We start from the raw sequence: 72,089 nt of genomic DNA, 5'->3' as shown, positions 1-72,089 counted from the left end.
TCCTTGTACTGCATACAGATCACAGCTATTCTTTACAGGCAATTCCTACAAGTTTCATAGCAGTTGATTCATTCCATTCTGAATGGTCTAGGGCTACGTGACCCCTTTGCCCCACAGGTCATTCGCAAGATGCATCTATAATGTCCCATGCAAGAGACAGAGAAGTCTTGGAAGACCTAGCATGTGAATGCGCACATATATATGCATGTGTGAGACAGACAGAGAGAGAGAAGTTGGAGTTGTGCAAGATATGTGTATTCTGGGAGTGTGATTACTGAGCCACAGGACTGTGACTCATAGAATCACATCATATTTAAAAAAATAAATAAATAAACTAATTACAATAATTTTGTAGATCTGACCCACTAAACAAACCTTATGCATGTTCTTTTGAACATTTTCTGGATCATGTCATCAATAAGGTGTTGACCTAAAATGAAAAATCACAAGGCAAGTTTATCTATTGGCATTCAAAGTGCACAAAGCAATACAGAAGGTATTGACAGGGCATCACAAAAACTAACTTTGTCTCTTCTTGTCATTAGGGTTCTGAAGAAGTTAACGATTGCATCCCATCATATATTGCACTAAAGAAGTAAGTTATTCCTTCTCAGCAGATGACTAGGCTTCTTCTACTACAAACAAGGCAAAACAAGTGAAAATAATATTAAAAGCTACTAATGAAATGTAACAACAAGAAATAATGCCATAATGTGAGCAATGAAGATTACAACAATCGTTGCCAAGGTGACTTGACATGCTTGTAGGCTACATCAGAACCAAACATACATACATAAATACATACATATATACACACACACACACACACACAAATATATATAACACAAGTGTCTTTGTGTAGTCATATAAAGTGATCAAATACATTAAAAAAAAAAAATGCAACTAAATGATGCCCAGTAAAACACTCCAATACTGATTGGGATGCTCTGCTAGTTGGAGCTTTGCTCCCATCTTGTGGCCAAACTATAAAACCAGCCACAAAATGAGTTGACTTATTTCTGTGTTCAAGAGACCTGAAGGGACAGTTGCATTTGGAATCAAGAACTGTTAACCATTTATTATTAGATTTGTGGTACAGCTTAAAGCTTGTGCACCGTGTCATAATGATAGTCCTGTTTTCAACAGTGGTTGCCATGGTGATTTGAAGGCTTGTTCAAAAGTGATAGCTTAGAACCATGTGTCAGTAATATTAGACTATTTATTCAGGGGTTTGAAAAATTGTACATTCTTATTGTACTTGTTCTTCCAGTGCTATTGTTATTCGTCGTATTTATTGTTACGACCCTGTCTAGGCGATGAGGTCGCAACAGCATTTTGAAAAGACTGGTAGCAGGGTGGTAGGTGGAATAATTAGTCACAAGACTAAACTGGTAGATGAGGTGAAATGTGTATTTAAATGGTGAACAAAGACACACACATCTACCTACAAACACTGAATTACTTCAGGAGTTGCCAAAATAAACAAAACCCACACTACAAGAAGAAACACCACAACTAAATACACTTTACAGGACAAAAATAAAAATACAATCCTACACCAACTCCCTGATAATAAATAGACAATAACCCCAAACCCAAACCAACAGTACAGGTGAACTACACAGAAAACTTTTCAGAGTCAAAAGCATATTTGGCAAATTGGAGTCCATAGAAGAGAAGTGTTTTTCATAAAAGTGAAGTCAAAGGTAAGACAACATCTGAAAAGTTTTTACAAAAGCAACGATAGTAGCCAGCCATCCCCAAAAACCGACGTAGGTCCCGTTTTGTCCGAGGAACTGGAAAAGCTTTGATTGCTTCTACCTTAGCATCCAAGGGACGCACCTGTCCACGACCCACTGTTTTCCAAGGTAGCGAACCACGCTTGTCCTCAAATTCACACTTTTCCAAATTTAACACTAATGAAGCATCTCGCAACTTAGAGATTACGGTCTCCAGTGTCCTCAAATGCTGTTCCCATGTATCTGAATATACAACAAGGTCATCGAGATAAGCTTCACAATTCAATACACCTTTCATAAACGCAATCCAAAAGGCATAAATGTATTGCAGAAAGGTGTCCGGGGTAGCAAAAGTAGAGATCTCTGATGCATGATCAGTAAGAGGGACCTGCCAATAACCTTTAAGTAAATCTTATTTGCTGACAAACTTTGCAGAACCTACTGCAAAGCACTCCAGGAGTGTAACATTATTTCTCTCATCCCTTTGCAAGCTTTTCTTTCAGGAAATGCAAATGCTGAGCTACATCAAAACACACACACACACACACACACAAATAGTCCATCGCATAATCAAGCAGAAGTCCGATTTGGCTAAGAATATATTGTGAGGGTAGAGAAGGAAATTATTAATAAAAAGATTTGAGCTGTCTTCTGAAAGAACAAAATAGAATTGCAGTTATACAGTGGCATGCAAAAGAAAAGTTTGGGCACCCCTAGTCAAAATATATGTTACTGTGAACAGTTAATGCGGATGATGTAACAACTCAAAAAGAGTTAGATGGGATGTGCGAACATTTTGACTTGTACAAACGTGCATCTGAGGCATCTTTGAATCATTCCAAGACTGAGGCGGTTTGGATTGGGGAACAAGGAGGAAGGAGTGCTCTATGTATCAGTATGCATGAGGAAATTAAAATCATTGGAATTTATATCGGTAACAGAAATTTAGTTGAGAGCAACTGGCAGAGGAAGCTACAGGAAATCAAAGAGGAATCAAAGAGAATTATACACTGGGGTGTGAGCTACAAATCGAAGATCAAACTAATTAAGACATTCATTTTATCAAAACTATTATTTCTGTCCATCGTTTTTCCTCCAGCAGAAAAAAGTGACCGAACTGAATAAAATATGTATTAGAACAATGTGGGGTAATAACAGAGAAGCTACAAAAAGGGAATGTGTATATAAGAATAAAGAAAATGGAGGCTTAAATTAAAAATAAGTTTTTGTAGACATGTCAATACAAGCACTGGTAGGAAAGCTAAATGGATTGGTGAAATCTCAGACTGGGAAAAGAAGAAAGGAAAGAAAAGGAAGAATGTACCATACTATAAACTTTTGTGCTCAGATTTTGTGGATAAATGTAAAAGTTGGAAGATCGATTGGAGAACGCAATCGAATAAAACTATTTATAAAAGTATAGCAGATCATAAGTACAGAGGGCAGATACAGTCTGGGGATTGCAATGAAAGGGAGAATAAAAATCTGTTGAATTTGCTATCAGGAGAACATGTTTCAGAGAAAATAAAGGCTAGGATGTGGCTTGCTGAAGTGGTTAGGCTACCAACGATGTCTGTGGTTCAACGGAGTTGCTTTGTGAAGACGGCCGAATGTCCAATGCTTAATTGTAAAGAGAAAGAAACAATAGGGAAGAAACAATCTGTTAGTGGACTGCTATAGATCTAAAGAAATATGGGAACAGTTCAGGAGGTTTGATTTAAACATAGAATTTAATCACAAAAACATAATATATCGTGCTTATAATGTGAACATACATTGTAAAAAGATAATTTTGTTTTAGATAGGTATACGCACAATTGTGAAGCAAATTTGGTCTACAAGAGCTAAAATGACTATGGAAAATACTTTTTTTGTCTAGTGAACAAGTAGTGAAACAATGTATAGTAAATTTAAAAAAAAAGAGAGACAAGGATGACATGGTGAAAAATGTGGGAAATGTAAAAAATGTTTGTACTACGGATTTGTGTGAAGTGTAAAAATTTTGGAGAGTTTCATGTAAGATGTTTATCTGTGACTTAGCCCATATGTAATCTTACTTCACTTTTCGTATGAAAATTATGAGAACTGACAGATGAAAAATTATTATAAAGTATAGATTCTCTCTTATGAAATATTGCTTTATAATGCCATTCATATATAGTGTTTTCATTGCTTGTTTTTGTGATATGAAAACGTAATAGAATCATTTAAAAACACAAGTGTCTGTCAAATCAGCCCAGTTTTAGTCAAAGGAAGCCCCCAAACCTGGCACTCTCGCTCGGGCTGGTGCTCCTCGACACGTGGTTGTCCTCTTATTTGTCTGGCATCAGGTGCACCTCATCAGGGGAGGCGACCACGTGAGCACCGTCAGGTGTCCGAGCTCACATCACTGCTGGGGGTAATCATGTTCTAACACTAACGTGAATTGCCCTCATCAGAACCCTCATTTGAATAACCCCAAATTCACTCTAACCCTAATGGGCATTACCCTGATGTCATCAGAACCCTTATTTGAGTAACCCCAAGTTCACGCCTACCCTAAAGTGAATAACCATATCTTCATCAGAACCCTACATTGGATTACCCCAAGTTGTTTTTCACCATAATGGGAAATAACTTGACCTCTTCATAACCCTAAATTCTGCATTAGCCTAATCTCTTTCCTAGCTTTACCTTCTTGCAAACCCCAATAACATTTCCAGTACCACACTTCCATGGTATGGCACATGTGTAACCTACTTCCAAATAGGCCTTGTAGTGATATTCTATTTGGACAGTTTTCTCTTAACTTACTTCTTTAGTGCAATATATGATGGGATGCAATCCTTAACTGCATCAGAACCCTAATGACAAGCAGAGACAAAGTTAGTTTTTGTGAGGCCCCATCATGGGTTTAACCCTTACCTTCTGTATTGCTTTGTGTATTTTGAACGGCAACAGATAAACTTGCCTTGTGATTTTTTTATTTTAGGTCAACACCTTATTGATGACATAATGCAGAAAATTATGTCATAAGGTTTGTTTAGTGGGTCATATCTAAAAGGTTATTGTAATTAGATTTTTTTTCCCCGTATGCTTTGATTCTATGAGTCACAGTTCTGTGGCTCAGTAATCCCACTCCGAGAATACACATACCTTGCACAACTCCAACTTGTCTCTCTCTCTCACACACGCACATATATGTGCACATACAAATGCTAGATTTTCCAAGACTTCTTAGTCTCTTGCATAGGACATTATAGATGCACCTTGCGAATGACATCTGGGGCAAAGGGGTCACGTAGGCCTAGACCATTAGCCCTTCTCAGCAGATGACTAGGCTTCATCTACTGCAAACAAGGCAAAACATGTGAAAAGAATATTAATAGCTACTAATGAAATGTAACAACAGGAAATGGCAATGTGGGCAATGAAGATTACAACAGTTGTCATGGTGACTTGACATACTTGTAGGTTACATCAGAGCCAATAATGTATATACACAAAGATACTTGTGTCCTAAAGTGACGAAATACATTTAAAAAAAAAAAACAAAAACAAAAAAAAGGTTTCATATAAGACTGCGACCCAGCTCTGGGGGGGAGAAACGGGTTTCCAAGTCCCCATTTCAAGCACTTCCAAAGTTTCATTTAAATTACAAGCTACATGCGGCCGAATAAAGCATACGAAAATAAATTAATAAAACGCGCGGGAAAGGGGAAGAAAGACGACGGCACAGCGCACAAGGGAAAGAAAGACGACGGCTCAGCGCACAAGAACACAAGCGCTACTTCAGCTACAACTCTTCCTTTTCTCATTTTACCGTACATGCACACTCACACGATGGAAAATGTCTTTGGTGGAAACGTGGGTGGCTCTTAAAAGAGCCTTTGGGTTAGTCAAGTCGCACTATGACGCTTTACTTGGAGCTGGTGTACTTGGTGACGGCCTTCGTACCCTCAGAAACGGCGTGTTTGGCCAGCTCACCGGGAAGCAGCAGGCGCACGGCCGTCTGGATCTCTCTGGAGGTGATGGTCGAACGCTTGTTGTAGTGAGCGAGACGAGAAGCCTCACCAGCGATGCGCTCGAAGATATCATTCACAAAGGAATTCATGATCCCCATAGCCTTAGAAGAGATACCGGTGTCGGGGTGGACCTGCTTCAAGACTTTGTACACGTAGATAGCATAACTCTCCTTCCTGGTCTTTCTGCGCTTCTTGCCTCCTTTACCAGTCGTTTTGGTCACGGCTTTCTTAGATCCCTTCTTCGGGGCGGACTTCGCTGGTTCGGGCATGACGTTCAACGTTGAAAAAACCACAAGAGAATAAGAAACGAGGCCTCAACACCCAGTTTATTTAAACTCTGGTATTCTAATTAGAACATACCCTCCCCTCCTCGATCATGACAAGCCATCATTGGCTAGAAAACAACCCCTCCTCTCACAGGAACCTCCTATCGTTGCTCCGCTACTCCATAGCGTTTACCTCTTAATACCGCCCTGCCATGTCTTTAACTTTCCCGCCCCATCTTAAGAAGGAGGTGCAGAAAGCCAAGCCAAGCCTCCACAATGCTTATTCTTTGATTCCTTTCTCTTACTTTGGGAAAGATGTTTTTAACATTATCGTGTCTTATTTTGGGCTGGGATTTGGAGTCTGCAACGTACAGACGTTCACAACCGTGTTATGGCTCTTCTCAATATAGGGCAAAATGTCCTTTGTGCGTGTTTAGGCACTAAGCGCTTATAAGCGGCCATAGACATATGGATAAGCTCTTTAACTGAATGCATGGGTGACTCTTAAAAGAGCCGTTGGTTTCGTTGGAACTCAGCGTTTACCCTCCGAAGCCGTACAAAGCACGTCCCTGGAATATAAGAGCATGAACCACATCCATGGCGGTGACAGTCTTTCTCTTAGCGTACTCGGTGTAGGTAACCGCATCCCTGATGACGTTCTCCAGAAACACTTTCAGCACGCCACGCGTCTCCTCGTAGATCAGACCGGTTATGCGCTTTTCACCGCGACGACGAACCAGACGGCGGATAACTGTCTTAGCGATACCCTGGATGTTGTCGCGGAGTATCTTACGGTGACACTTAGCGCTTCCTTTCTTAAAGGCCTTCCCACTCTTCCCTTTTCTAGACATCGCTTAGGCTTCTTGTACTACACGGAAAAAAAGCGAAACAATGAAGCTTCGACCCGCAGTGCGCCACTATTATTCTCTTCTAAAGGACCTGGTTGAAGACAAGGAGCACTCGAGGAGGAGGAGCTAAAGACCACGCGCCTCCAAACGCCTCCAGCACCACACTTAGCCAGACTGGAATAAAAACTTCATACTATTTCACAAAAACGGCAATTCATATATGTAAAATATAAGATAGCTTAGACAATAATAACGAACAACAACGTAAGGGAAGAAAAAGAACGATAACAAACAAACAAAGACAACAAAAGATTCAGTGCAGCATAAGATGGCCTACTACTGTTACTACTGCTACTAATAAGAAGAAGAGTCAGAATGGAAGTAGGTCCTCAGCACTGGTGCTGAAAACCCCCAAGTTTAAAGACTCTTGCTGGAAAATATAGAAATTAGATGCACACTCCTAACCCGTGTGTTCACTAGGCCTCTTAGGTTTCCCACCAATCCAAGAACAGCATGTGGTTCAGGTTAGAGAAACATGATGGGTTTCAAATTGCTAGGTTGGAAGATCTCAATTTCAAATTTATAACAGAAATGGACAGAGCATGACATTTTTAGGAAAACACACAAATAGATTGAGGCAGTGGGGTCAAGGCCCATATTTTAAAGCCACATAGTCCAGTTAAGAGATGTTTAGTGATTTGTCCACTCCTTGTGCTGCTTACAGAGGACAACTATTCTTTGCAGGCAACTCAAACTGTTTTGATAGCACATCACTCATTCCATTCTTCATGGTCTAGCTCTACTTTTATGTCTAGCCTCATATGACCTCTACACACAGAAAACAGGCAAACTTTTTTTTTTTTTATCACAGTGCATACTCATCTGCTGTCTTCTCACTTTCATCTTCCTCTGCAACAGTGCCAGCTTAACTGCTTTTTTCACATACCATAACTCCATCCATGTACCCTCATCCATTGAGGCCTTATGCTGCTGATAACCACTGTTGTACAACAAGGACCAATGAACATATTCCAATGCAATGACACACCATACTGACCTTTCATGAGGACCTGGAAATGTGTCTCAAAAGAGTTCTACATGTGTATGTTCAATTGCTACATGAAGACCCAGACAGAGAACACTCCAAAGTAATGAACATGTGACACTTTTCAAGCATTAATAAAGGACATCACTACGCTTGTAAATCATAGGAAAACACACTTGTATGCCCTAAAGGTTGAATACAGCCTTCAAAGGCCTTCAAAGACTGCAGTCTAAAAAAATGCTCAAAAAAATGTTGTAAAGAGTATGAATCATCTGCTGTATTGGGAATTTCATCATCACTGTCAAGCAGCTTTACTTAAAATGTAAAGCTTGAAACCTGTAGTGGAGGGCGACCTGAACTCAGCACAAGGAAACAACCCTATTATCATGAATATTTTTGTTAACATTATTTCCACCACTATTATTATTATTATTATTATTATTATTATTATTATTATTATTATTATTAACAGTAGGAAGAGGAGGAGAAGGAGGAATAGAAGTACATTTCAAATCAAATAACAAGAAAAATAATACTGTTTGGGATGTTGTGATAGATGGACCTTCGCTGCCATCTTGTGGCCAAACTGTAAAACCAGCCACAACAAAATGAGAGTTGACTTATTTCTGTCTTCAAGAGACATGAAGGGACAGTTGCATTTGGAATCAAAAACTGTTAGCCATTTATTATTAAATTTGTGGAACATCTTAAAGCTTGTGTCATAACGATAGTCGTGTTTTCAACACTGGATGCCAAAGTGATTTGAAGGCATGTTCAAAAGTGATAGCTTAGAACCATGTGTCAGTAATATTTGTGAAACCCTGAATAAATAAATGATAAATTGTACTTGTTCTTCCAGAGCTATTGTTATTCTTTGTAGTTATTTCTTTCATCCCTTTTCGTGCAGGAAATGCAAATGCAGAGATATGCACGCACACACACACGCACACGCACACACACACACCCACACGCACACACACAAACATACACACACACCCACACCCCCCCACACACACACACACACACACACACACACTGTGTAAGTAAATCTTATTTACTGACAAACTTTGCAGAACCTACTGCAAAGCACTCCAGGAGTGTAACATTATTTCTCTCATCCCTTTGCAAGCTTTTCTTTCAGGAAATGCAAATGCTGAGCTACATCAAAACACACACACACACACAAATAGACCATCGCATAATCAAGAAGAAGACAGATTTGGCTAAGAACATATTGTGAGGGTAGAGAAGGAAATTGTTAATAAAAAGATTTAAGCTGTCTTCTGAAAGAACAAAATAGAAGATGAAACACTTTTCAACATTTTCATCAATGTCAGTGTATTAGTTTGGTTTTATACAATTGTGAAAAAAGTAGAAAAAAAAAAAGAGTACCTAGGAGATTTGAACACTCAAATAACTTTGACCACAGTCTCAGACCTTCATTAGCCTGTTAGGCTTATGGCTTGTTTACAAACATTGTTAGGAAAGGCCATGTGATGCAAATTTCAAAGCTTTATAAATACTCAGACTCCTCTAACCTTGTCCCAGAAACCAGCAGCCATGGGTTCTTCTAAGCAGCTACCTAGCAAAATGAAAATGAATATGAAAATACTTCAGGCCCATAAAACAGGAGAAAGCTATAGGAAGACAGCAATGTGTTTTCAGGTTGCCATTTCCTCAGTTTGAAATGTAATTATGAAATGGTGCTTAACAGGAATAGTGGCGGTCAAGATAAGGTCTGGAAGGCCAAGAAACATTTCAGAATTACTTCATGGGTAGAGGGAACAATGGATTCAATGAATTTCCAGCAAATTCTGGAAGCAAACATAACACCATTCTGTAAAAATGCTAAGGTTGAAAAGAGGATGGCTTCTACAAATGGATAATGATCCTAAACATACCTCAAAATCCACAATAAACTACCTCAAAAGGTGCAAGTTAAAGGTTTTACCATGGCCCTCAGAGTGCCCTGATCCAAATAGCATTGAAAATCTGTGGATAGACATCAAAAGAACAGTGCATGCAAGAAATTATTTCTGAGAAGGACATACCCACTCCATATGTTTATTATTATTGTTGGTGTTGTTTTTTTTGTTGTTTCTCCCAAGAGAAACTGGCCAATTGTTCTTCATTGTACATTTATATTCTGACAGCATTCTGATTAAAACTAGGTGCCCTTAATGATTGAATATTATGGAAGTTTTCCATTTTGGCCACAAGATGGAAGCAGAGGATCATCTATTTTATCACCTCCCATGGCGATTGGTCTTCTAGACGGTTTTACTTGTATTTTTAGTCACGTTTTAGCTTTAGAAATATATCAATTTAAATGGAAAATGTGGAGCTCCGTCAGAAACATGGCACTTATAGAATAATAAGAATAATAATAATAAGTTTCTTTTATATAGAACCTGTCACAGACTCAAGGTCGCTTTACTATGACAAAGATGCAGAAAAAATACATTAAAACAATCAACACATTATTTAACAAATAAGAATAAGAAGAGAAGTTATGAGAAATGTTGAGATGAGAGGTATGTTTTAAGTAGTCTAAAGCATAGCCTAAAAAAGTTGTAGAAATGTACAGAAAGTAGTTTATATTATATTGAGTTTATATTATATTGAAAGGAAACAGTAGTCATGAATATTTTGGCCAAAACAGTTATATATTTTTCTATGTTTTACAATTAAGAATTCAACGACAAAATACTAGTCCTCTCACATTTTTGAACCATTACCGCTATCCATAAGGTATGTAAACAACAACAATAAAGAGGAGCAAAATAATAGATAAAACATGAACATGAAATAAAAGATAAATAAAAATGTACCTCTGAATGGAATCAGTCTGTATCCACTGTTACTTCAGGTCCAGTGTTGTAGAGGTATGAAAGACATTTCATTCACTTCTCCCAGACCTTTCATATGGCCACAGTTTGGACAAAAATGTCTGTTTCACCTTGAGGGATTTTCTCTTCACCTGAGAATGATGCACCATGCTCTGGGTTGCATTCTTCCTCATCTTCTTCAGACACCTCCTCCTCTTTTAAATCATTGTTCTCGTGTTCACTTCTGAGCATCTGAAAAAAAAGCACATCTACAAGCTATTTGGCACTGAGATGTGTACCCATGGATTCTGCAAAAAAAAAAAAAGAGAACTGGGGGTATTGTCATCTGCAGCACCTTTATAGCTTCTGGCTGCATTCCCCATTAGCAAACAATGCTTGCAGAAAATGTTGCTTTTGTCTGAAATTGTTCTTCTATTGTTTGTAAACTTGGATAATGTGTGAGGTCATAAAGGGAAGATACTGCATATTCAAAAGAGCATTTTAATTTTGTTTGAGTTCAATCAGTAGCATACACTCACCATTATTATGTGTATATGTTTGCGTGCACGCACATCTTGTTTAAATGTCAGGTCCAAAAAGAGCCACCACTAAATAGTTCTCCCCAACTTGAAAGCTAATGACTTTCACACAAAACAAATCATTTAAAAAATGAAACATTGTTTTTATTGATTTTTTTCCATGAAAGTTGTTACTACCAAGACACAAAGGTTGTCATAGGACCACACAATGGTTAATAGAGAACAGGTCTGAAAACCACGTCCATGTCTAGAATTGTTTAGTCAATAGCACCAGTACATATTTATTTCATTTGAAGAAATGACAGACATCTCTGAAAGACTTGTATCAGTTTCATTTCTCAGTGATACATTTTGCTGACGTGAAAGTCATACTCCTGCTAGAGGGTGATTTTGTGTTTCAGAACTTCTAAAAGAATGGAGGAAAACACCTTGGGAGCAAGTTGGTTTAATTTTAATTTTGTATAAGACAGTTGTTTAATTTATACATTTAGAAAGCATTGGTTAAGTGAACTCATTTCCTTGCACCTTCAAGCTCCTGTTGACTTTTTCCTTTGCACTGAATTTTTGCTCAACCAATTTCCTATGAGAACATCAAAAATGCTTTTCAATACTGTATGCTTTGCTGATGCATTACTATGGGGACGTTTGGTTAATGCTTCAAAGCAAATTAGACTAAACAGCAGTCAAAAGAAAAACTGAGTGAATTCATTCTCAGTAGTCCGAATGTTAAGCATATCAGGATCCTGGTTGTTGGAGAGGTTGGAGCAGGAAAGTCCCGTTTCATAAACTCATCAATAATGCTTTGCAAGGACAAATCACCTGTGGCGCTCCTGTTGATGCAACATCTAGCAAAAGTTTCACAAAAACAGTAAGTACATTAATGTTGATTTTGTTTTAAATGACAAATTCAAAACTTTCTTGGAAGGCATTTGAAAGGAAGTAAATATGATACATTTTGTTTAGCTTTACCATAATTAGTACTGTCAAAACTCAGGTATAGGTTAATGTTTATCTTGTTTCAAGGCTGGAATGAGATGACACAAAAAATGTGGTTCTTGCATTTTGGTCTAGACCCACCAGTCAGACACACACCCCCATCTTTGCATTCCCCTGAATATTTCCCCAATATGCCAACTGTGCCATGTAATAAATAAGAGGGAATTAATGAAGATTGGGGAAACATGATAAATAGTTGCATTATAATAACAATATAGTTAATGGAAAAATAGCCCAGACAGGTACACAAAAATTGGATCCCAAATACATTTTTTTCAGGCCTGAAAGAACAATCGTCATACCTTTTCAGCCTAGTAAATAAACAAACAACAAATGCTGATAGCTGACTCAATGTAACATTGGTGGTAATATTAATATTATAACTAGCTAGCAAACTACACCTGCATTTGGCTAGGACTGACAATATTATCTTCTAAATGTACTTGTTTGACTGGCAATTCTTGAATTTGAGAAGGAAAACTATACTTTGGTATTGTGTACATTTGTTTTTCAGTATAAAACCCTTTATATTGACAAAGGGGATGGTAATTTTTTATTTTTTTTCCTTTTGTCTTCAGTGACATCATGGGACTTGAAGGAGCAGAAAGTACTGGTGCACCTGTGAAGGACATCAAAGCCCTAGAAGGGTTCGTCAAGGAAGAACACAAAGTGAGAAGGACATTTCTACATTGAGTAACAGCACAAATACCTTAGCCTTCACTAAGAATGTAATGAAGCACTGTAGTGATATATTTGAATTTATTAAATTACTGATATTTGGGCACAATCCTATGTTTAGGGGAAATTGTTCATTTTCATTGAAGACTAATTCCTGAGGGTTAATCAGTATTATCTGTCTCATTATAAGGTAGAGTCTGAACATGTATGGAGTAATCTGGTACTTCTGGTTATAAATGCCTCTGCCAAACAGATTCAGTTAGTTAATGGAAAGTTTATTGATGATCAATATAAATGGTAATTAGACAAGGTATAATAAATGAGAGATGGACAGACATGGCTCAGGTATACAGCAAGCTATATGCAAAAAGAGAACGTCAGATTTGGAGTTCCTCTCACAGGGAAATACAAAAATGGAGTATAAATAAATAAATAGAAATAAGTCAGGTCCAATAGCAGAAAAGACAAATGATCAGGGAGACAAATCAGACATTGAATAGGCAATGCAGAAAAAATGGGGAAAGCAAGCATAAGTCCAAAACCACAAAGGTAAGAACACCATCTTTGAAACTCTAAACATAAGCTGGGTGAGACATCATAAAGATAGACTGACACATGTACGCATCAATAAACAAACATTAGGGATAACTAGACACAGATGAAACTAACAAAAGGGGCATTGGGATCAGAGAGGAGGATTATGGAAAATGTACCCTGAACATTCCATTGAGGTTCCACTCTGAACTTCTCTGTACGAATCACCAGAACCTCTGAAGATGCTCCACAATTGTCGTCACTTCAGTGGACAGTTGCTCCTCTAAACTACCCTAATGCTGGCTTTTCACTTGACCAATTAGCACTAATTGCCACCAGCCAAACAGAACTTATTCAAATTCTATCAATGATGAATCATTGTCCATCAAGACAAACTAAAGTTTAATGCTAGGGTGGTGAGATGAGGAAAATTAAAACAGGTGCAGACAAACAACTGAAAAGACAACAGATGAACAAGTCAACAAATAAATAAGACTTTAAGAACTTGAATTATTCTTATAAAAAGTTCTGGACCAAGATTTCCACCTTTCCTAAACTTCCCAAAGTGACATCTTTTTCAAGAAAATGTCCAGGAAAAGTTTCCCCACTTTTATTTTATCAAGATTTTCATACAAATTATAGAGGGCCCGTAAGGTGGGCTCAAACCCAGGTCAGCTATGCAATGACACAGACAGGCTACTGGGTGAGCAGCCATGCTATAATGAAGGGCCCGTATGCAGAACAGTTAGATCTTGGAACAGGTAAAACAAAAGGGAAAAACTAAATCACCACACCGAGCGTGGAAAAGGGAGAACAAAGGACGGCATGGGAAGAGTGGCAACCCCAATGCACTGGGGAAAACCAAACAAAAACTTCCCAAACAAAACCAGAAAACAAGGAGGAATTTTGATGGCAAAGGGAAGCCTCAGAAGAAAGACAGACTTGAGAGGGGAAAGGACATGTAAAAACACAAAACACCCTCACAGATAAGAAGTAAGGCGTAGTACGAGGGCTCACAGACTGCAATACCTGAAGTTACCAGCTAGGCGCTTGGCTCAGAACTTTGGCAAAGACCCAACACTAAGTGACTGGGTCAATGGGCTTATATAAGGTCTAACCCAGCTGTTGGCCATCAAGCCTGATTAGTAGTGTTGTTGACTCAAGGCCTCCCTCTGGTGGTCGGAGGGAGCCTCAGGCTGGTGCCAACCCTTACAGGGCCATTAACAAGGGAGTTGATTTAACTCATAATAACCAGGTCATGAATATTGATATCCTTTGTTTAGGGCTTCAGGGATTTCTACCAAGGCATATTCCCTGTCTACAATTCCCTTGACTACAAATAAAAGAAACAAAGAAAAATAACTTGATACTTAATGTCCCCTGAGTGCATTGTAGGAGCTATACCATGGGATTTTGATGAGGACCTAAGGAAGGAGTTACACACCACTACTGTCCCATCATCTTACCCTCCTTCAGAAGTAGTCTGATAAGTTGGGTTCACACTTCGCTTACCACTGGCCATCTGCAAAGGTGAGCAGTAAGGAGGCAGACGCAAGTGCGAAGAAGAGCAAGATTTATTAGGGACAAATCCAGAATCAGAGTCGTTATAAAGGTCCAGGGACAATACATAGAGTATGGGGATACATGATAAACCAAAGCACAACGGGAAACAGGAAGCAGGCTATAACAGAGACTAGGAAACATTCGGGGGCTAAGAAACACGAAGGCTAGGATAAACACAGAGAACAGACTTACATACAGATATGGGTTTTCAAAGACATCCATACAGACATTCAAACATCCAATGAACAGCAAACTCCAAGGGCACAAGACATGGTTTAAATACATTAATTTAATAATGACTAGAAATGAGGAACGGGTGGAGAAAAGGAAACTATGGAATGGAACTGAAATCCACAAGACAGGGAAACCATGGAAGCAAGGAGGGATCAAACGTGACACTATCCAAGAGAGGTTAAGATGCAACAACAGATTGCATGTCAATACTATTAGGAGTCGATGAACAGAGGCATTAATTTACATTTACGGAATTTATCAGACGCTCTTATCCAGAGCGACTTAAAAAAGTGCTTTGTCATTTACGCATAGAATACATCCTAGTCAGTACAGTAGGTTAGAGTCCAAGATACCAATGAACTAGAATACTGTAGAAATACAGGGATCAATGCTGATGCTTAGAAGTACAAAATACTTACACAATGATAAGTGCAATAAACTATAAGTACTAGAGTTTGTCAACATCAGTGTAACAATACCCTCTGAGTACTGAACACTTTGCAGTTCTGGAATATATGACAGCACTGGAGGCTAATAGGTTCTTGGTAGCTTCATTTAATTCTTCTCAAAACATTGGCAGTTAATTTGCCTCTTTTTCTTTTCTCTCTCAACCCAAACTACTTGCAACAAAAAGTTTGATAGTTCTGTGATCATGACCCAATAACTTGAAATTTTTTTTATTTTTTTTGTTTATTTATTTATTTATTTTTTTACAGCTTGACTTTTCAGAGTCTCTTTTTTGGCTCATTTTGCCTGAGGAAAAGAAGCTGCCTTATAAACATGCACACCTTAATATAGGGTGTTGATCTCAGGTCATACAAATACACATCTCCTGCTCCGCTTAAATACAATAAGCATTAAAGTGTATATAGGTTGGAGTTGGAAAGTATGCATAAAAATGATATGGTTAAAATACTCTCTTGCCTAATAATTGTGCACATATTGTATGATGAGCTCACTGTTGTTGCTATTTAAGACAAGGAAGTTGAGTTTCATCCATAGTTTAATTTTTGAAAGGCATGCTTCCAAGTGACTGAAAGTGAAGAATGTTAATTGATTTCATCCTAAAACAGATCTGGGTGTCATCTGCATAGCAATGGAAGTGAAATTTGAAGTGCCATATGCCCAAGGGGTATGTAGATGATTAACAGGAGGGGTTTCAGTACTGAGCCTTGTTTGACCCTTTGAGTGACAGAGGTGGAGGTGTGTCCAGGAAGAGTGTTAATCTGATTTATATTAATTAACTGGGGAGTGAGCCAGGTCAGATCTAATCAATATTTCATAGAGCCTTGATGGGAGTTTGGCCCAACAGTCAAATGTGGCATTTGGACTGAGCAAAATAAGGACACTAACAAGGATAAGTGCACCCTCTTCTGCAACCAGAAGAGAATGTCATTGACCTTAACCAGGGCAGTTTCTGGGCTATGGAATGAATGGAAAACAGACTGGAATGGTTCAAAAAGATTGTTACTTTTAAGGTAAGAGTTGATTGTCAAGGTCTCATGCAAGGATTTTGACAAAAATGGATTAGAAATGATGTCAGCAACGAAAAAAGAATCAAGTTTTCAAAGCAGGAAGATAGAAGGTTGGAGAGTTGCTGGCTGAAGGATAGGAAATCAGAGGTAAAATAATCAGCAATGTAGGGAAGAATTATAGAGTTCAGAGGAGGCAGAAACAGTATTCAGGGGTTTAAGTAACTTAGTATCTATTCAAACGAGATGGTGGGTGTTCATGTTGGCACCGTTAAGACTGGAGAGAGATTGACTTAGCACAGCATAAGGCATCACTGTAGGGACATACTTGTTTATAAGCATGAGAATGGACAGTTTAGATTTACTAAACTCCTCCGGTGGATATTGTTTGTGAGGTTTCTGTGGTGGAGTGTTTGCGTTGAATTGAATTTTCTTAATAATGGAAAGGGAGAAATAAACGGCACAGAAATCTGCTTAGGCTGTACAATATTTCTATGCAAAATGGAATTGGTCCTCGTTTTCCTTTCCATTTTTAAATTGACCTTATTAAAAAAAATTCCATTCAATACAAACACCATCTAATGCTTCACTTTTCTTTTCCGTGTCCACTCAGTACGTCTATGGAAGAAATCGCACGTTAAAATAAACTCCGATTACACACTTGGCCGTATTAATTCGCTCGTAACCATTTCGAGAGTGTAAAGAAAACCGCTCTTTGGAAGAGAAAAGTGGGTGGCTCTTAAAAGAGCCTTTTGGGGATACCAAGACATGAAAACATGCACGTTTACTTCTTCTTGGGGGCAGCTTTTTTCGCCTTTGCAGCCTTTGGTTTGGCAGTCTTGGGCTTGGCGGTCTTTGCCTTCTTGGGGCTCTTGGCTGCCTTCTTCGGGGTGGCCGGCTTCTTTGCTTTCTTGGGGCTCTTGGTGGCTTTCGCGGCGGCAGCAGGCTTCTTCGCCTTCTTGGGCGACTTCTTTGCAGCGGCGGAGGCGGGCTTCTTTGCCGCTACCTTCTTGGGCTTTTTAGCCGCGGCAGGTTTCTTGGCGGGCGCTTTTTTCGCCTTAGGCGCGGCTTTCTTAGCGGGCTTTTTCTTGGCTTCGTCTTGCTTCTTGTTGAGCTTAAAAGAGCCAGAGGCACCGGTTCCTTTGGTCTGCACCAGAGTTTCCTTTGTCACCAAGCTTTTGATAGCAAGCTTGACGCGAGAGTTGTTCTTTTCCACGTCGTAACCACCCGCAGCCAAAGCTTTCTTCAGAGCGGCGAGAGAGACCCCGTTCCGTTCTTTGGAAGCAGAAACAGCTTTGACGATAAGCTCACCGACGCTGGGTCCCGCTTTCTTGGGTCTAGCGGCAGCTTTCTTCTTAGGCGCCTTGGCCGGCGCAGCGGCGGCTGGGGCTGGAGCTACTTCTGCCATCGTCGTGTTAACTACGAGAAATAGACGCGCGCAAACAGTACTCTACGTCGCACACACTGCTCTGTTGAGTTGAACCTCCCTCCCAGCGAGGGGCCGGCCTTAAAAGCCGCATGAGGACGGTGTAGACTCAACCCGCCCAGCACTCAGCGTCTGTGCTTCCGTGAGCTGCTCGCACTTGTGTTTTCTCATGACAAATCCGGGCCTAAATATACATGCTAAAACAATTTGTAAGTCGTCAAACAACGCGTTTCGCAAGAAAGGGCTCTGTGGTTCACTTGCGTGCCAGAAAAGCCCGTGCAGCCCGATCTTGTTTTGCACAGCTGCCATAAAACGGTACTGCGCGACTGCCGCTCCAAATAAGACATGGTGTATTTCTAGGCATGTGGGGCGTGAAAATGTGAGAAATGAAGGCATACATCTAGCAAGTCCCAATGTGCGCGTTGAGGGAGAGCCTGAGCAAAAGCATGGAGGTGCTAAGAGTGCGGCAGTGGTGTGTGTACTAGTTGAAAAAGGCCTTATGTACGTGCGAGTAAAACACAGGTGCAGGAGAGAGTGGCTGAGAGTGTACTTCCCGCAGCCAAGTGTCTTAGTCAAAGTAAAGCCACCAAAACCTGGCGCTCCTTGTCAGGTAGCTGGCCTCTAATTGGGCTGGAATCACGTGCTCCCCATTAGGGGAGGCAACCACGTTGAGAACTCACGTCATTGCTGGGAGCCCAAGTTCTAACACTAAAGTAAATTACCCTGACCTCATCAGAACCCTCATTTGAATAACCCCAAGTTCCATCTAACCCAAAAGTGAATTAACCTTCCTCATCAGAACCCTCATTTGAATAACCACAAATTCACTCTAACCCTAAAGTGAATTACCCTGACCTCATCAGAACCCTCATTTGAATAACCCCAAACTCACCTTAAGAGATGTTTAGCATTTGCCCACTCTTTGTACTGCATACAGATCACAGCTATTCTTTACAGGCAATTCCTACAAGTTTCATAGCAGTTGATTCATTCCATTCTGAATGGTCTAGGGCTACGTGACCCCTTTGCCCCACAGGTCATTCGCAAGATGCATCTATAATGTCCCATGCAAGAGACGGAGAAGTCTTGGAAAACCTAGCATGTGAATGCGCACATATATATGCATGTGTGAGACAGATAGAGAGAGAGAAGTTGGAGTTGTGCAAGATATGTGTATTCTGGGAGTGCGATTACTGAGCCACAGGACTGTGACTCATAGAATCACATCATATTTAAAAAAATAAATAAATAAACTAATTACAATAATTTTGTAGATCTGACCCACTAAACAAACCTTATGCATGTTCTTTTGAACATTTTCTGGATCATGTCATCAATAAGGTGTTGACCTAAAATGAAAAATCACAAGGCAAGTTTATCTATTGGCATTCAAAGTGCACAAAGCAATACAGAAGGTATTGACAGGGCATCACAAAAACTAACTTTGTCTCTTCTTGTCATTAGGGTTCTGAAGAAGTTAAGGATTGCATCCCATCATATATTGCACTAAAGAAGTAAGTTATTCCTTCTCAGCAGATGACTAGGCTTCTTCTACTACAAACAAGGCAAAATAAGTGAAAATAATATTAAAAGCTACTAATGAAATGTAACAACAAGAAATAATGCCATAATGTGAGCAATGAAGATTACAACAATAGTTGCCAAGGTGACTTGACATGCTTGTAGGCTACATCAGAACCAAACATACATACATAAATACATACATATATACACACACACACACACAAATATATATAACACAAGTGTCTTTGTGTAGTCATATAAAGTGATCAAATACATTAAAAAAAAAAAAATGCAACTAAATGATGCCCAGTAAAACACTGCAATACTGATTGGGATGCTCTGCTAGTTGGAGCTTTGCTCCCATCTTGTGGCCAAACTATAAAACCAGCCACAAAATGAGTTGACTTATTTCTGTGTTCAAGAGACCTGAAGGGACAGTTGCATTTGGAATCAAGAACTGTTAACCATTTATTATTAGATTTGTGGTACAGCTTAAAGCTTGTGCACCGTGTCATAATGATAGTCCTGTTTTCAACAGTGGTTGCCAAAGTGATTTGAAGGCTTGTTCAAAAGTGATAGCTTAGAACCATGTGTCAGTAATATTAGACTATTTATTCAGGGGTTTGAAAAATTGTACATTCTTATTGTACTTGTTCTTCCAGTGCTATTGTTATTCGTCGTATTTATTGTTACGACCCTGTCTAGGCGATGAGGTCGCAACAGCATTTTGAAAAGACTGGTAGCAGGATGGTAGGTGGAATAATTAGTCACAAGACTAAACTGGTAGATGAGGTGAAATGTGTATTTAAATGGTGAACAAAGACACACACATCTACCTACAAACACTGAATTACTTCAGGAGTTGCCAAAATAAACAAAACCCACACTACCAGAAGAAACACCACAACTAAATACACTTTACAGGACAAAAATAAAATACAATCCTACTCTAACTCCCTGACAATAAACAGACAATAACCCCAAACCAACAGGCACCACTCCCTACAATCAGTAACTATACATAAACATACACAAAAACCGTTCAACTATCACAGCGATCACAATCATAAACAAAACATAGGGAATACTAACATACAGACAAGGAAAGCACAGCAAAGATTTCAAACTCTCAATTCATATAGCAAAACACTAACACAAAAAGGAGCTTGGGCAAGCCACTGGCTTCTTGCAGCAGGGTCCTTATATAAGCCACAGCAATCCCAGCAATCACTCAATGAGGGGCGGGGCTAGCAACGAGGTGCACAGACAGCCCCAAATGCAGAACTGGATCAGGAGCACACTGTAGCACTCCAGGAGTGTAACACCCAACTTACGTGTGAGAACTGGGGGAAACACGACTCCAGCATACCTTAAATTCTCAACAATGCGTCAGCATCACATTCGCTACACCTTTTTCATGAACCATCTTGAGAGGATTGAGAGGACAATCATTGACCATCGTACGAGTCGCTGGTTACACATCTTGTTCAAAAACACCAAAGGATTATGGTCAGTATAATCAGTGATTAGATCTGAACTACCATCAAGATACACTTCAAAGTGTTGCAGAGCAAAAAGGAGTGCAAGGGCTTCTTTCTCAATGGTACTATAAGCTAACTGATGTTTGGAGTCCATACAAGAGAAGTGTTTTTGCATGAAAGTGAAGTCAAAGGTAAGACAACATCTGAAAAGTTTTTACAAAAGCAACAATAGTAGCCAGCCATCCCCAAAAACAGACGTAGGTCCCGTTTTGTCCGAGGAACTGGAAAAGCTTTGATGGCTTCTACCTTAGCATCCAAGGGACGCACCTGTCCACGTCCCACTGTTTTCCAAGGTAGCGAACCACGCTTGTCCTCAAATTCACACTTTTCCAAATTTAACACTAATGAAGCATCTCGCAACTTAGAGATTACGGTCTCCAGTGTCTTCAAATGCTGTTCCCATGTATCTGAATATACAACAAGGTCATCGAGATAAGCTTCACAATTCAATACACCTTTCATAAACGCAATCCAAAAGGCATAAATGTATTGCAGAAAGGTGTCCAGGGTAGCAAAAGCAGAGATCTCTGATGCATGATCAGTAAGAGGGACCTGCCAATAACCTTTAAGTAAATCTAATTTGCTGACAAACTTTGCAGAACCTACTGCAAAGCACTCCAGGAGTGTAACATTATTTCTCTCATCCCTTTGCAAGCTTTTCTTTCAGGAAATGCAAATGCTGAGCTACATCAAAACAAACACACACACACACACACACACACACACAGTCCATCGCATAATCAAGCAGAAGTCCGATTTGGCTAAGAATATATTGTGAGGGTAGAGAAGGAAATTATTAATAAAAAGATTTGAGCTGTCTTCTGAAAGAACAAAATAGAATTGCAGTTATACAGTGGCATGCAAAAGAAAAGCTTGGGCACCCCTGGTCAAAATATATGTTACTGTGAACAGTTAATGCAGATGATGTAACAACTCAAAAAGAGTTAGATGGGATGTGCGAACATTTTGACTTGTACAAACGTGTATCCGAGGCATCTTTGAATCATTCCAAGACTGAGGCGGTTTGGATTGGGGAACAAGGAGGAAGGAGTGCTCTATGTATCAGTATGCATGAGGAAATTAAAATCATTGGAATTTATATCGGTAACGGAAATTTAGTTGAGAGCAACTGGCAGAGGAAGCTACAGGAAATCACAGAGGAATCAAAGAGAATTATACACTGGGGTGTGAGCTACAAATCGAAGATCAAACTAATTAAGACATTCGTTTTATCAAAACTATTGTTTCTGTCCATCGTTTTTCCTCCAGCGGAACAAAATAGTGACCGAACTGAATAAAATATATATTAGAACAATGTGGGGTAATAACAGAGAAGCTACAAAAAGGGAATGTGTATATAAGAATAAAGAAAATGGAGGCTTTAATTAAAAATAAGTTTTTGTAGACATGTCAATACAAGCACTGGTAGGAAAGCTAAATGAATTGGTGAAATCTCAGACTGGGAAAAGAAGAAAGGAAAGAAAAGGAAGAATGTACCATACTATAAACTTTTGTGCTCAGATTTTGTTGATAAATGTAAAAGTTGGAAGATCGATTGGAGAACGCAATCGAATAAAACTATTTATAAAAGTATAGCAGATCATAAGTACAGAGGGCAGATACAGTCTGGGGATTGCGATGAAAGGGAGAATAAAAATCTGTTGAATTTGCTATCAGGAGAACATGTTTCAGGGAAAATAAAGGCTAGGATGTGGCTTGCTGAAGTGGCTAGGCTACCAACGATGTCTGTGGTTAAACGGAGTTGCTTTGTGAAGACGGCCGAATGTCCAATGCTTAATTGTAAAGGGAAAGAAACAATAGGGAAGAAACAAAGGAAGAAACAATAGGGAAGAAACAATTTAATCACAAAAACATAATATATCGTGCTTATAATGTGAACATACATTGTAAAAAGATCATTTTGTTTTAGATAGGTATACCTGCACAATTGTGAAGCAAATTGGGTCTACAAGAGCTAAAATGACTATGGAAAATATTTTTTTGTCTAGTGAACAAGTAGTGAAACAATGTATAGTAATTTTTTTAAAAAAGAGAGACAAAAGGATGACGAGGTGAAATGTGGGAAATTTTAAAAAAAGTTTGTACTATGGATATGTGTGAAGTGTAAACATTTTGGAGAATTTCATGTAAGATGCTTATCTGTGACTTGGCCCATATGTAATCTTACTTTACTTTTCGTATGAAAATTATGAGAACTGACAGATAAAATTATTATAAAGTATAGATTCTCTCTTATGAAATATTGCTTTATAATGCCATTCGTATATAATGTTTTCATTGCTTGTTTTTGTGATATGAAAACGTAATAAAATCATTTAAAAACACAAGTGTCTGTCAAATCAGCCCAGTTTTAGTCAAAGGAAGCCCCCAAACCTGGCACTCTCACTTGAGCTGGCGCTCCTCGACAGGTGGCCGTCCTCTTATTTGTCTGGCATCAGGTGCACCTCATCAGGGGAGGCAACCACGTGAGCACTGTCAGGTGTCTGAGCTCACATCACTGCTGGGGGTAATGATGTTCCAACACTAACGTGAATTGCCCTCATCAGAACCCTCATTTGAATAACCCCAAGTTCACGCTAACCCTAATGTGCCTTACCCTGATGTCATCAGAACCCTCATCTGAATAACCCCCAAGTTCACTCTAAACCTAAAGTGATTTACCCTGAACCCATCAGACCCCTCATTTGAATAACCCCAAATTCACGCTAACCCTAATGGGCATTACCCTGATGTCATCAGAACCCTCATCTGAATAACCCCAAAGTACACTCTAAACCTAATGGGCATTACCCTGATGTCATCAGAACCCTCATCTGAATAACCCCAAAGTACACTCTAAACCTAATGGGCATTACCCTGATGTCATCAGAACCCTTATTTGAGTAAACCCAAGTTCACTCCTACCCTAGAGTGAATAACCATAACTTCATCAGAACCCTACATTGGATTACCCCAAGTTGTTTTTCATCATAATGGGAAATAACTTGACCTCTTCATAACCCTGAATTCTGCATTAGCCTAATCTCTTTCCTAGCTTTACCCTCTTACAAACCCCAATAACATTTCCAGTACCACACTTCCATGGTATGGCACATGTGTAACCTACTTCCAAATAGAATATCACTACAAGGCCTATCTGGACAGTTTTCTCCTAACTTACTTCTTTAGCGCAATATATGATGGGATGCAATCCTTAACCCTTCTCAGCAAATGACTAGGCTTCATCTACTGCAAACAAGGCAAAACAAGTGAAAAGAATATTAATAGCTACTAATAAAATGTAACAACAGGAAATGTCAATGTGGGCAATGAAGATTAAAGATTACAACAACAGTTGTCATGGTGACTTCACATACTTGTAGGTTACATCAGAGCCAATAATATATATACACAAAGATACTTGTCCTAAAGTGACAAAATACATATAAAAAACAAAAAAACAAAAACAACCAAAAAAAGGTTTCATACAAGACTGTGACCCAGCTCTGGGGAGTAGAAACGGGTTTCCAAATCCCAATCTCAAGCACTTCAAGTTTCATTTAAATTACAAGATACATGCGGCCGAATAAAGCACACGAAAATAATTTAATAAAACGCGCGGGAAAGGGGAAGACGGACGACGTCAAAGCGCACAAAGGGAAGAAAGACGACGGCACAGCGCACAAAAACACAAGCGCTACTTCAGCTACTACTCCTTTCCTTTTCTCGTTTTACGGTACATGCACATCCACACGATGGAAAATGTCTTTGGTGAAAACGTGGGTGGCTCTTAAAAGAGCCTTTGGGGTAGTCAAGTCGCACTATGACGCTTTACTTGGAACTGGTGTACTTGGTGACGGCCTTTGTACCCTCAGATACGGCGTGTTTAGCCAGCTCACCGGGAAGCAGCAGGCGCACGGCCGTCTGGATCTCTCTGGAGGTGATGGTGGAACGCTTGTTGTAGTGAGCGAGACGAGAAGCCTCACCAGCGATGCGCTCGAAGATATCATTCACAAAGGAATTCATGATCCCCATAGCCTTAGAAGAGATACCGGTGTCGGGGTGGACCTGCTTCAAGACTTTGTACACGTAGATCGCATAACTCTCCTTCCTAGTCTTTCTGCGCTTCTTGCCTCCTTTACCAGTCGTCTTGGTCACCGCTTTCTTAGATCCCTTCTTCGGGGCGGACTTCGCTGGTTCGGGCATGACGTTCGTCGTTGAATAAACCACAACGGAATGAGAAACGGCGCGTGCACATCCAGTTTATTTAGACTCTGGTATTCTAATTAGAACATACCCTCGCCTCCTCGGTCATGACAAGCCATCATTGGCTAGAAAACAACCCCTCCTCTCACAGGAACCTCCTATCGTTGCTCCGCCACTCCATAGCGTTTACCTCTTAATCCCGCCCTGCCATGTCTATCTTTAACTTTCCCGCCCCTTCTTAGGAAGGAGGCGCAGAAAGCCAAACCAAGTCTCCACAATGCTTATTCTTTGCTTCCTTTCTTACTTTGGGAAATGTTTTAAACATTATCGTGACTTATTTTGGGCTGGGATCTGCATGTATACAACATGCAAACAGCCCTTATCAATATAGGACAATAAGTCCTTTGGGCGCTTATAGGCGGCCATAGCCGCACGGATCAACTCTTTAACTGAATGTATGGGCGGCTCTTAAAAGAGCCGTTGGTTTCGTTTGAACTCAGTGTTTACCCTCCGAAGCCGTACAGAGTACGTCCCTGGCGTTTCAGAGCATAAACCACATCCATGGCGGTGACAGTCTTTCTCTTGGCATGCTCGGTGTAGGTAACCGCGTCCCTGATGACGTTCTCCAGAAACACTTTCAGCACGCCACGGGTCTCCTCGTAGATCAGACCGGAGATGCGCTTCACACCGCCACGACGAGCCAGACGGCGGATAGCTGGCTTAGTGATACCCTGGATGTTGTCGCGGAGTACTTTACGGTGACGCTTAGCGCCACCTTTCCCCAGACCCTTACCACCCTTTCCTCTGCCAGACATCCCTTAGCCTTCTCACACTATTCGAAGAAAAGTGAAATAATGAAGCCTCCATACCCAGAGCGGCACTATTATTCTCGACTAAAGGACCTGGTTGAAGACAAGGGGCACTCGAGGAGGCGGAGCTAAAGACCACGCGCCTCCAAACGCCTCCAGCACCACACTTAGCCAGACTGGAATAAAAACTCCATACTATTTCACAAAAACGACAATTCATATATGTAAAATATAAGATATCTTAGACAATAATAACGAACAACAACATAAGGGAAGAAAAAGAACGATAACAAACAAACAAACAAAGACAACAAAAGATTCAGTGCAGTATAAGATGGCCTACTACTGTTACTACTGCCACTAATAAGAAGAAGAGTCAGAATGGAAGTAGATCCTCAGCACTGGTGCTGAAACACCCCAAGTTTAAAGTCTCTTGCTGGAAAATATAGAAATTATATGCACACTCCTAATCCGTGTGTTCACTAGGCCTCTTAGGGTTCCCACCAATCCAAGAACAGCATGTGGTTCAGGTTAGAGAAACATGATGGGTTTCAAATTTCTAGGTTGGAAGATGTCAGTTTCAAATTAATAACAGAAATGGACAGAGCATTACATTTTTAGGAAAACACACAAATAGATTGAGGCAGTGGGGTCAAGGCCACATAGAGGACAATTATTCTTTGCAGGCAACTCAAATTGCTTTGATAGCACGTCACTCATTCCATTCTTCATGGTCTAGGCCTACTTTTATGTCTAGCCTCATATGACCTCTACAAACAGAAAACAGGCAAACCTTTTTTTTTTTTATCACATTGCATACTCATCTGCTGTCTTCTCACTTTCATCTTCTGCTGCAACAGTGGCAGCTTAACTGCTTTTTTCACATACGATAACTCCATCCATGTGCCCTCATCCATTGAGGCCTTATGCTGCTGATAACCACTGTTGTACAACAAGGACCAATGAACATATTCCAATGCAATGGCACATCATACTGACCTTTCATGAGGACCTGGAAATGTGTCTCAAGAGAGTTCTAGATGTGTATGTTCAATTGCTACATGAAAACCCAGACAGAGAATGCTCCAAAGTAATGAACATGGGATACTTTTCAAGCATTAATAAAGGACATCACTACGCTTGTAAATCATAGGAAAACACACTTGTATGCCCTAAAGGTTGAATACAGCCTTCAAAGGCCTTCAAAGACTGCAGTCTAAAAAAATGCTCAATAAAATGTTGTAAAGAGTATGAATCATCTGCTGTATTGGGAATTTCATCATCACTGTCAAGCAGCTTTACTTAAAATGTAAAGCTTGAAACCGGTACTGGAGGGCAACCTGAACTCAGCACAAGGAAACAACCTTATTATCATGAATATTTTTGTTAACATTATCTCTACCACTATTATTATTATTATTATTATTATTATTATTATTATTATTAACAGCAGGAAGAGGAGGAGGAGGAGGAGGAGGAGGAGGAGGAGGAGGAGGAATAGAAGTACATTTCAAATAAATTAACAAGAAAAATAAATTAACTAAATGATATCAAGTAAAACCCACCAATACTGATTGGGATGCTGTGATAGATGGACCTTTGCTGCCATCTTGTGGCCAAACTGTAAAACCAGCCACAACAAAATGAGAGTTGACTTATTTCTGTCTTCAAGAGACATGAAGGGACAGTTGCATTTGGAATCAAAAACTGTAAGCCATTTATTATTAAATTTGTGGAAAACCTTAAAGCTTGTGTCGTAACGATAGTCGTGTTTTCAACAGTGGATGCCAAAGTGATTTGAAGGCATGTTCAAAAGTGATAGCTTAGAACCATGTGTCAGTAATATTTGTCAAACCCTGAATAAATAAATGATAAATTGTACTTGTTCTTCCAGTGCTATTGTGATTCTTTGTAGTTATTTCTTTCATCCCTTTTCTTTCAGGAAATGCAAATGCAGAGATACGCTCGCACACACCGACACGCACACGCACCCACACATACACACAGTAGAAAAAATAGACCATCGCATAATCAAGAAGAAGACAGATTTGGCTAAGAACATATTGTGAGGGTAAAGAAGGAAATTGTTAATAAAAAGATTTAAGCTGTCTTCTGAAAGAACAAAATAAAAGTGCAGTCATACAGTGGCATGCAAAGATTTGAGCACCCCTGGACAAAATATATGTTACTGTGAACAGTTAATCAAGTTGAAGATGAAATTATCTCCAAAAAGCATAAAGTTAAAAGATGAAACACACTTTTCAACATTTTCAGAAAAAAAAAAAAAAAAAAAAAAAAAGAGTACCTAGGAGATTTGAACACTCAAATAACTTTTCAACGACAAAATACTAGTCCTCTCACATTTTTGAACCATTACCGCTATCCATAAGGCATGTAAACAACAACAATAAAGAGAAGTAAAATAATAAATAAAACATGAACATGAAATAATAGATAAAACAAAAGCATGAAGAACATAAATCAACAATAATACATTCTAAAATTAACAATGAATATCAGTTTACATTACATATATGGAATTAAAAATGTACCTTTGAATGGAATCAGTCTGTATCCACTGTTACTTCAGGTCCAGTGTTGTAGAGGTATGAAAGACATTTCATTCACTTCTCCTAGACCTTTCTTATGGCCACAGTTTGGACAAAAATGTTTGTTTCACCTTGAGGGATTTTCTCTTCACCTGACGATGATGCACCATGCTCTGGGTTGAATTCTTCCTCATCTCCTTCAGACACCTCCTCCTCTTCTAAATCATTGTTCTCGTGTTCACTTCTGAGCATCTGGAAAAATGCACATCTACAAGCTGTTTGGCATTGAGATGTGTACCCATGGATTCTGCAAAAAAAGAGAACTGGGGGTATTGTCATATGCAGCACCTTTAAAGTTTCTGGCTGCATTCACCATTAGCAAACAATGCTTGCAGAAAATGTTGCTTTTGTGTGAAATTGTTCTTCTATTGTTTGTAAACTTTGATAATGTGTGAGGTCATAAAGGGAAGATACTGCATATTCAAAAGAGCATTTTAATTTTGTTTGAGTTCAATCAGTAGCATACACTCACCATTATTATGTGTGTATGTTTGCGTGCACGCACATCTTGTTTAAATGTCAGGTCAAAAATGATGAAACACACTTTTCAACATTTTCAGCAATGTCAGTGTATTAGTTTGTTTTATACAATTGTGAAAAAAAAAAAAAAAAAAAAGAGTACCTAGGAGATTTGAACACTCAAATAACTTTGACGACAGTCTCAGACCTTCATTAGCCTGTTAGGCTTATGGCTTGTTTACAAACATTGTTAGGAAAGGCCACATGATGCAAATTTCAAAGCTTTATAAATACCCAGACTCCTCTAACCTTGTCCCAGAAACCAGCAGCCATGGGTTCTTCTAAGCCGCTGCCTAGCAAAATGAAAATGAAAATACTTCAGTCCTATAAAACAGGAGAAAGCTATAGGAAGACAACAATGTGTTTTCAGTTTGCCATTTCATGAGTTTGAAATGTAATTATAAAATGGTGCTTAACAGGAATAGTGGCAGTCAAGATAAGGGGTCTGGAAGGCCATAAAACATTTCAGAATCATTTCATGGGTAGAGGGAACAATGGATTCAATGAATTTCCAGCAAAATCTGGAAGCAAACATAACACTATTCTGTAAAAATGCTGAGGTTGAAAAGAGGACGGCTTCTACAAATGGATAATGATCCTAAACACACCTCAAAATCCACAATAAACTACCTCAAAAGGTGCAAGTTGAAGGTTTTACCATGGTCCTCAGAGTGCCCTGATCCAAACAGCATTGAAAATCTGTGGATAGACATCAAAAGAACAGTGCATGCAAGACAGCCCAGGAATCTCACAAAACTAGAAGACTGTTGCAATGAAGAATGGATGAAAATCCCTTAAACAAGAATCAGAAGACTCTTGGCTGGCTAGAAAAAGTGTTTACAAAATGTGATGCTTGCCAAAGCGGGTGCTACTAGGTACTAAGCATGTAGTGTGCCCGAAGTTTTGCTTTAGGCCCTTTTCCTTTTTTGTTATTTTGAAAATGTAAAAGATGTTAAAAAAAAAAAAAAAAAAAAGTTTCAGTTTAAAATACAAAAGGAATGCGTCATCTTAAACTTTATGCCTTTTGGAGAGCATTTCATCTTCAACTTGCTTAACAGTTGACAGTAACATGCATTTTCACCAGATGTGCCCAAACCTTTGCATGCCACTGTAGATACTGTTATATGATATGATATCTGTTAAAAGGGCCTGGTGTATGGTACAGCAAACAAATGAACTATGGGGTTCCAGATGGGTAACTTCAGGAGTTCAGGAAAAAAAAAAGACCATAATGAGATTATGGAAATAAATGCATGAAAAGCATGCTTTGATCTCACATATTAAGTGCTTGTTGAACATGAATAAAATAAATACATACAGAAATAAATGCAAGTCTCCTATAACTAACCACGAGTAGGCTTACAATAAGAAGAAGAAGAAAAAGAAGAATCATCATGAAAGGCAAGTCAATTTCTATAAATATTTTTATTTGTCTTCAGAGCATTTTTTAGTTATTGTTTTAGGGCTTTTCTTTTTATGATGAAAGACAATTATTGTGTTTATTTCAACAGCAGATACAAAAGCAAACAAACCTTTATGACAGTGGCTGTCAGCTAAGCCTAGAAGGACATACCCACTGCATATGTTTATTATTATTGTTGGTGTTGTTTTTTTTTGTTGTTTATCCCAAGAGAAACTGACTAATTGTTCTACATTATACATTTATATTCTGACTGCATTCTGATTAAAACTAGGTGCCCTTAACGATTGAATATTATGGAATTTTTCCATATTGGCCACAAGATGGAGGCAGAGGATCATCTATTTTATCACCTCCCATGGCAATTTGTCTTCTAGACGGTTTTACTTTTATTTTTAGTCACGTTTTAGCTTTAGAAATATATCGATTTAAATGGAAAATGTGGAGCTCCGTCAGAAACATGGCACTTGTAGAATAATAATAATAATAATAATAATAAGTTTCATTTATATAGAACCTGTCACAGACTCAAGGTCGCTTTACTATGACAAAGATGCAGAAAAAAATACATTAAAACAATCAACACATTATTTAACAAATAAGAATAAGAAGAGAAGTTATGAGAAATGTTGAGATGAGAGGTATGTTTTAAGTAGTCTAAAGCATAGCCTAAAAAAGTTGTAGAAATGTACAGAAAGAAGTTTAAATGCATTATATTGAAAGGAAACAGTAGTCATGAATTTTTTGGCCAAAACAGTTATATATTTTTATATGTTTTACTATTAAGAATTCAACGACAAAATACTAGTCCTCTCACATTTTTGAACCATTACCCGTATCCATAAGGTATGTAAACAATAACAATTTAAGAGGAGCAAAATAATAGATAAAACATGAACATGAAATAATAGATAAAACAAAAGCATGAAGAACATAAATCAACAATAATACATTATAAAATTAACAATGAATATCAGTTTACATTACATATATGGAATTAAAAATGTACCTCTGAATGGAATCAGTCTGTATCCACTGTTACTTCAGGTCTAGTGTTGTAGAGGTATGAAAGACATTTGATTCACTTCTCCTAGAACTTTCTTATGGCCACAGTTTGGACAAAAATGTTTGTTTCACCTTGAGGGATTTTACTCTTCACCTGACGATGATGCACCATGCTCTGGGTTGAATTCTTCCTCATCTTCTTCAGACACCTCCTCCTCTTCTAAATCATTGTTCTCGTGTTCACTTCTGAGCATCTGGAAAAAAGTACATCTACAAGCTGTTTGGCACTGAGATGTGTACCCATGGATTCGGCAAAAAAAATGGAACTGGGGGTATTGTCATATGCAACACCTTTAAAGTTTCTGGCTGCATTCCCCATTAGCAAACAATGCTTGCAGAAAATGTTGCTTTTGTGTGACATTGTTCTTATATTGTTTGTAAACTTTGATAATGTGTGAGGTCATAAAGGGAAGATACTGCATATTCAAAAGAGCATTTTAATTTTGTTTGTGTTCAATCAGTAGCATACGCTCTCTATTACTGTGTGTGTATGTTTGCGTGCACGCACATCTTGTTTAAATGTCAGGTCAAAAATGAGCCACCACTAAATAAATAGTTCTCCGCAACTTGAAAGCTAACGACTTTCACAGAAAACAAAACAAATCATTTAAAAAATGAAACATTGTTTTTGTTCATTTTTTCCATGAAAGTTGTGTTACCACCAAGACACAAAGGTTAATAGAGAACAGGTCTGAAAACCACGTCCGTGTCTAGAATTGTTTAGTTAATAGCACCAGTACATATTTATTTCAGTCGAAGAAAAGACACTGACATCTCTGAAAGACTTGTATCAGTTTCATTTCTCAGTGATACATTTTGACGACGTGAACGTCATACTCCCGCTAGAGCACCGCTAACCCAGACGACCTTACTACAAAGTTTCTTGTCGACTCACAATACAACGCTCCTTACCGTTGCCATAATTTCTCAGCTATGGAATTAACCCTCATAGCAAACTAGGTTGCCCGTAATCTAGAAGCACATGTCAGATACACGTTATAATAACGACGTATCGGTGAGAAGCGTTGCCAAGGCGACTTGCTCATTTTGCAGCGAAACAATTTAGGTGGCTCTTAAAAGAGCCTTTGGGTATTTTGGGATATTACGCCGAGCGAGCAGTTTAAGCACGCTCTCCGCGAATGCGGCGGGCCAACTGGATGTCCTTGGGCATGATGGTGACTCTCTTGGCGTGGATAGCGCACAAGTTAGTATCCTCGAACAGGCCGACCAGGTATGCCTCGCTAGCCTCCTGCAAGGCCATGACAGCAGAGCTCTGGAAACGGAGATCGGTCTTGAAATCCTGAGCAATTTCTCTCACCAGGCGCTGGAAGGGCAGCTTGCGGATCAGCAACTCGGTCGACTTCTGATAACGACGAATCTCCCTCAGAGCTACGGTACCAGGCCTGTAACGATGAGGCTTCTTCACGCCGCCGGTGGCTGGGGCGCTCTTACGAGCGGCCTTGGTGGCAAGCTGCTTCCTCGGGGCTTTACCACCGGTGGACTTACGGGCGGTCTGCTTTGTTCTTGCCATAGCGACGCAATTCTACTCTTAACTGACGAAGAAAGAGAATAAGACACAACCACGACGACATCCTTTTTAAGCCATAACGCCGACCTGCGCTCATTGGGCGTCTTCAGTAAGCATGCCGTCCATTGGACAAATAAAGATACGTCACATCAAGTCAATTGGCCCGTGTTCCACTACGCGCACATTTCAAAAAAGCAAGCCAGTAAGCCTACTTTTGAGCCGTGCTCTTTATGTGCCTGCAGGGTACATTGTTGAACGTACTCCCGGTTACTTTTTTTTTTTTTTACATGTTTTTAGCACCAACAGCATCTTATTTATATATAAAAATAAAATATATACACACACACAGCACTTCTACAAGTACGTATATAAATGTACGAGTACTAGCTTGCTTTCATCAGATGCTATTGGGCGCGTAAAAACGGGGAAGGTGTACGTGTGCTCAGACGTGGCGTGGTAATGGACAGCGGTGCCCGTTAGTCATTTAGTGCCCTCGAGAAAAATGCAAGGTAGAACAGACAGTAACATTAAAAAGTTGCACTTCCTCAGTCAGTGTGGGTGGCTCTTAAAAGAGCCTTTGGGATCTGCAGACAACGGAGCAGAGGTGAATTTACTTGGTCTTGACCGCCTTCTCGGTTTTCTTGGGCAGCAGAACAGCCTGAATGTTGGGCAGCACGCCACCTTGAGCAATAGTCACCCCTCCTAACAGCTTGTTCAACTCCTCGTCGTTACGCACGGCGAGCTGCAGATGACGAGGAATGATACGGGTCTTCTTGTTGTCACGGGCGGCGTTGCCTGCCAACTCGAGAATTTCAGCAGTCAGATACTCCAGCACAGCAGCCAAATAGACCGGAGCACCGGCACCAACGCGCTCGGCATAATTACCTTTGCGCAAAAGCCTGTGCACACGGCCCACAGGAAACTGCAGGCCAGCGCGAGAGGAGCGAGTCTTGGCCTTAGCCCTAGCCTTACCGCCGGTCTTCCCTCTTCCACTCATTATGTATACAATAGCGTCTTGTGAGCAAAGCTGAAATAATCGCCTATCACCTACGAGCGCTTCAGATATAGCAAAATCAACAGCTCTCCTATTGGCTAAGGAGGACAGGACGAATAACCAATCGCGAAGCACTCGTCCACTTCCAAAGCCGGCCTCCCTTTCCTTAGCCTGCAACTCTCCCTCCCACACGGAATCACTTCCAGTTCTTGTCATTCTTCTTCATATGGATTTCAGTTTGGAGCAAATAGTCTAAATACTTCCAAATTATTTGTATTTTTATTATTATTATTATTATTATTATTAAGTCTATTCATGATACGTACATGTATGATAAAGACAGGAGAGAATGTTCGAGGTACGGCATGGCTTATATCTTTTGGAAGATTGCCTGTACGATGTATTGTCAAATAGAGTTGTTTTGTTACAACTAAGGAATGTCCGATGTATAATTGCATGGCCGATGAAACGATAGAACATTTATTACTGCCGTGCACAAGGACTATTGAAATTTGGGAGAAAATGGAAGGTACTGGGTTTAAATGCGGTCGTAACAGCAAAAGTATTATGTATGGAGTGTTTAATGAGAATTTGACTGAGAATGTAAAGGACTTTTGTTGGATGATTGTTTGTGATAAATTCGAAGATTTGGAAAACACGACGTAAGATGATTATTGAACAATGTATAATACCTGCAGAAATAGTGTTTAAACAGATTGTGTGTGAGTTACAAAGGTTGAAGACGATTGATATGAGAGGAAAAAAGAAATTTCCCTGGACTCTTTTGGATATATAAATGGATAATGTATACCTAATTTACAGATGTAAATTGTATTGTTAATTAGTAATCTATAGTGTGAAGGTAGTCTGGGTCCTCCGGTGGATATTGTTTGTGAGGTTTCTGTGGTGGAGTGTTTGCGTTGAATTGAATTTTCTTAATAATGGAAAGGGAGAAATAAACGGCACAGAAATCTGCTTAGGCTGTACAATATTTCTATGCAAAATGGAATTGGTCCTCGTTTTCCTTTCCATTTTTAAATTGACCGTATTAAAAAAAAATTCCATTCAATACAAACACCATCTAATGCTTCACTTTTCTTTTCCGTGTCCACTCAGTACGTCTATGGAAGAAATCGCACGTTAAAATAAACTCCGATTACACACTTGGCCGTATTAATTCGCTCGTAACCATTTCGAGAGTGTAAAGAAAACCGCTCTTTGGAAGAGAAAAGTGGGTGGCTCTTAAAAGAGCCTTTTGGGGATACCAAGACATGAAAACATGCACGTTTACTTCTTCTTGGGGGCAGCTTTTTTCGCCTTTGCAGCCTTTGGTTTGGCAGTCTTGGGCTTGGCGGTCTTTGCCTTCTTGGGGCTCTTGGCTGCCTTCTTCGGGGTGGCCGGCTTCTTTGCTTTCTTGGGGCTCTTGGTGGCTTTCGCGGCGGCAGCAGGCTTCTTCGCCTTCTTGGGCGACTTCTTTGCAGCGGCGGAGGCGGGCTTCTTTGCCGCTACCTTCTTGGGCTTTTTAGCCGCGGCAGGTTTCTTGGCGGGCGCTTTTTTCGCCTTAGGCGCGGCTTTCTTAGCGGGCTTTTTCTTGGCTTCGTCTTGCTTCTTGTTGAGCTTAAAAGAGCCAGAGGCACCGGTTCCTTTGGTCTGCACCAGAGTTTCCTTTGTCACCAAGCTTTTGATAGCAAGCTTGACGCGAGAGTTGTTCTTTTCCACGTCGTAACCACCCGCAGCCAAAGCTTTCTTCAGAGCGGCGAGAGAGACCCCGTTCCGTTCTTTGGAAGCAGAAACAGCTTTGACGATAAGCTCACCGACGCTGGGTCCCGCTTTCTTGGGTCGAGCGGCAGCTTTCTTCTTAGGCGCCTTGGCCGGCGCAGCGGCGGCTGGGGCTGGAGCTACTTCTGCCATCGTCGTGTTAACTACGAGAAATAGACGCGCGCAAACAGTACTCTACGTCGCACACACTGCTCTGTTGAGTTGAACCTCCCTCCTAGCGAGGGGCCGGCCTTAAAAGCCGCATGAGGACGGTGTAGACTCAACCCGCCCAGCACTCAGCGTCTGTGCTTCCGTGAGCTGCTCGCACTTGTGTTTTCTCATGACAAATCCGGGCCTAAATATACATGCTAAAACAATTTGTAAGTCGTCAAACAACGCGTTTCGCAAGAAAGGGCTCTGTGGTTCACTTGCGTGCCAGAAAAGCCCGTGCAGCCCGATCTTGTTTTGCACAGCTGCCACAAAACGGTACTGCGCGACTGCCGCTCCAAATAAGACATGGTGTATTTCTAGGCATGTGGGGCGTGAAAATGTGAGAAATGAAGGCATACATCTAGCAAGTCCCAATGTGCGCGTTGAAGGAGAGCCTGAGCAAAAGCATGGAGGTGCTAAGAGTGCGGCAGTGGTGTGTGTACTAGTTGAAAAAGGCCTTATGTACGTGCGAGTAAAACACAGGTGCAGGAGAGAGTGGCTGAGAGTGTACTTCCCGCAGCCAAGTGTCTTAGTCAAAGTAAAGCCACCAAAACCTGGCGCTCCTTGTCAGGTAGCTGGCCTCTAATTGGGCTGGAATCACGTGCTCCCCATTAGGGGAGGCAACCACGTTGAGAACTCACGTCATTGCTGGGAGCCCAAGTTCTAACACTAAAGTAAATTACCCTGACCTCATCAGAACCCTCATTTGAATAACCCCAAGTTCCATCTAACCCAAAAGTGAATTAACCTTCCTCATCAGAACCCTCATTTGAATAACCACAAATTCACTCTAACCCTAAAGTGAATTACCCTGACCTCATCAGAACCCTCATTTGAATAACCCCAAACTCACCTTAAGAGATGTTTAGCATTTGCCCACTCCTTGTACTGCATACAGATCACAGCTATTCTTTACAGGCAATTCCTACAAGTTTCATAGCAGTTGATTCATTCCATTCTGAATGGTCTAGGGCTACGTGACCCCTTTGCCCCACAGGTCATTCGCAAGATGCATCTATAATGTCCCATGCAAGAGACAGAGAAGTCTTGGAAGACCTAGCATGTGAATGCGCACATATATATGCATGTGTGAGACAGACAGAGAGAGAGAAGTTGGAGTTGTGCAAGATATGTGTATTCTGGGAGTGTGATTACTGAGCCACAGGACTGTGACTCATAGAATCACATCATATTTAAAAAAATAAATAAATAAACTAATTACAATAATTTTGTAGATCTGACCCACTAAACAAACCTTATGCATGTTCTTTTGAACATTTTCTGGATCATGTCATCAATAAGGTGTTGACCTAAAATGAAAAATCACAAGGCAAGTTTATCTATTGGCATTCAAAGTGCACAAAGCAATACAGAAGGTATTGACAGGGCATCACAAAAACTAACTTTGTCTCTTCTTGTCATTAGGGTTCTGAAGAAGTTAACGATTGCATCCCATCATATATTGCACTAAAGAAGTAAGTTATTCCTTCTCAGCAGATGACTAGGCTTCTTCTACTACAAACAAGGCAAAACAAGTGAAAATAATATTAAAAGCTACTAATGAAATGTAACAACAAGAAATAATGCCATAATGTGAGCAATGAAGATTACAACAATCGTTGCCAAGGTGACTTGACATGCTTGTAGGCTACATCAGAACCAAACATACATACATAAATACATACATATATACACACACACACACACACACAAATATATATAACACAAGTGTCTTTGTGTAGTCATATAAAGTGATCAAATACATTAAAAAAAAAAAATGCAACTAAATGATGCCCAGTAAAACACTCCAATACTGATTGGGATGCTCTGCTAGTTGGAGCTTTGCTCCCATCTTGTGGCCAAACTATAAAACCAGCCACAAAATGAGTTGACTTATTTCTGTGTTCAAGAGACCTGAAGGGACAGTTGCATTTGGAATCAAGAACTGTTAACCATTTATTATTAGATTTGTGGTACAGCTTAAAGCTTGTGCACCGTGTCATAATGATAGTCCTGTTTTCAACAGTGGTTGCCATGGTGATTTGAAGGCTTGTTCAAAAGTGATAGCTTAGAACCATGTGTCAGTAATATTAGACTATTTATTCAGGGGTTTGAAAAATTGTACATTCTTATTGTACTTGTTCTTCCAGTGCTATTGTTATTCGTCGTATTTATTGTTACGACCCTGTCTAGGCGATGAGGTCGCAACAGCATTTTGAAAAGACTGGTAGCAGGGTGGTAGGTGGAATAATTAGTCACAAGACTAAACTGGTAGATGAGGTGAAATGTGTATTTAAATGGTGAACAAAGACACACACATCTACCTACAAACACTGAATTACTTCAGGAGTTGCCAAAATAAACAAAACCCACACTACAAGAAGAAACACCACAACTAAATACACTTTACAGGACAAAAATAAAAATACAATCCTACACCAACTCCCTGATAATAAATAGACAATAACCCCAAACCCAAACCAACAGTACAGGTGAACTACACAGAAAACTTTTCAGAGTCAAAAGCATATTTGGCAAATTGGAGTCCATAGAAGAGAAGTGTTTTTCATAAAAGTGAAGTCAAAGGTAAGACAACATCTGAAAAGTTTTTACAAAAGCAACGATAGTAGCCAGCCATCCCCAAAAACCGACGTAGGTCCCGTTTTGTCCGAGGAACTGGAAAAGCTTTGATTGCTTCTACCTTAGCATCCAAGGGACGCACCTGTCCACGACCCACTGTTTTCCAAGGTAGCGAACCACGCTTGTCCTCAAATTCACACTTTTCCAAATTTAACACTAATGAAGCATCTCGCAACTTAGAGATTACGGTCTCCAGTGTCCTCAAATGCTGTTCCCATGTATCTGAATATACAACAAGGTCATCGAGATAAGCTTCACAATTCAATACACCTTTCATAAACGCAATCCAAAAGGCATAAATGTATTGCAGAAAGGTGTCCGGGGTAGCAAAAGTAGAGATCTCTGATGCATGATCAGTAAGAGGGACCTGCCAATAACCTTTAAGTAAATCTTATTTGCTGACAAACTTTGCAGAACCTACTGCAAAGCACTCCAGGAGTGTAACATTATTTCTCTCATCCCTTTGCAAGCTTTTCTTTCAGGAAATGCAAATGCTGAGCTACATCAAAACACACACACACACACACACACAAATAGTCCATCGCATAATCAAGCAGAAGTCCGATTTGGCTAAGAATATATTGTGAGGGTAGAGAAGGAAATTATTAATAAAAAGATTTGAGCTGTCTTCTGAAAGAACAAAATAGAATTGCAGTTATACAGTGGCATGCAAAAGAAAAGTTTGGGCACCCCTAGTCAAAATATATGTTACTGTGAACAGTTAATGCGGATGATGTAACAACTCAAAAAGAGTTAGATGGGATGTGCGAACATTTTGACTTGTACAAACGTGCATCTGAGGCATCTTTGAATCATTCCAAGACTGAGGCGGTTTGGATTGGGGAACAAGGAGGAAGGAGTGCTCTATGTATCAGTATGCATGAGGAAATTAAAATCATTGGAATTTATATCGGTAACAGAAATTTAGTTGAGAGCAACTGGCAGAGGAAGCTACAGGAAATCAAAGAGGAATCAAAGAGAATTATACACTGGGGTGTGAGCTACAAATCGAAGATCAAACTAATTAAGACATTCATTTTATCAAAACTATTATTTCTGTCCATCGTTTTTCCTCCAGCAGAAAAAAAGTGACCGAACTGAATAAAATATGTATTAGAACAATGTGGGGTAATAACAGAGAAGCTACAAAAAGGGAATGTGTATATAAGAATAAAGAAAATGGAGGCTTAAATTAAAAATAAGTTTTTGTAGACATGTCAATACAAGCACTGGTAGGAAAGCTAAATGGATTGGTGAAATCTCAGACTGGGAAAAGAAGAAAGGAAAGAAAAGGAAGAATGTACCATACTATAAACTTTTGTGCTCAGATTTTGTGGATAAATGTAAAAGTTGGAAGATCGATTGGAGAACGCAATCGAATAAAACTATTTATAAAAGTATAGCAGATCATAAGTACAGAGGGCAGATACAGTCTGGGGATTGCGATGAAAGGGAGAATAAAAATCTGTTGAATTTGCTATCAGGAGAACATGTTTCAGAGAAAATAAAGGCTAGGATGTGGCTTGCTGAAGTGGTTAGGCTACCAACGATGTCTGTGGTTCAACGGAGTTGCTTTGTGAAGACGGCCGAATGTCCAATGCTTAATTGTAAAGAGAAAGAAACAATAGGGAAGAAACAATCTGTTAGTGGACTGCTATAGATCTAAAGAAATATGGGAACAGTTCAGGAGGTTTGATTTAAACATAGAATTTAATCACAAAAACATAATATATCGTGCTTATAATGTGAACATACATTGTAAAAAGATAATTTTGTTTTAGATAGGTATACGCACAATTGTGAAGCAAATTTGGTCTACAAGAGCTAAAATGACTATGGAAAATACTTTTTTTGTCTAGTGAACAAGTAGTGAAACAATGTATAGTAAATTTAAAAAAAAAGAGAGACAAGGATGACATGGTGAAAAATGTGGGAAATGTAAAAAATGTTTGTACTACGGATTTGTGTGAAGTGTAAAAATTTTGGAGAGTTTCATGTAAGATGTTTATCTGTGACTTAGCCCATATGTAATCTTACTTCACTTTTCGTATGAAAATTATGAGAACTGACAGATGAAAAATTATTATAAAGTATAGATTCTCTCTTATGAAATATTGCTTTATAATGCCATTCATATATAGTGTTTTCATTGCTTGTTTTTGTGATATGAAAACGTAATAGAATCATTTAAAAACACAAGTGTCTGTCAAATCAGCCCAGTTTTAGTCAAAGGAAGCCCCCAAACCTGGCACTCTCGCTCGGGCTGGTGCTCCTCGACACGTGGTTGTCCTCTTATTTGTCTGGCATCAGGTGCACCTCATCAGGGGAGGCGACCACGTGAGCACCGTCAGGTGTCCGAGCTCACATCACTGCTGGGGGTAATCATGTTCTAACACTAACGTGAATTGCCCTCATCAGAACCCTCATTTGAATAACCCCAAATTCACTCTAACCCTAATGGGCATTACCCTGATGTCATCAGAACCCTTATTTGAGTAACCCCAAGTTCACGCCTACCCTAAAGTGAATAACCATATCTTCATCAGAACCCTACATTGGATTACCCCAAGTTGTTTTTCACCATAATGGGAAATAACTTGACCTCTTCATAACCCTAAATTCTGCATTAGCCTAATCTCTTTCCTAGCTTTACCTTCTTGCAAACCCCAATAACATTTCCAGTACCACACTTCCATGGTATGGCACATGTGTAACCTACTTCCAAATAGGCCTTGTAGTGATATTCTATTTGGACAGTTTTCTCTTAACTTACTTCTTTAGTGCAATATATGATGGGATGCAATCCTTAACTGCATCAGAACCCTAATGACAAGCAGAGACAAAGTTAGTTTTTGTGAGGCCCCATCATGGGTTTAACCCTTACCTTCTGTATTGCTTTGTGTATTTTGAACGGCAACAGATAAACTTGCCTTGTGATTTTTTTATTTTAGGTCAACACCTTATTGATGACATAATGCAGAAAATTATGTCATAAGGTTTGTTTAGTGGGTCATATCTAAAAGGTTATTGTAATTAGATTTTTTTTCCCCGTATGCTTTGATTCTATGAGTCACAGTTCTGTGGCTCAGTAATCCCACTCCGAGAATACACATACCTTGCACAACTCCAACTTGTCTCTCTCTCTCACACACGCACATATATGTGCGCATACAAATGCTAGATTTTCCAAGACTTCTTAGTCTCTTGCATAGGACATTATAGATGCACCTTGCGAATGACATCTGGGGCAAAGGGGTCACGTAGGCCTAGACCATTAGCCCTTCTCAGCAGATGACTAGGCTTCATCTACTGCAAACAAGGCAAAACATGTGAAAAGAATATTAATAGCTACTAATGAAATGTAACAACAGGAAATGGCAATGTGGGCAATGAAGATTACAACAACAGTTGTCATGGTGACTTGACATACTTGTAGGTTACATCAGAGCCAATAATGTATATACACAAAGATACTTGTGTCCTAAAGTGACGAAATACATTTAAAAAAAAAAACAAAAACAAAAAAAAGGTTTCATATAAGACTGCGACCCAGCTCTGGGGGGGAGAAACGGGTTTCCAAGTCCCCATTTCAAGCACTTCCAAAGTTTCATTTAAATTACAAGCTACATGCGGCCGAATAAAGCATACGAAAATAAATTAATAAAACGCGCGGGAAAGGGGAAGAAAGACGACGGCACAGCGCACAAGGGAAAGAAAGACGACGGCTCAGCGCACAAGAACACAAGCGCTACTTCAGCTACAACTCTTCCTTTTCTCATTTTACCGTACATGCACACTCACACGATGGAAAATGTCTTTGGTGGAAACGTGGGTGGCTCTTAAAAGAGCCTTTGGGTTAGTCAAGTCGCACTATGACGCTTTACTTGGAGCTGGTGTACTTGGTGACGGCCTTCGTACCCTCAGAAACGGCGTGTTTGGCCAGCTCACCGGGAAGCAGCAGGCGCACGGCCGTCTGGATCTCTCTGGAGGTGATGGTCGAACGCTTGTTGTAGTGAGCGAGACGAGAAGCCTCACCAGCAATGCGCTCGAAGATATCATTCACAAAGGAATTCATGATCCCCATAGCCTTAGAAGAGATACCGGTGTCGGGGTGGACCTGCTTCAAGACTTTGTACACGTAGATCGCATAACTCTCCTTCCTGGTCTTTCTGCGCTTCTTGCCTCCTTTACCAGTCGTTTTGGTCACGGCTTTCTTAGATCCCTTCTTCGGGGCGGACTTCGCTGGTTCGGGCATGACGTTCAACGTTGAAAAAACCACAAGAGAATAAGAAACGAGGCGTCAACACCCAGTTTATTTAAACTCTGGTATTCTAATTAGAACATACCCTCCCCTCCTCGATCATGACAAGCCATCATTGGCTAGAAAACAACCCCTCCTCTCACAGGAACCTCCTATCGTTGCTCCGCTACTCCATAGCGTTTACCTCTTAATACCGCCCTGCCATGTCTTTAACTTTCCCGCCCCATCTTAAGAAGGAGGTGCAGAAAGCCAAGCCAAGCCTCCACAATGCTTATTCTTTGATTCCTTTCTCTTACTTTGGGAAAGATGTTTTTAACATTATCGTGTCTTATTTTGGGCTGGGATTTGGAGTCTGCAACGTACAGACGTTCACAACCGTGTTATGGCTCTTCTCAATATAGGGCAAAATGTCCTTTGTGCGTGTTTAGGCACTAAGCGCTTATAAGCGGCCATAGACATATGGATAAGCTCTTTAACTGAATGCATGGGTGACTCTTAAAAGAGCCGTTGGTTTCGTTGGAACTCAGCGTTTACCCTCCGAAGCCGTACAAAGCACGTCCCTGGAATATAAGAGCATGAACCACATCCATGGCGGTGACAGTCTTTCTCTTAGCGTACTCGGTGTAGGTAACCGCATCCCTGATGACGTTCTCCAGAAACACTTTCAGCACGCCACGCGTCTCCTCGTAGATCAGACCGGTTATGCGCTTTTCACCGCGACGACGAACCAGACGGCGGATAACTGTCTTAGCGATACCCTGGATGTTGTCGCGGAGTATCTTACGGTGACACTTAGCGCTTCCTTTCTTAAAGGCCTTCCCACTCTTCCCTTTTCTAGACATCGCTTAGGCTTCTTGTACTACACGGAAAAAAAGCGAAACAATGAAGCTTCGACCCGCAGTGCGCCACTATTATTCTCTTCTAAAGGACCTGGTTGAAGACAAGGAGCACTCGAGGAGGAGGAGCTAAAGACCACGCGCCTCCAAACGCCTCCAGCACCACACTTAGCCAGACTGGAATAAAAACTTCATACTATTTCACAAAAACGGCAATTCATATATGTAAAATATAAGATAGCTTAGACAATAATAACGAACAACAACGTAAGGGAAGAAAAAGAACGATAACAAACAAACAAAGACAACAAAAGATTCAGTGCAGCATAAGATGGCCTACTACTGTTACTACTGCTACTAATAAGAAGAAGAGTCAGAATGGAAGTAGGTCCTCAGCACTGGTGCTGAAAACCCCCAAGTTTAAAGACTCTTGCTGGAAAATATAGAAATTAGATGCACACTCCTAACCCGTGTGTTCACTAGGCCTCTTAGGTTTCCCACCAATCCAAGAACAGCATGTGGTTCAGGTTAGAGAAACATGATGGGTTTCAAATTGCTAGGTTGGAAGATCTCAATTTCAAATTTATAACAGAAATGGACAGAGCATGACATTTTTAGGAAAACACACAAATAGATTGAGGCAGTGGGGTCAAGGCCCATATTTTAAAGCCACATAGTCCAGTTAAGAGATGTTTAGTGATTTGTCCACTCCTTGTGCTGCTTACAGAGGACAACTATTCTTTGCAGGCAACTCAAACTGTTTTGATAGCACATCACTCATTCCATTCTTCATGGTCTAGCTCTACTTTTATGTCTAGCCTCATATGACCTCTACACACAGAAAACAGGCAAACTTTTTTTTTTTTTATCACAGTGCATACTCATCTGCTGTCTTCTCACTTTCATCTTCCTCTGCAACAGTGCCAGCTTAACTGCTTTTTTCACATACCATAACTCCATCCATGTACCCTCATCCATTGAGGCCTTATGCTGCTGATAACCACTGTTGTACAACAAGGACCAATGAACATATTCCAATGCAATGACACACCATACTGACCTTTCATGAGGACCTGGAAATGTGTCTCAAAAGAGTTCTACATGTGTATGTTCAATTGCTACATGAAGACCCAGACAGAGAACACTCCAAAGTAATGAACATGTGACACTTTTCAAGCATTAATAAAGGACATCACTACGCTTGTAAATCATAGGAAAACACACTTGTATGCCCTAAAGGTTGAATACAGCCTTCAAAGGCCTTCAAAGACTGCAGTCTAAAAAAATGCTCAAAAAAATGTTGTAAAGAGTATGAATCATCTGCTGTATTGGGAATTTCATCATCACTGTCAAGCAGCTTTACTTAAAATGTAAAGCTTGAAACCTGTAGTGGAGGACGACCTGAACTCAGCACAAGGAAACAACCCTATTATCATGAATATTTTTGTTAACATTATTTCCACCACTATTATTATTATTATTATTATTATTATTATTATTATTATTATTATTATTATTAACAGTAGGAAGAGGAGGAGAAGGAGGAATAGAAGTACATTTCAAATCAAATAACAAGAAAAATAATACTGTTTGGGATGTTGTGATAGATGGACCTTCGCTGCCATCTTGTGGCCAAACTGTAAAACCAGCCACAACAAAATGAGAGTTGACTTATTTCTGTCTTCAAGAGACATGAAGGGACAGTTGCATTTGGAATCAAAAACTGTTAGCCATTTATTATTAAATTTGTGGAACATCTTAAAGCTTGTGTCATAACGATAGTCGTGTTTTCAACACTGGATGCCAAAGTGATTTGAAGGCATGTTCAAAAGTGATAGCTTAGAACCATGTGTCAGTAATATTTGTGAAACCCTGAATAAATAAATGATAAATTGTACTTGTTCTTCCAGAGCTATTGTTATTCTTTGTAGTTATTTCTTTCATCCCTTTTCGTGCAGGAAATGCAAATGCAGAGATATGCACGCACACACACACGCACACGCACACACACACACCCACACGCACACACACAAACATACACACACACCCACACCCCCACACACACACACACACACACACACACACACTGTGTAAGTAAATCTTATTTACTGACAAACTTTGCAGAACCTACTGCAAAGCACTCCAGGAGTGTAACATTATTTCTCTCATCCCTTTGCAAGCTTTTCTTTCAGGAAATGCAAATGCTGAGCTACATCAAAACACACACACACACACACAAATAGACCATCGCATAATCAAGAAGAAGACAGATTTGGCTAAGAACATATTGTGAGGGTAGAGAAGGAAATTGTTAATAAAAAGATTTAAGCTGTCTTCTGAAAGAACAAAATAGAAGATGAAACACACTTTTCAACATTTTCATCAATGTCAGTGTATTAGTTTGGTTTTATACAATTGTGAAAAAAGTAGAAAAAAAAAAAGAGTACCTAGGAGATTTGAACACTCAAATAACTTTGACCACAGTCTCAGACCTTCATTAGCCTGTTAGGCTTATGGCTTGTTTACAAACATTGTTAGGAAAGGCCATGTGATGCAAATTTCAAAGCTTTATAAATACTCAGACTCCTCTAACCTTGTCCCAGAAACCAGCAGCCATGGGTTCTTCTAAGCAGCTACCTAGCAAAATGAAAATGAATATGAAAATACTTCAGGCCCATAAAACAGGAGAAAGCTATAGGAAGACAGCAATGTGTTTTCAGGTTGCCATTTCCTCAGTTTGAAATGTAATTATGAAATGGTGCTTAACAGGAATAGTGGCGGTCAAGATAAGGTCTGGAAGGCCAAGAAACATTTCAGAATTACTTCATGGGTAGAGGGAACAATGGATTCAATGAATTTCCAGCAAATTCTGGAAGCAAACATAACACCATTCTGTAAAAATGCTAAGGTTGAAAAGAGGATGGCTTCTACAAATGGATAATGATCCTAAACATACCTCAAAATCCACAATAAACTACCTCAAAAGGTGCAAGTTAAAGGTTTTACCATGGCCCTCAGAGTGCCCTGATCCAAATAGCATTGAAAATCTGTGGATAGACATCAAAAGAACAGTGCATGCAAGAAATTATTTCTGAGAAGGACATACCCACTCCATATGTTTATTATTATTGTTGGTGTTGTTTTTTTTGTTGTTTCTCCCAAGAGAAACTGGCCAATTGTTCTTCATTGTACATTTATATTCTGACAGCATTCTGATTAAAACTAGGTGCCCTTAATGATTGAATATTATGGAAGTTTTCCATTTTGGCCACAAGATGGAAGCAGAGGATCATCTATTTTATCACCTCCCATGGCGATTGGTCTTCTAGACGGTTTTACTTGTATTTTTAGTCACGTTTTAGCTTTAGAAATATATCAATTTAAATGGAAAATGTGGAGCTCCGTCAGAAACATGGCACTTATAGAATAATAAGAATAATAATAATAAGTTTCTTTTATATAGAACCTGTCACAGACTCAAGGTCGCTTTACTATGACAAAGATGCAGAAAAAATACATTAAAACAATCAACACATTATTTAACAAATAAGAATAAGAAGAGAAGTTATGAGAAATGTTGAGATGAGAGGTATGTTTTAAGTAGTCTAAAGCATAGCCTAAAAAAGTTGTAGAAATGTACAGAAAGTAGTTTATATTATATTGAGTTTATATTATATTGAAAGGAAACAGTAGTCATGAATATTTTGGCCAAAACAGTTATATATTTTTCTATGTTTTACAATTAAGAATTCAACGACAAAATACTAGTCCTCTCACATTTTTGAACCATTACCGCTATCCATAAGGTATGTAAACAACAACAATAAAGAGGAGCAAAATAATAGATAAAACATGAACATGAAATAAAAGATAAATAAAAATGTACCTCTGAATGGAATCAGTCTGTATCCACTGTTACTTCAGGTCCAGTGTTGTAGAGGTATGAAAGACATTTCATTCACTTCTCCCAGACCTTTCATATGGCCACAGTTTGGACAAAAATGTCTGTTTCACCTTGAGGGATTTTCTCTTCACCTGAGAATGATGCACCATGCTCTGGGTTGCATTCTTCCTCATCTTCTTCAGACACCTCCTCCTCTTTTAAATCATTGTTCTCGTGTTCACTTCTGAGCATCTGAAAAAAAAGCACATCTACAAGCTATTTGGCACTGAGATGTGTACCCATGGATTCTGCAAAAAAAAAAAAAGAGAACTGGGGGTATTGTCATCTGCAGCACCTTTATAGCTTCTGGCTGCATTCCCCATTAGCAAACAATGCTTGCAGAAAATGTTGCTTTTGTCTGAAATTGTTCTTCTATTGTTTGTAAACTTGGATAATGTGTGAGGTCATAAAGGGAAGATACTGCATATTCAAAAGAGCATTTTAATTTTGTTTGAGTTCAATCAGTAGCATACACTCACCATTATTATGTGTATATGTTTGCGTGCACGCACATCTTGTTTAAATGTCAGGTCCAAAAAGAGCCACCACTAAATAGTTCTCCCCAACTTGAAAGCTAATGACTTTCACACAAAACAAATCATTTAAAAAATGAAACATTGTTTTTATTGATTTTTTTCCATGAAAGTTGTTACTACCAAGACACAAAGGTTGTCATAGGACCACACAATGGTTAATAGAGAACAGGTCTGAAAACCACGTCCATGTCTAGAATTGTTTAGTCAATAGCACCAGTACATATTTATTTCATTTGAAGAAATGACAGACATCTCTGAAAGACTTGTATCAGTTTCATTTCTCAGTGATACATTTTGCTGACGTGAAAGTCATACTCCTGCTAGAGGGTGATTTTGTGTTTCAGAACTTCTAAAAGAATGGAGGAAAACACCTTGGGAGCAAGTTGGTTTAATTTTAATTTTGTATAAGACAGTTGTTTAATTTATACATTTAGAAAGCATTGGTTAAGTGAACTCATTTCCTTGCACCTTCAAGCTCCTGTTGACTTTTTCCTTTGCACTGAATTTTTGCTCAACCAATTTCCTATGAGAACATCAAAAATGCTTTTCAATACTGTATGCTTTGCTGATGCATTACTATGGGGACGTTTGGTTAATGCTTCAAAGCAAATTAGACTAAACAGCAGTCAAAAGAAAAACTGAGTGAATTCATTCTCAGTAGTCCGAATGTTAAGCATATCAGGATCCTGGTTGTTGGAGAGGTTGGAGCAGGAAAGTCCCGTTTCATAAACTCATCAATAATGCTTTGCAAGGACAAATCACCTGTGGCGCTCCTGTTGATGCAACATCTAGCAAAAGTTTCACAAAAACAGTAAGTACATTAATGTTGATTTTGTTTTAAATGACAAATTCAAAACTTTCTTGGAAGGCATTTGAAAGGAAGTAAATATGATACATTTTGTTTAGCTTTACCATAATTAGTACTGTCAAAACTCAGGTATAGGTTAATGTTTATCTTGTTTCAAGGCTGGAATGAGATGACACAAAAAATGTGGTTCTTGCATTTTGGTCTAGACCCACCAGTCAGACACACACCCCCATCTTTGCATTCCCCTGAATATTTCCCCAATATGCCAACTGTGCCATGTAATAAATAAGAGGGAATTAATGAAGATTGGGGAAACATGATAAATAGTTGCATTATAATAACACAATATAGGTAATGAAAAAATAGCCCAGACAGGTACACAAATTGGATCCCAAATACATTTTTTTCAGGCCTGAAAGAACAATCGTCATACCTTTTCAGCCTAGTAAATAAATAAACAACAAATGCTGATAGCTGACTCAATGTAACATTGGTGGTAATATTAACATTATAACTAGCTAGCAAACTACACCTGCATTTGGCTAGGACTGACACAATATTATCTTCTAAATGTACTTGTTTGACTGGCAATTCTTGAATTTGAGAAGGAAAACTATACTTTGGTATTGTGTACATTTGTTTTTCAGTATAAAACCCTTTATATTGACAAAGGGGATGGTAATTTTTTATTTTTTTTCCTTTTGTCTTCAGTGACATCATGGGACTTGAAGGAGAAGAAAGTACTGGTGCACCTGTGAAGGACATCAAAGCCCTAGAAGGGTTCGTCAAGGAAGAACACAAAGTGAGAAGGACATTTCTACATTGAGTAACAGCACAAATACCTTAGCCTTCACTAAGAATGTCATGAAGCACTGTAGTGATATATTTGAATTTATCAAATTACTGATATTTGGGCACAATCCTATGTTTAGGGGAAATTGTTAATTTTCATTGAAGACTAATTCCTGAGGGTTAATCAGTATTATTTGTCTCATTATAAAGGTAGAGTCTGAACATGTATGGAGTAATCTGGTACTTCTGGTTATAAATGCCTCTGCCAAACAGATTCAGTTAGTTAATGGAAAGTTTATTGATGATCAATATAAATAGTAATTAGACAAGGTATAATAAATGACAGCTGGACAGACATGGCTCAGGTATACAGCAAGCTATATGCAAAAAGAGAACGTCAGATTTGGAGTTCCTCTCACAGGGAAATACAAAAATGGAGTATAAATAAATAAATAGAAATAAGTCAGGTCCAATAGCAGAAAAGACAAATGATCAGGGAGACAAATCAGACATTGAATAGGCAATGCAGAAAAAATGGGGAAAGCAAGCATAAGTCCAAAACCACAAAGGTAAGAACACCATTTTTGAAACTCTAAACATAAGCTGGGTGAGACATCATAAAGATAGACTGACATGTACGCATCAATAAACAGAAACATTAGGGATAACTAGACACAGATGAAACTAACAAAAGGGGCATTGGGATCAGACAGGAGGATTATGGAGAATGTACCCTGAACTTTCCATTGAGGTTCCACTCTGAACTTCTCTGTACGAATCACCAGAACCTCTGAAGATGCTCCACAATTGTCGTCACTTCAGTGGACAGTTGCTCCTCTAAACTACCCTAATGCTGGCTTTTCACTTGACCAATTAGCACTAATTGCCACCAGCCAAACAGAACTTATTCAAATTCTATCAATCAATGATGAATCATTGTCCATCAAGACAAACTAAAGTTTAATGCTAGGGTGGTGAGATGAGGAAAATTAAAACAGGTGCAGACAAACAACTGAAAAGACAACAGATGAACAAGTCAACAAATAAATAAGACTTTAAGAACTTGAATTATTCTTATAAAAAGTTCTGGACCAAGATTTCCACCTTTCCTAAACTTCCCAAAGTGACATCTTTTTCAAGAAAATGTCCAGGAAAAGTTTCCCCACTTTTATTTTATCAAGATTTTCATACAAATTATAGAGGGCCCGTAAGGTGGGCTCAAACCCAGGTCAGCTATGCAATGACACAGACAGGCTACTGGGTGAGCAGCCATGCTATAATGAAGGGCCCGTATGCAGAACAGTTAGATCTTGGAACAGGTAAAACAAAAGGGAAAAACTAAATCGCCACACCGAGAGTGGAAAAAGGGAGAACAGAGGACGGCATGGGAAGAGTGGCAACCCCAATGCACTGGGGAAAACAAAACTAAAACTTCCCAAACAAAACCAGAAAACAAGGAGGAATTTTGATGGCAAAGGGAAGCCTCAGGAGAAAGACAGACGAGAGGGGAAAGGACATGTAAAAACACAAACCACCCTCACAGATAAGAAGTGAGGCGTAGTACGAGGGCTCACAGACTGCAATACCTGAAGTTACCAGCTAGGCGCTTGGCTCAGAACTTTGGCAAAGACCCAACACTGAGTGACTGGGTCAATGGGCTTATATAAGGTCTAACCCAGCTGTTGGCCATCAAGCCTGATTAGTAGTGTTGTTGACTCAAGGCCTTCCTCTGGTGGTCGGAGGGAGCCTCAGGCTGGTGCCAACCCTTACAGGGCCATTAACAAGGGAGTTGATTTAACTCATAGTAACCAGGTCATGAATATTGATATCCTTTGTTTAGGGCTTCAGGGATTTCTACCAAGGCATATTCCCTGTCTACAATTCCCTTGACTACAAATAAAAGAAACAAAGAAAAATAACTTGATACTTAATGTCCCCTGAGTGCATTGTAGGAGCTATACCATGGGATTTTGATGAGGACCTAAGGAAGGAGTTACACACCACTACTGTCCCATCATCTTACCCTCCTTCAGAAGTAGTCTGATAAGTTGGGTTCACACTTCGCTTACCACTGGCCATCTGCAAAGGTGAGCAGTAAGGAGGCAGACGCAAGTGCGAAGAAGAGCAAGATTTATTAGGGACAAATCCAGAATCAGAGTCGTTATAAAGGTCCAGGGACAATACATAGAGTATGGGGATACATGATAAACCAAAGCACAACGGGAAACAGGAAGCAGGCTATAACAGAGACTAGGAAACACTCGGGGGCTAAGAAACACGAAGGCTAGGATAAACACAGAGAACAGACTTACATACAGATATGGGTTTTCAAAGACATCTATACAGACATTCAAACATCCAATGAACAGCAAACTCCAAGGGCACAAGACATGGTTTAAATACATTAATTTAATAATGACTAGAAATGAGGAACGGGTGGAGAAAAGGAAACTATGGAATGGAACTGAAATCCACAAGACAGGGAAACCATGGAAGCAAGGAGGGATCAAACGTGACACTATCCAAGAGAGGTTAAGATGCAACAACAGATTGCATGTCAATACTATTAGGAGTCGATGAACAGAGGCATTAATTTACATTTACGGAATTTATCAGACGCTCTTATCCAGAGCGACTTAAAAAAGTGCTTTGTCATTTACACATAGAATACATCCTAGTCAGTACAGTAGGTTAGAGTCCAAGATACCAATGAACTAGAATACTGTAGAAATACAGGGATCAATGCTGATGCTTAGAAGTACAAAATACTTACACAATGATAAGTGCAATAAACTATAAGTACTAGAGTTTGTCAACATCAGTGTAACAATACCCTCTGAGTACTGAACACTTTGCAGTTCTGGAATATATGACAGCACTGGAGGCTAATAGGTTCTTGGTAGCTTCATTTAATTCTTCTCAAAACATTGGCAGTTAATTTGCCTCTTTTTCTTTTCTCTCTCAACCCAAACTACTTGCAACAAAAAGTTTGATAGTTCTGTGATCATGACCCAATAACTTGAATTTTTTTTTATTTTTTTTTGTTTATTATTATTATTATTTTTTACAGCTTGACTTTTCAGAGTCTCTTTTTTGGCTCATTTTGCCTGAGGAAAAGAAGCTGCCTTATAAACATGCACACCTTAATATAGGGTGTTGATCTCAGGTCATACAAATACACATCTCCTGCTCCGCTTAAATACAATAAGCATTAAAGTGTATATAGGTTGGAGTTGGAAAGTATGCATAAAAATGATATGGTTAAAATACTCTCTTGCCTAATAATTGTGCACATATTGTATGATGAGCTCACTGTTGTTGCTATTTAAGACAAGGAAGTTGAGTTTCATCCATAGTTTAATTTTTGAAAGGCATGCTTCCAAGTGACTGAAAGTGAAGAATGTTAATTGATTTCATCCTAAAACAGATCTGGGTGTCATCTGCATAGCAATGGAAGTGAAATTTGAAGTGCCATATGCCCAAGGGGTATGTAGATGATTAACAGGAGGGGTTTCAGTACTGAGCCTTGTTTGACCCTTTGAGTGACAGAGGTGGAGGTGTGTCCAGGAAGAGTGTTAATCTGATTTATATTAATTAACTGGGGAGTGAGCCAGGTCAGATCTAATCAATATTTCATAGAGCCTTGATGGGAGTTAGGCCATCAGTCAAATGTGGCATTTGGACTGAGCAAAATAAGGACACTAACAAGGATAAGTGCACCCTCTTCTGCAACCAGAAGAAAATGTCATTGACCTTAACCAGGGCAGTTTCTGGGCTATGGAATGAATGGAAAACAGACTGGAATGGTTCAAAAAGATTGTTACTTTTAAGGTAAGAGTTGATTGTCAAGGTCTCATGCAAGGATTTTGACAAAAATGGATTAGAAATGATGTCAGCAACAAAAAAAGAATCAACAGTTTTCAAAGCAGGAAGATAGAAGGTTGGAGAGTTGCTGGCTGAAGGATAGGAAATCAGAGGTAAAATAATCAGCAATGTAGGGAAGAATTATAGAGTTCAGAGGAGGCAGAAACAGTATTCAGGGGTTTAAGTAACTTAGTATCTATTCAATCGAGATGGTGGGTGTTCATGTTGGCACCGTTAAGACTGGAGAGAGATTGACTTAGCACAGCATAAGGCATCACTGTAGGGACATACTTGTTTATAAGCATGAGAATGGACAGTTTAGATTTACTGTAGAATCGTTCCAGTTGACAACCAACCTGCTTCATAGCGGATAATTCATCTGTGTACTAGGGAGAGGTAGCAGTATTGGAGACAATATTTTAGCACCCATGAAAACAAAATCTAAGACTCAGAGAGACAGCATTATAGCATATTATTCAGGAGAGGGATAGGCAGTATTGAATGGAAAAATAGAGATAGAGTGAGTTTAACAGACTGAACACTTCTGCTAGAGTGATGAGTGACACAATGAGCTTATGGTCAGAGATGGAAAACAGTATAGGGTGGAGATCCAAAACAGGTAGGGCAGGTGAATAGTATGACCTTTATCAGGGGTGGGTGAGTTTCCACTGCTCAGCCTGTTGGCCTGAGTAACAGCAATGAAAACAGTCAGAGGGCATGCAAGACAGTAGTGGTGGTTAAGCATCACTTTCCTTTGACGTGCAAGATCAAGCAGCAGCAATGAGATCGAATTCTCATCAGCATGTATGATGTAGAAGCGGTGCTCAAACGCCAGCAGGCAGAGCCGAGGAGGAGCGGCCAAGCAGGGACTCTCAGAGTGTACAGAGCTGGATAGTCATAGTGCAAGCACGCACACTCACTTGGAATACACAGCACACGGGAGCAGGGAGACCAGGCAGTGTTAGGGATCAGAGTCAAGTAACGGAGTAAACTTTAGTTGGCACGTAGGCAAGGGACAGCATCACTAGCGAACTATTATCAAAGGCTGTACAAAAAAAAAAAAAAAAAAAAAAAAAAAGACAGGACATGGGGAGAAGCAGCAGTTAGACAGAAGGACACCAGCAGTACTCACTCAGAAGTGAGTAACCAAATGAGTGGCAGGCTTGGCTACAAATCCCATAGCACCTACCTCTACTGGCCTTATATGCCTGCTACCCACATTCTCACCTCAGCTACCATGTCTGTGTACTTCAGCCTCTTCCTTTCAAACATTTCAACTGTATCCTCAGGTGGAATCATTAACTCCATAGAATAAACTATCCATTCACTGTCAGAGTAAATCACAATATCCAGTTTCAGCATAAAGCAATACATTCTGGCACCTGTAGTTTTTAATATTACTTCCACTACCAAATCGCATTTCTTGCACTTCAACCCATCTACTGATTAATATTTTGAGCTCACTCACTAATACCCTGGTGCTCATGCACACACCTAATCACTATTTGTACCACTACTAGGCAAAGACTAAGCATTAATGCTTTGGTTAAAGCATTAAAATGATCCAGTAGCAGTAGACTGAATCTACCCGGTATCTATCATTTTACAGGACTAAGAAACACTCCGGACCACAAAGACACCAGGCACATACAAATAATTTATATTTAATATCTATTCATGCACAGTATAAAATAAACCCAAACCCAAAAGGCTGGGCGCTAAGGGCCACATACAAATGGCTACAGCTCAGAGGACAACCCTGCTACCCATCAACCATGGCACATTGAATTGCACATAAGTACCTTCCAGAGTTCATTCTACATTTTAACCCCCATAGCCCACATTCAATATCATACTCTGTAAAGTAAAACATGATCACTTGTTAAGACATGTCAGCCTACGTAATACTATTCTGTCCTTATTGTGTGTGGCTTAACTTGGCAGATGGCTAAACAGCTGGTGTTGAATAAGGACCTGAACCAAAGGCATTTCTGTGTCTTCAGTGTTTACTTTACCCAAACTCCCCAAATCGTGTGAAACTGCAAAATACCATTAGAGCTTTTCAGTATTAAAAGATATGAGTTTGCTTATATTGTACAAAACTGAAAGCAACATCTAATTTTCATATAACATAAAAAAAGTGATACAATATCATCCTTTACCATTACCATCAACAAGAAAGCTGATTAAATATTCTCTTCATCACCACCCTAAAATATAATACACAGGATTTTACTTGATGTCTGATGCACAGATCTTCTCACTTCATCATGAACACATGCAACTCACATCCAAGATGGTTGTGTTAACCTTTAACCTGTGATTTCGAATAACAACTAGAATTAAGGAACACCGGTTTTCCTAACAATACAATGCCATCTAGTGGCCATATAATGGAATAGCCATTACATGAAATAACAGACAGACATAGGAGATCATTCTTTGTCCAATTGGATTATGGCTCTAATAACCTCTCTCTCCAAGCACCAATAATTACACTAAAGTTTAAAAGAAATGGAAAAAGATCTGCATTAATCAGATAGGTTGCCAGTCCCACATCCACTCAGTCACATTTGGCCAGTTCAGAGAGACCTATCAGTCTAATGTTTAGTATGTGGGAGGAAACAAGAGTACTTGGAGGAAAATCATGCAAGGAGAACTTGTGCAAGGAAATTGTCATGCAAGATCCTGGGGGACCTCCAGATCCAGATAGATAAACAAGTAGTGGTGAGCAATCCAGGCATCAACATAGTAGAGAAGATACAGAACACTGTAGTGGTAATAGATGTGGCAGTTCCAAGTGATAAAAACATCCAAAGGAAGGGATATGAGAAGATGGGAAAGGTGGAATTTGGGGAAAGGTTTAGGAAAGGTGGAAATTTTAGTCCAGAACCTCTCATGAGAATAATTCAAATTCTTAAAATCTTATTTGTCAACTTGTTCATCTGTTGTCTTTTCAATTGTTTGTCTGCACCGATTTAATTTTCCTCATCTCACCACCCTAACATTAAACTTTAGCTGTCTTGATAGACAATGATTCATCATTGATAGAATTTGAATAAGTTCTATTTGGCCAGTGGCAATTAGTGCTAATTTGTCAAGTGAGAAGCCAGCATTAGGGTAGTTTAGAGAAGCAACAACACCTGTGCAGCATCTTCAGAGGTTCTGGTGATTCATACAGAGTACAGAGAAGTTCGGAGTGGAACCGGCTTGCTGTGGAACCTCAATGGAAAGTTCAGGGTACATTCTCCATAATCCTCCTGTCTGATCCTAATCCCACTTTTGTTAGTTTCATCTGTGTCTAGTTATCCCTAATGTTTCTGTTTATTGATACCTACCTGTGTCAGTCTATCTTTATGATGTCTCACCCAGCTTATGTTTAGAGTTTCAAAGATGGTGTTCTTACCTTTGTGGTTTTGGACTTATGCTTGCTTTCCCCATTTTTTCTGCATTGCCTATTCAATGTCTGATTTGTCTCCCTGATCATTTGTCTTTTCTGCTATTGGACCTGACTTATTTCTATGTATTTATTTATTTATTTATATTCCATTTTTGTATTTCCCTGTGAGAGGAACTCCAAATCTGACATTCTCTTTTTGCATTTAGCTTGGTGTATACCTGAGCCATGTCTGTCCATCTCTCATTTATTATACCTTATGTCTAATTACCATTTATATTGATTATCAATAAACTTTCCATTACCTAACTGAATCTGTTGTTTGACAGAGGCATTTATAGCCAGAAGTACCAGATTACTCCATACATGTTCAGACTCTACCTTATAATGAGACAAATAATACTGATTAACCCTCAGGAATTAGTCTTCAATGAAAATTAACAATTTCCCCTAAACATAGGATTGTGCCCAAATATCAGTAATTTGATAAATTAAAATATATCACTACAGTGCTTCATTACATTCTTAGTGAAGGCTAAGGTATTTGTGCTGTTACTCAATGTAGAAATGTCCTTCTCACTTTGTGTTCTTCCTTGACGAACCCTTCTAGGGCTTTGATGTCCTTCACAGGTGCACCAGTACTTTCTTCTCCTTCAAGTCCCATGATGTCACTGAAGACAAAAGGAAAAAAAAATAAAAATTACCATCCCCTTTGTCAATATAAAGGGTTTTATACTGAAAAACAAATGTACACAATACCAAAGTATAGTTTTCCTTCTCAAATTCAAGAATTGCCAGTCAAACAAGTACATTTAGAAGTTAATATTGTGTCAGTCCTAGCCAAATGCAGGTGTAGTTTGCTAGCTAGTTATAATGTTAATATTACCACCAATGTTACATTGAGTCAGCTATCAGCATTTGTTGTTTATTTATTTACTAGGCTGAAAAGGTATGACAATTGTTCTTTCAGGCCTGAAAAAAATGTATTTGGGATCCAATTTTTGTGTACCTGTCTGGGCTATTTTTCCATTACCTATATTGTGTTATTATAATGCAACTATTTATCATGTTTCCTCAATCTTCATTAATTCCCTCTTATTTATTACATGGCACAGTTGGCATATTGGGGAAATATTCAGGGGAATGCAAAGATGGGGGGGTGTGTCTGACTGGTGGGTCTAGACCAAAATGCAAGAACCACATTTTTTGTGTCATCTCATTCCAGCCTTGAAACAAGATAAACATTAACCTATACCTGAGTTTTGACAGTACTAATTATGGTAAAGCTAAACAAAATGTATCATATTTACTTCCTTTCAAATGCCTTCCAAGAAAGTTTTGAATTTGTCATTTAAAACAAAATCAACATTAATGTACTTACTGTTTTTGTGAAACTTTTGCTAGATGTTGCATCAACAAGAGCGCCACAGGTGATTTGTCCTTGCAAAGCATTATTGATTGAGTTTTTGAAACTGGACATTCCTGTCCCAACTTCTCCAACAACCAGGATCCTGATATGCTTAACATTTGGACTACTGAGACTGAATTCACTCAGTTTTTCTTTTAACTGTCAAGAACAAAAAGTTGCAAAAAGTTTATTAAAATGTGGCTTAGTCTCATTTTATTTGAAACATTAACCAAATGTCGCCATATTAATGCATCAGCAAAGCATACAGTATTGAAAAGCATTTTGATATCATCTCATAGGAATTTGGTTGAGCAAAAATTTGGTGAAGAGAAAAACATCAAGAGGAGATTGAAGGTGCAAGGAAATAAGTTCACTTAACCAATGCTTTGTAAATGTATAAATTAAAACAACTGTTTTATACAAAATTAAAATTAAACCAACTTACTCCCAAGGTGTTTTCCTCCATTATTTTAGAAGTTCTGAAGCAAAATCGCCAAGATCATGATTTTACTAGCCAGGTCATAAATTCACTGGAATTTCAGTTCAGGTATAGATTACACACAACATAAGTGTTCATTATGTTTACATTCAGGAGATCCAAGGGTATTTCATAGCATCAGCTGTGTAACATCCTTTAGCCTGCTCCCTGCCTCAGCTCTGGCTACCCACCAGCATTTTGTTTCAACTCCCCTGAGGGTGCTAGTGGTAGCTCAGTGATTAAGGATCTTAACTAGTAACCAGAAGGTTGCCAGTTCAAGCCCATCCACTGCCATTTTACCACTGTTTGGTCCCTGAGCAAGACCCTCATTTGCTCAAGTTGTGTTTGGTTAGAATTGTAAGTTGCTTTGGATAAAAGTGTCAGCTGAATGCCTTGACACTTGAATCTGCAAACATTCAAATAAAAAGGTTGTCCATTTTCTTGCCACAGTTATTACAATAGCAATCAGATTAAAATCTGATTAGCATAAAACCTTTAACAAAATATAAATGTAAATGGTTAAAATGCATCACAATACCAATATACATACCAGTTACAGGAATAAATTACTGATAAAAAAAGATATCCCCTAAAAATGTGTATGTAAAGTTGCATACATACATACATACACACATACACACACAGGGCACCTTATTAGGTACACTTTGCTATTACAAGCTTGGACCCCTTTTGCCTTCGGAACTTAATTCTTTGAAGCATAGATTTAAAAAGATTTTCAGAGATTTTGGTCCATATGGACGATCAATATGAATTGTGGTCAGCAACAATACTGTAGGCTATGGCATTTAAACAATGCTCAAATGAACCATTGAAACAAAGCAGGATGCTTTCATGTAGTTTATGTCAAATTCTGACCCTACATCTGACTGTTGAAGCAGAAATTGAGACTCAGACAAGGCAACATTTTTCCCCAGTGTTCTATTGTCCAATTTTGATGAACCATACAAATTGTAGCCTCAGTTGCCTGTCCTTAGATAACAGGAGTGACACCCAGTGTGCTCTGCTGCTGCTATAGTCCATCGGTCACCTCAACCATGTCAACCTGCCTAAATACTGAGTTGCTCCCATGTGATTGGCTGATTAGATATTTGTGTTAACAACCAGCTCAAGAGGTGTACCTAATAAAGTGGCTGGTGAGTGTGTATGAGCGTCTACTGTGGTAACACTGAACCTCTTTTGCAGTTATTTACAAAGAAACTTGTATATTTAATGGGGAAATAAAGGTTTTTTACACCATTCCAACCTTTTTTTAAATACATAAATGTATTATACCAACACATCATTATTTTTATTTATTTTTTTGCTTCTAGGTTTATGAGAGGTTTAAACAATTTTTATAGCCATTAGACATACAACCTTTTTTCCAAGTAGTTTTAGATCGTCCTGTTGAACCATATTTTGTGAAATTTTGGGGAAAATGGAGATAGGTTTTTGTTCAACAGCAACCATATATATGAGTTTAACATCAATATTTGCATTTCCAAATAGCTGCTATTTAAAAGACAGTATAGCTTACCTTGATTAAGTGGTATTGGGTGGTATAATGTACATTACATGTTAAAAAGTCAGTAATCCAAAATGTCTGGATTTCTGTAGAGCTTCTAACTATGTGTATTCAGCTTCTAGGTGTGCAAACCAATTATTATTCAAGCTCCTTTTCCAGTTTTATACTGCATTGCCCTGCCCCCTTTCTCTTGGACTCACCTTCTCACACCCTCTTGCATACCTAAATCAAGTAAAAGTGAAAGAAGGTTACCATACAAAGCTCCTCTACAGACTGTATTTTTTAAAAATATTTTCAATCTGGAGAGAAAATCTAACAGAGATTTAAAAATAAATTCTGGCCAAGAAAGCAGCTTTACATATATAACAATTTTAAAATGAATACACAACACAAAGCATCTGATAAAATCACCAATTCATTTAAAACTTTAACAGGAAACTAACCTCACTTTTTTCTTGAAACAGAACAAGATCCTGCAGATTTAAATCTTTCTGTGAAGAATTCCAATTGAACATTCAAGTCAAGTCACATTTATTTATATAATGCTTTTTACAACAAATGTCACAAAGCAGCTTTATAAATGTCTGAGTCCAAGCCCCCAGTGAGCAAGCCAAGGGTGACAGTAGCAAGGTAAAACTCCCTAGAGCATGAGGAAGAAACCTGGAGAGGAACCAAGACTCACGGGGAGGCATCCTCCTTTGGCAGACAATAATGAGCAGAATGGCTACTGCAGAAGGCCAAATGGGCATACCTCATAGCTTGTTTTCCATATTTTGTAGATCGTATTGAAACATTGAGAAAATATACATTCAGAGAGGGTAACGCATAATTCTGCATTCATTATTGACTACTGACATCACTTGGAAATGTTGTAAACTAAGTATAGATTTATGAACTAAGTACACCAAGGCATAAGTACAATTATGTGGAAAAATTAAGTCTATTAAATATGTAGTTCTTTATTAAGAAATATGGACATTTGATCTTCTTTTATGTTGACATTCTGGAAATATAACTCAAAACGACAATTTTGTCTTTTGTATCTTATGGTATGTCCTTTGTAAAGAGGATTCATGTTACATACTCCAATAATGAAACCAATAATGAAAAGGGAGTCTTAGACTAAGACATTTATACACAATGAAAAACAAAGATATGACTTCCCTCGTACATCACAAGATGTTGTATGTGACATCTTGCAAGACACTATATTGACATGATATTGTTAAAATAGAGCCATAGAACTTAATTGTTTCAAAGAATTAAAGCACTATTAAGTTAAGTCATAGTTCAATAATAGAGGTTCAGTTCTATAAGCGTTTAGTAAGGGTTATATAAGGGTTTAGTGGACTTCAAACTTCAAACAATATCAATAGTTAACAGTGATGTTAACATTACTAGTGCAAACACAATGAAAATATGATTATATTTAGATTATATTTATCTTTTTTGTATTAAAAAAAATTAAAAAGTTGCCAATTCATACTGAGGTAAAAGTTAGGACACTAACTAACATCTAATAGGGCACTGCCCTAATAGCTGGCTGTCACGGTAGGCCGGTCATCCAGAACCTCACCACACACCTGCCATGGTCCCAATCATTCACATATTAACCTGAATCACCTGTTCCTCATTTTCCTCTTATCACTATTTAAGCCCACAGGTTCCTGCAGTCAGCACTGCACGTTAGCAAACCTAGGAGCAATGCGCTGTGCCCGAGCGCAATGCTAAGTCCAGCCTAACGCCTGTTTTTGGTTCCTTTTTTTGTCATTGCATTTCAGCTAACCTTCTTTATGGAAATTCAAGTGGACTTTATTTCAGCCTTGGTTTTTTTTTGGGGGGGGGGTTTTTTGGAATGCACAGCCTGTTTCAAATCACCCCACAAAATCTCAACAGGATTAAGTTCTGACCTTTGACTTAACCATTCCAGAACTCTCCATTTCTTTCTTTTGAGCCAATCTTTGGTGGATTTACTGGAATGTTTTGGGGTCATTGTCATGTTATAATTTTGAATTTGCCAGGCCCTGCTTCAGCAAACCAGCCACACACCATGACACTTCCATGCTTTACAGTGGATATGTGCTCAATTGCTGCATTTTGCTTCATCTGTTCAAAGCATAGATATTATTTTATAGCAGTAGTTCCACTGTCCAGGAACTAATTTACTTAATTAAAAGTGTGTGGATATTTCAGTGAGTGAATTCCCACTCTCTACCATATTCTGCTATAATTCTACATATAGTGCCAGTGTTTCTGAATCCATTGTTATCCTGACCAATATGGATATGGAAAGAAATATAAGAGATGGTATTTACTAACTGTCAAAATGATTTATTGCTTGATTTGATTGATTTATTTGACAGCTGTCAATCATCTCCACCCACCACCACCACCACCACCCCTCCCCTACATATTATATAATAATAATGGTGATTTATTTGACATGAATCAGAATCTGACATGACAGGTATGGTTGTAGTCTTGATTAGTTCAGATAGCTGGATGATTGATGTAATATATGGATTGTTATATGGATGATTGATACATGTTATAAGATAATTGTCAGTTTACACCCTATACCTATACTCATTGGCCATTTTATCAGAAAACCTACTATATGGATGCATTTTACTGGTGTACAATTGAAACACCTGCAGCCCATATGTTACTGTACAATTTATTAGCACCCCTGCCAACACTTCCATTAATGGTTTTCAACCCCATTGCAAATTCAATTTATTAATTTGTCATTACTAATCAGTCTGCTGGGAAATCATGTGGATGTTACTTTGACAAATAAGACTTAACTAAACATTGCTGTAGACCAAGTACATCCTTTCATGGAAATTGTATGCCAGAGTGCACCCTGCCACTTTGCAGTGGTTCTTCAGGAAAGATTTGAGGAACATGACAGAGTTCAAGTTGTTTACTGGGCCTTCAAATTACTAAGATCTCAATCTGAACATCTGTAGGATGTTCATAACTTTTAAATGATCTGCTGGATCTGCAGCTAACATTTTTGTGCCACATACCATAGGACACCTTTAAAAAGGTCTTGTGCAGTCCATAGCTTCACAGATCAGTAGGCAGGTGTTTTTAATGTTAAGGCCTGTGTATCACAAATTGCAATTTTGAGTTGTGTAATTTGCATTACAATGTTTATGCATGTAAATCTTATTTTAATAACAATAATAATAATAATGTGTCTTTCACATAGATAAGGTTGGTGTATATAAAGAAAACAAAAAAGGTTAATTAAGTAGGAGCTGAAGTGCTTTGAAAAAAGAAGCATTCTAAGCTGGACTTTGAAGGATGAAAGTGAAGGACAGTTTAAGAGGTAGAGGTAAATAGGTCCAAAAGCTTTGGGGACATGGCAGTAAATGATCTGAATTAATTGAACTAATCTGAATTTTAATACAGCCAAGAGTCCAGTGCCAGATGATCTCAGCATGGAAGGAGGACTGTAGGCTGAAGAAACTTGCAAGACAGATGGAGCTAAACCATGTAGGGCTTCATATGTAAGCAAAGGAAGTTTAATGTGCAGTGTGACTGGGAGCCAATATAGCAGAGCAAGGATAGGGAAGATGTGTTCAGAATTCTAATGTGAGAGAATTTTGAAGTTTTGAACATGTAATGTAATGTACATACTTTAATGTTTTATCAGGAAGTTCATTACAGAGTTTTGCTTTTAGTGAAAATTGAAATTGATTTATGCATCTCTACAATGCAAACAAAATCTAAATGGAATGTCATTAAATATTGTGTTTACAATGCTTCAGATGTAGAACATTTTATTACTAGACAATATAATACTAATGATGTCAGAGATCTAGAAAAAAAGAACTACATTCAAATGAAATCCGTTTTGTACAATAAATAAAGGTCCTCCCTGGAAGATCTAAAATAGTCTGGCCATTTTGCTGGTGGTGATGTTAAGTGCACATATCCAGCCCAGATTTCTAATGTGAGAGACTTCCATTTGCTGAGTTTTTAATATATTGATGGGGATGTAAGTTTTATCGGGAAGGTTTTATCAGAAAGAGTTTTGAATTTGTTGAATAAGGAATTTGATTTGTGTGTCTCTACACTATAAAAGAAAACTATTTTGAATGTCTTAACTGTGTCATAACTCTGAGACATTATTTTTAAAATGCTTCTGATGTAGCTCTTTTTTATTATTAGATAATATAATGCTAGTAATGTCAGATCTCTACAAATAAGAACTGTCTTCAAATGAAATTTTTGTACAATAAACAAAGATTCTCACTGGCAACTAAATATTGGTAATGTCTAAACCCCAATGGATTGTCAACAATGTGTCATGGGTTACTTCAACCATGAGAAATTCTGTGCTGTGATCTTAGGAAGTGCCACCTGATTTATTTTGAAGAACTTCCTTGTTTGTTTTGGAGGTATGGATGCACTGAAACATGTAAAGGTTGGTCCTGTTTTGTAATTTTGGTGTTCCAATGAAGTGATTCTTGAAATAACTGTAGCAAAAACAATAGCAAAATGATTGATGCTATGAATTGGTAGGGGTACTGCTTGAATGTATGTTGAGGTCAATTATTTATTTAGATTTCTTTCTGTTTTATAATTTGTAATTAACAAACATTGAAAAACATTTTTTTTTTCCCTCAATAATCCAACTAAAATGCCAGGTTTGTATCACAATGACAGATCAATGGTTTAATGACAGTTTGTTTCTACCCTTTAACTTAGGAACAATATTTTTTTTTTCCAGAATTACTTTTATTTCAGGCTTGAAACCCATAACTTCACCCAGGAAAGCACCAGAATCATGGAAACCATTTTGTGTGTTGCTGAGAATAGACTGGTACATCTGTCAGGTGTGTGCCAAAAATTCCCAAGGCCTTGATGGCACTTCTGGTTTACTACTGAATGTCACAATTGACCCCTGCCTAGCATCCTGTTGTCATGGTTACCCTGTCTCATGACTTTGTTTTCCTTTACTTCCTTGTTTTGGTTCAGTTCCCTTTCCAGCACTTGTTTTGGTTTTCTCTGTCTCATTTGTTCATTGTTACATCTCACCTAATCATTGTTACATCTCATTAGTACATGTTTATATACCCCATGTTTGTTCAGTCTTATTGCTGATCATTGTGATTCCATGCCTATATCATGTTGCACTGCCTTTTGTGATCCTAGCCTCTGTTGTGTTTGATGTTCTCAGATGGATGAACTAAGCCTTGGTTGTTGTTTGCACTGCCTGTGTTATCCCACCCTCTGTCATGTTCTCATTTCAGTGCAGTGAGCGCAAACACCTGATTGTGTAACTCGTGTTATTTGTTGTAGCCTGCTTTCCTTTTCTGTTTATGTGTATTTTTATTTATTGTGTTTGCAATGTTTCCCAGAACTCTTCATGTCAGCTCCATTACCCTGGACTGTGATGATGACTCTGATTTGCCCCTAGTAAATCTCACTTTTCTCAGCAAATGTGTCCATCTCCTATTCACTCACCATTACATTGAAAACACGTGCAAAGGAACTCACCCAGCTTCATGACCAATTTGCTTAGAGACAGGGATGGAGTACAGATGATGCAATGATGCTATTAACACCACTACACATTTAATTCTGAAGCACCTAGAAGAGCCTAAGGTTTATGCATGCTACCTTTCTGTTCATTTTAGTTCTACATTTAATAATCTTCAGCCTCATTTTACTGTTGAAGAAACTGAAGCAAATGAGCATTAACCCTTTCATTATCAAATGGTACCATTCTTTCCTGTTAGGGTGCATTCACCAATTAAAAGTTAACTGCATCATTTCTGAGCCTAAAGTCATCTACACAGATAACCCCAGGGCTGTGTGAGCTCACCCATTCTCTTTATTCTCAATAGGAATGAATGTGTGAGTAGTATTCTGCACAACTACAAAATCAAATGTCAATGATGGCATTGCTATTTTACGTTGTCAGTATAAAAGGTACATCACATTCTCCATATGAAGAAAAAAAGACTTGCTCAGATGTGTAAATAACTGCTTCACATTAAATGTGAAAAATACTAAAGAGTAGGATACCATAGTGCTATGTTCATCCACAACACTCCCATTAACCGGGTATATTCCTACAAATATCTTGGTGTCCATATTGATGATGCATTCACATGGAAAACCCATGATAATGAGCTGTGTAGCAGATTACAGCAAAGGTTTTTTAAGAAGGTTTAGAGTGTATCGAATTAGTCAGAAACCTCTCTTTCTATTTTATCAATCAGTTTTAGAGTTTCAATTGTTAGGGGATGCAGGCATAGCATAGCAGTCTTATTGTTCAGTTAAATTCTCAGATTACTTCCACAGTGAAAATCACAATGAAAGTAACAGGGAACAAAAGAACACAGATCTCTCCAAGCCATCTATGAATGCATTTACTCAAAGGAGCACAGAAATAGTGGCAGACTCATCCCACGTTCTGCACTCTGACTACCAGATTTTACGTTCTGTAAGAACTGTCTAAGAGTGCCAAGGTACAAATTAAATTGGTTTAAAAGTTAATTTATGCCTGCTTCAATAAAACCGTTCTTTGCTCGGTACTCACGGACATGCGGTTTACGTACTGACCGAGTGTTTACACCATAGAGCGAACCTCCCCAATCTTCTGGCTTTCCTGATCCAGCGCCGCCATCTGGACAGCCAACAGGTGAGCCCATTCAGGACTGCTCGCTTCGCTTCCGGGCGGCTACACATTCTGTAATGTGGATGGCAGGGAGGAAGCGACAGGCCAAGTTTCACCAAAAGGTTCTTTATTTTCCATATTATCCAAACAGCGATGACAAATCCTGTGGATCTCCAGCAACGGCGTTTCTACGGTAGACATGTGTGGTCTTGACCCCTAATGTGCAGCGATCTCTCTCCGAACCTGTGGGTGTATAAATACACCTGGCAAGTGCTACGGTCCTGGTCTGGTGGGGGCGTGTCTGCCCCTGTAGGGGACCGGTCTACCGTGACAACAAGCAGCAGAAAAAGTAGCCGAAATGAACTCATGGCATGGAGGCATGCACGCCCCATTTTGAAGCATTTTTTCAAGATTATAGCGATTATAAAGATTTCAATGTTATAAAAATAAAGTTTGTTATTGATTTATATATTTATTTATATTTATTTCAAGCACATACAGGTGCAGTTGTTAGCTAGATAACCTAGGACATCTAGCTAGCCAGCCGGTCTGACTAAACAGTCGCCTAATTGCAAGGTAAATATAACGGTAAAGTGTCTAGTAAGTGACTTTGGGCAAGAGCTCATAATATTCCCACAAATTTTACTAATCACAAAGTGATCACCAAAACCAGTGCGACTGATGTTATATGCACAATATGTAGCCGATATGAAAAGCTTCATGTTGCTTAAATATATGACCTTAGTAGTACAAAGACCCAGAGCAAAGAAAAACAGCTGTATAAACCAAACATGTTTTCAGATTTCTCTACCAAACATAGGATTTTTCTGTTCCATTATATTTACATCTACATGCATTTAGCAGATGTCATCTACCAGACATGATCTACTAAGAGTTTTGGTTGTCTACTTGGTTGTCTACTTGTAAAAATAACTAACAACCAATTAAACTCGCATGTTGTTATGTATGCTACAGCAGGACTATGAAAAATTGGTAGCAAAATGGAACCCCTCTATGTTGGCAAACTATTACTGGACAATGAAGAGGGATGTTCAAGATTGTACATGTTTTGAGTTTAAGTTTTATTTGTGAATAAGTAATATATACTTACTGTATAAAATCATTTAACATCTTTAAAACAGATTTGAATTTAAAAAAAGAACTATGAGCTTATTTTTGTTTGTGGGATCAAAATATATCTACATATTTTGCTGCTCGGTGTTATTAAAGTAACTTGCTACTTGAGTAGTCTTTTTAACAGATACTTTCTTACTTTAACTTAAGTAATAATTTAAATGACTACTTTTACTTGTACTTGGGTAAATATTCTTTTAAAGTAACAGAACATGAGAGGTTTTTGTTTCCTGTTTCTGCATGTTTCTGCATCCTTCCGGTGTTGACAGCATTTGACCTCACCCTCAACCACTCTCCTCCGGCTCACAAAGTGGGCAATGTTCTGGACCTGATCTTCACCTGTACCACCACAACATCGGACATCGCAATCACCCCCCTCCACCTCTCGGACCATCACTTTCTATCCTTCTCCCTCTCCCTTCCTTCTCTTTCCATCCAGTCCTCTCCAACATGTTCCTCCTCCCTCCATCTCAATCTGCACTCCATAACTCCCTCTTCCCTTACGTCTATTATTTTGTCCACCCTTCCTCACTCTGACTCTCTATCCTCTCTCTCTTTGGATACAGTTACAATTACTTTCATTTCTACACTCTCCTCATCAATGAATCTTCTGTGCCCTCTCTCCTCTAGACCTGCTAAGTCCTCCCCACCTGCCCCCTGGCTAAAAGAAACACTTCGCTGCCACAGGAGAGAACTAAGGACTGCAGAGAGGCGGTGGAGGAAATCGCTCATAGATTCAGACCTCAGCTCATACAAGTCTCTCCTTTCCAAGTTCTCACTAGAAGTAACATCTGCAAAGTCATCCTACTACAGAGAGAAATTCAAATCATCATCATCTGATCCACGCAAGCTCTTCACTATTTTTTATTCTCTCCTTAATCCTCCCCCTCTCCCTCCTTCCTCATCTCTTACTCCTGAGGATTTTATTACCTTCTTTGAGGAGAAGGTTGCAGCAATCCGCTAGTCCTTTTCCTCTGTTCCTACTCCTCCAACCAACGTGCATTCCCCAACATCCAACTCTCTGACTTCTTTTTCTCCTCTCTCCTCAGATGAAATTCTTCAACTCCTGACTTCCAGCAATCCGACTACATGTCTGCTGGATCCAATTCCTTCTGCTCTGTTCCAGACAGTCGCAAGAAATCTGCTTTCTTTCATCTCTGTCATCATCAACAACTCCTTATCTTCTGGATACGTGCCTACTGCATTCAAAACCACCAGGGTGGTACCAATCCTCAAGAAGGCCACACTTGACAGCTCAAGCGTTACCAACTACAGACCGGTATCACTTCTCTCTTTCCTCTCAAAATCCCTTGAACGAGCAGTTTATAATCAATTGTCTCTTTTTCTCACCCAGAACCAGCTGCATGATCCTAATCAGTCTGGCTACAAACCAGCACATTCTACAGAAACGGCCCTCATAGCGGTGACTGAGAAACTTCATGCCGCTAAAGCTGTCAGTCATCTGTTTTGATTGTTCTAGACCTTTCAGCAGCCTTTGACACAGTGAACCACAACATTCTTCTCTCTGTTCTTTCCAGGCTTGGTGTGACTGGCTCTGCTTGGAGATGGTTTCAGTTCTATCTGAATGGATGGTCCTATCAGGTGACATGGAGGGGCTCCACATCCAAACCATGTAGACTCACCACTGGTGTTCCAGAAGGCTCAGTATTACGCCCCCTTCACTTCTCTTTGTATACTCTTTGTTTTTTTTGGTGATGTAATACCTTCTCATGGTTTCTCCTACCACTGCTATGCTGATGACACCCAATTATTTATTTCTTTTCCACCCTCTGACACGCAAGTCTCCAGACGTATCTTGGCATGCTTGACTGACATCGCATCATGGATGACAGCCCACCACTTGAAGCTGAACCCCAGTAAAACCGAGCTTCTGTTCATCCCAGGTACTCCCAATCTTTACCATGACCTCACTGTTTCCTTTGAGAACTCCCTGGTATCACCATCCGAAGCTGCCCGTAGCCTGGGCATAACTTTGGACAACCAGTTGTTGTTCTCATCTCATGTTTCTAATCTAACCCAGGTTTGCAGATTCCTCCTTTGTAACATACAAAGGATTCGACCCTTTCTTTCGCAGGAAGCTACCCGGGTGCTTGTGCAGTCTCTGGTGATCTCAAAGCTAGACTGCTGCAATTCGCTACTTGCTGGTCTTCCTCTAAGAGCCATCAAACCTCTACAACTTGTCCAGAATGCAGCAGCATGACTGGTCTTCAATCATCTGAAGTTCACACGTGTTACTCCACTGCTGCGCTCCATTCATTGGCTCCCTGTAGCTGCACGCATCAGATTTAAAACCTTGATGCTTGCCTACAAAGACAAAAATGGACCAGCCCTTTCATACATGAGGTCAATGGTCAAAGCCTGATCCGTACCTCGAGTACTTCAAACCTCAAGTATGGCTTGGCTTGAAATACCTTGCTTCAGGTCTCATGGATGACAAGCATTGAGACTATTTTCTGTCCTGGCTCCAAGATGGTGGAATGAACTCCCACTTGCTGTCTGGACAGCAGAGTCCTTTGCAGTCTTCAAACGCAGACTGAAGACCCATCTATTTGCAGAATATTTAAAGGACAACTGATCAATAAGCCAACATGGAGAGTCCAGGAATGCATAGTAAACAAAAAGGAAAACACGAAAACCAAGAAAACTTTGGTCAAGAACATGTTGACTTGGTACCACCATTAATATATGGTAAAGAATGTTGTAACCTGGCAACATTTGGGCTATAATCACCTGCATAAGCAAGATGAGATACGCAACTTGTTAGTCTCTAGTGTTTGAATCATGCTAATGCTTTTATATATACAAACACAAAATATGCAGACATCACTGGCCCTTTTCTGAACAAGTCAAGAGAGTCCCTGAAGCAGTAACATCAGATTAACATCAGATTTTGAAGAGCTCTTTTACCTGTTTAGGGATTTTTGCACTGAAGTCGTACAACCAGTTGATCTTGTTTGATACTGGTGTCAGTCGTATGATGCCATTGTACTGGAAATAATTTTTACTGTGAACTGGATGGTTGACATTCATGATGCCAACTGATGTGAATCAGAGTGCCAATGTTCCTCTGAAACTGACAACTAAGGTGCACCCACATTGACCAAATTGAGATATGAGGGTTGATGTATTTGATAACTGTACCCAGAAATGTAGTTATTGAGGTTTGAGGTGAACTCTCGGTGTGCAGAACTGTTTCTCAACTGTACTCTGCTCTCTTGAGCACCTCAGTGCAAGAAACAAAAGAGCTGTCACAGTAGACATAGTGGAATTTAGCTTGAAGAATATGGGAGTGCAGTGGGTGCTGCATAAGGGCACCTGCAGTGTGAATATACTTACACAAATGGGTTCTACCCAACATATGATGACTTGGAAATGCAAATGAGTTGAAACTTTGCATGTCAGCAAATTATAATTTTGTAATCTGCATTAAAATGGTTAAGATGGGTGTGAG

The 72,089-nt window shown here is 39.1% G+C and overlaps 8 protein-coding genes and 2 pseudogenes across 8 annotated transcripts; all 10 read right to left on the bottom strand.

Annotated features, from left to right (window-relative positions):
* Positions 1-5,177: 5,177 nt before the first annotated feature.
* LOC113569133 (histone H2B 1/2-like) lies at positions 5,178-6,013 on the bottom strand. The gene has a single exon (XM_026997233.3). The coding sequence runs from the start codon at positions 6,010-6,012 to the stop codon at positions 5,638-5,640; it is 375 nt and encodes a 124-aa protein (XP_026853034.2). The 5' UTR covers position 6,013; the 3' UTR covers positions 5,178-5,637.
* Positions 6,014-6,548: 535 nt separating this feature from the next.
* Positions 6,549-6,860, bottom strand: LOC113568893 (histone H4-like). The gene has a single exon (XM_081701140.1). The coding sequence runs from the start codon at positions 6,858-6,860 to the stop codon at positions 6,549-6,551; it is 312 nt and encodes a 103-aa protein (XP_081557266.1).
* Positions 6,861-17,445: 10,585 nt separating this feature from the next.
* Positions 17,446-18,189, bottom strand: LOC118242680 (histone H1 pseudogene; annotated as a pseudogene).
* A 4,890-nt stretch (positions 18,190-23,079) lies between these two features.
* LOC118242696 (histone H2B 1/2-like) lies at positions 23,080-25,451 on the bottom strand. The gene has a single exon (XM_035534811.2). It carries the CDS (start codon positions 25,441-25,443, stop codon positions 25,069-25,071), a length of 375 nt encoding a protein of 124 aa, XP_035390704.1. The 5' UTR covers positions 25,444-25,451; the 3' UTR covers positions 23,080-25,068.
* A 477-nt stretch (positions 25,452-25,928) lies between these two features.
* Positions 25,929-26,258, bottom strand: LOC118242698 (histone H4). The gene has a single exon (XM_035534814.2). It carries the CDS (start codon positions 26,256-26,258, stop codon positions 25,947-25,949), a length of 312 nt encoding a protein of 103 aa, XP_035390707.2. The 3' UTR covers positions 25,929-25,946.
* Positions 26,259-32,684: 6,426 nt separating this feature from the next.
* LOC145652024 (histone H3) lies at positions 32,685-33,590 on the bottom strand. Its single transcript, XM_081701120.1, has one exon. It carries the CDS (start codon positions 33,394-33,396, stop codon positions 32,986-32,988), a length of 411 nt encoding a protein of 136 aa, XP_081557246.1. The 5' UTR covers positions 33,397-33,590; the 3' UTR covers positions 32,685-32,985.
* A 218-nt stretch (positions 33,591-33,808) lies between these two features.
* LOC118242687 (histone H2A) lies at positions 33,809-34,390 on the bottom strand. The gene has a single exon (XM_035534798.2). The coding sequence runs from the start codon at positions 34,388-34,390 to the stop codon at positions 34,004-34,006; it is 387 nt and encodes a 128-aa protein (XP_035390691.1). The 3' UTR covers positions 33,809-34,003.
* A 1,113-nt stretch (positions 34,391-35,503) lies between these two features.
* Positions 35,504-36,298, bottom strand: LOC145652023 (histone H1 pseudogene; annotated as a pseudogene).
* A 3,693-nt stretch (positions 36,299-39,991) lies between these two features.
* Positions 39,992-43,250, bottom strand: LOC145652126 (histone H2B 1/2-like). The gene has a single exon (XM_081701687.1). It carries the CDS (start codon positions 43,248-43,250, stop codon positions 42,876-42,878), a length of 375 nt encoding a protein of 124 aa, XP_081557813.1. The 3' UTR covers positions 39,992-42,875.
* Positions 43,251-43,786: 536 nt separating this feature from the next.
* On the bottom strand, positions 43,787-44,098 carry LOC145652130 (histone H4-like). Its single transcript, XM_081701696.1, has one exon. It carries the CDS (start codon positions 44,096-44,098, stop codon positions 43,787-43,789), a length of 312 nt encoding a protein of 103 aa, XP_081557822.1.
* Positions 44,099-72,089: the final 27,991 nt, after the last annotated feature.

Source organism: Electrophorus electricus, chromosome 18 (assembly GCF_041902795.1).
Source record: "Electrophorus electricus isolate QZ-2024a chromosome 18, ASM4190279v1, whole genome shotgun sequence".
Classification (NCBI taxonomy): domain Eukaryota; kingdom Metazoa; phylum Chordata; class Actinopteri; order Gymnotiformes; family Gymnotidae; genus Electrophorus; species Electrophorus electricus.
Note: the sequence above shows the minus strand (reverse complement) of the source record. Positions and strands in the feature narration are given on the sequence as shown.

Bases quoted from the DNA above. Each gene is read 5' to 3' on its own strand.
- LOC118242698 (XM_035534814.2), bottom strand. From the start codon at position 26,258: ATGTCTGGCAGAGGAAAGGGTGGTAAGGGTCTGGGGAAAGGTGGCGCT.
- LOC113569133 (XM_026997233.3), bottom strand. From the start codon at position 6,012: ATGCCCGAACCAGCGAAGTCCGCCCCGAAGAAGGGATCTAAGAAAGCC.
- LOC145652024 (XM_081701120.1), bottom strand. From the start codon at position 33,396: ATGGCAAGAACAAAGCAGACCGCCCGTAAGTCCACCGGTGGTAAAGCC.
- LOC145652126 (XM_081701687.1), bottom strand. From the start codon at position 43,250: ATGCCCGAACCAGCGAAGTCCGCCCCGAAGAAGGGATCTAAGAAAGCC.
- LOC113568893 (XM_081701140.1), bottom strand. From the start codon at position 6,860: ATGTCTAGAAAAGGGAAGAGTGGGAAGGCCTTTAAGAAAGGAAGCGCT.
- LOC118242687 (XM_035534798.2), bottom strand. From the start codon at position 34,390: ATGAGTGGAAGAGGGAAGACCGGCGGTAAGGCTAGGGCTAAGGCCAAG.
- LOC118242696 (XM_035534811.2), bottom strand. From the start codon at position 25,443: ATGCCCGAACCAGCGAAGTCCGCCCCGAAGAAGGGATCTAAGAAAGCG.
- LOC145652130 (XM_081701696.1), bottom strand. From the start codon at position 44,098: ATGTCTAGAAAAGGGAAGAGTGGGAAGGCCTTTAAGAAAGGAAGCGCT.